We start from the raw sequence: 72,089 nt of genomic DNA on the forward strand, positions 1-72,089 counted from the left end.
GTCATGTGGTCAGAATTGTAACAAATTGGAAAACACAGTGTTAAAATTTACACAAAAAAAAACACGGTGTTAAAATCGAATTTATGTGTAAAAAGAGTGTTTTTTGTTCCATTTACCCCAATAATAATAATAATAACAATTAGTTTATTATTATTATTAAAATAGTCGTTAAGATGGGTAGGATCATTCAATTTCCTTTGTGTTGGGAAAAGTAATAAAGATGATTTGATGATGTGAAGTGTAAGAACGAATACAATCATAAAGATGAATTTGGTGAACAATATATTTTATTCATCTATGAAAAGGAAACTACACAAAAAAGAAATATTACAATTTACCTAATATAAGCTAAGAAATCACATCTCATTCAAGGACTACATTTTGTCACCCACTAAAATGAATAGAACATTACTATTTATAGGGAACAAACAATTCTAGGAAAATAACCCACATGTCATAAAAGGAGGCCCCTCTTCATCATACATGAAATACTTTGAACCTTACATTCTCCCCCTCAAAGTATGAAGTGGATGACAAGGCTTCAACTTCCAAAATAAGCCTCTTGCAAATAATAAATGATCTTGTGACGAGGAATATCAAAGTAATCCATGAATCTTTATTCTTCAATAGCCTTCAAACCAGGTTCTAGGATATAGAAATACGAAACCAAGCATCAAAGTAAAAATATCACCTTCAAGCTCCCAATGACTTAGAAGTAATATTTTTCAACTTAATCTTCTAATGTAATCCCAAAGATTGTCAAGAAAGCCAAACCTGCAATAAAAACCCATTTCGGAATTAAGAAACCAAATCACTTCTTATCTTGAAGAACTCCCCCTCCAAGTTATAATGATCTTCAAATATGCTAATGATATAAGTCACTAAAAAATATCATGTAACAAATCAAATTCAAGATTCATAACTTCACTTGATCGAGAAATCCCTAAAAGTTAGAGTCAATCAAAGCACCACAGTCATTGGTAGAGCCTTTTGGGACCCCTGTCCTAAAGTTCATCAATACCAAAAAATGATATACCCACTTTTATATCACTACCACAAGTGTGACAACCCGAAATTTCCATTCGGTCAAACCCTAAAAGTCAACCCCTTCGTATCATAAGTCAATGTCATTATTTCTTATTTTTAAGAAATATAAAATTCGATTGATTATTTTAATATTATTTTTAAGCGAACGGGTGAAAGAAAGTGTCGTCTCGGGTTTTGATTTTTGAAAACCGCAAACACTCCGCGTATTAGAAACACCCAACCAAACTTTTATGTTTTGGGTTTAGAAATCACCAAAACCGTAAACTCATGCCTATGAATGAGTTTACTCCCCAAAAAGTTAGTCATTTGTGTTTACTCCCCAAAAGTCAAAAGAGTAAACTCCAAAATATCCTCTCAAGTATCATCCAAGATTTAATTCCAAATCTTCAAAGTTGTAAGTATTCTAACCATTTCAAGTTAGGAAAACACTTAATCTAGTGTTTGTGCATCTATTCATCCATTCATTTATGTGTTTTGTTTAGATTTTTCCAAAACACCAATAACACCAAGAACACACACTAAGTGTTCTTGTCCTTTTAGCACAAACCAAGCCTTCCAATAGTAAGTGCTTCTATCCTTGAGTGATTTTAAGCTAGTACTACATTTAAACATCAAGAAAATATGTCAAGAACACAAGATTGGAAGTGTTCACGGTCCAAGAATGTTCTTGGGCCGTAAACACCATAAATGACACCAAAGTGTGTCTAAGCCTCAAATCTAAGCCCTAGTTGATGTTTAAACCTTCCTTGACATGTTTAAACCCTTCCTCATTGAGTTTAAACCTAGAAAAACCTCAAAGACCATCAAATATAGGGGTTTACATTTTGGGGATCTCCCAAAACCGTAAACACCCTAAAGTGAGTTTAAGTTGGTCATTTTCCTTCTTTAGGCTTAGAAACTAGCTCATACACTTACCTAATTGTGTTAGGGACTTGAAAACATGGCTTTACACTCCTCCATATGGGTTTATGGTTTATGAACCCAAGGGAAAACGCCATGAGGCCGTAAACTCCTCAAAAGAGGTGTTTTGATGCCCTAGTCCATTCCAAAGGCCAAACCACTTAGTAGAATTGCTCCAAGAGGCTTGTTAAACCACCAAACAAAACCTAGTCATTAGGACTAGAGTTTACGACCGTAAACTCTAGAGTTTACTGCCGTAAACTCTTGGTGTCATGACCATCAAAACCGTAAACTCCAAGGGAGTTTACCCTTGGACCCCAAACACACTAGCCTTTCCCTACATCACTTAGATGCAACCCTTGAGACTTATAACACTTGTATAAAGTGTTTAACATGTCCTAGGGTGTCTTAAATATGGTTATTAGTTGTTTAAAGACTAATTATGTATATACATATATTCTTATATGTTATTAGGATCTTTGTGTGTGTCTAAGTCTTCACTTGACACCAAGCACTTATCTGACACTTCCTTCCGATCCACTTACCACAGGTGAGTTCATACCCCTTAATCAATGTTTTAAACTGTTTTTAAATGTTTTATGGGGGGATACAATTAGAATTATGCTAATTATTATATCAATCACATGTGATTAATAAGCAACATTCAAATGATTGGCTACTCATTAGCCGTTTTACTAAACAGTTTCCTTCAAATGTCTTTCATAAACACTTTATGTGTTTAAAACTCCTTATTTCTCTGTACATTTTACTCTGTATATTACTTTTCAAACTTATTTACAAATGTGTTTCAAACAAATGTTTCTTTATACTAAACCGTTTTATCAAACCCATGCCTTCAAAACCGTTTTATAGATTGACATCAAGTCGATCTTTTCTTAGGATAATAATTATGTTCAAAGGTTTTACAAAACTTAATTATGATTTTATATTATAAATTGCATGCCTCTATATGTATAGTTATATAAGAAATGTTTAAAAGACTTAGGAAGGCTATCCACCCTATTTCCTTTTCGCGCTTGAGATGTGGTCTGGTGGGATATCGGGTACTCGTCCGAAGGTCGTTTAAGTATTAGTTATATATCATATGTACATATATAGTCATAAAGGCCCTTCTAGTTCATCGCATGCCCTTGGGTAGCAAGGGTATACATCCATGTCCATACGTACCAGTTAGATTACTAGTAAACTACCATACGGGTAGTTTAGGAACATACTAGAACAATACTAGAATGCGATACCATACAATGAGTCAGTTCATTCATGAGTCAATACTTGCTAGAACATTACAATACATTACTATACTTGCTAGATAGAGAGCACGTACACTACAGCTAGAACATTATAGTACATTACTATACTTGCTAGATAGAGAGCACGTACACTACAGCTAGAACATTACAGTACATTACTATACTTGCTAGATAGAGGGAGAACACACATTACAGCTAGCACACGTAGAACTTTTCCGTACATTACATATACATTACTACGTTGACATAATCGTGATCCACTGTATCGGAGCATGCCTTAAATGTCATGGCCCGAGTTGTAGCCAGAATTCTCTTGGAGGGAGAGCGTGAGTTTGCGTATAGATCTATATTGGATTGACTATCCTACACCTTGCTGCTAGCTACAGCCGGACCTGCAGGTCTGCGGGTGCCAAACATCATTCGTTTTTACGACCATATTTATGTCGTTATTACCAGTCAATAGCATGGTGCAATTAATCACATGATGCCTTAATATAAATCTGGTTTAAGGTAGTTAGTACAGCAGTAGTTCTTATAGCACTACACTACAATACTACATTAATTTTCCCTTTACATATATTTAGTGATCTTTTCACTAAAGCATTAAATGTAAAAACTATATTTTGTTAATGATAGTTACACTTGGAAAATTACACACTTTTACAAGAAACGTACATTCAGAGCAGTTAGGTCTTGGTAGAAGACTACATATAGATCAGTTAAGTCTTGATAGAAGACTCCCTGTTATAATAGTAGGAATCATAGGGATTCCTAGGGTTTTTCAAACGTTTACAATTGTTTTACATACATTTTCAATACTTACGATTTACATACATTTTCAATACTTATGATTTACATACATTGTCAATACTTACGATTTACATACATTTTCAATACTTACGATTTACATACATTTTCAATACTTACGATTTACATACATTTTCAATACTTACGACTTACATACATTTTCAATACATACAAATTCTTACATACAAATTAAGACACTAAAATACTTATGATCTCACCAGCTTCAAAGCTGATACTCGCTTTCAAAATTACTTGTATCCTCAGGTCATCTATAGACAGGTACCGATGCAAGGTTTAGAGAAGATGGAGCTAGTTCAAGACTCATCTTTCATTTTGATTTATGCTTTAGTGTCTATTATAATTTGACAGAACACACTTGTATAATAATTATATTATTAATGCAATGGATGATGTTGTTGCTTGTTTACTACTTTTCATTGTTGTGATACTGTACATGACGTCCTCCGCCCCAGAACGTTTCCGCCGTTCTTGGTTTTGGGGTGTGACAGATTGGTATCAGAGCATTTTTTATAGTGAATTAAGTATATCAACCCATAAAAGATATACTAATTATAAATACATAAGGGATTAAAAATACTCTGACCAAGAGTTTATACTTTAAATAATAAAATATTTAAGAAAGTATACGTGCCTGCATTCATAGTAAAATCAGTGTCACTAGGACAATACAAAAGAATTACAATTGTTGGGCAACACAAGTGGGCTTACAGACATATGGTCAAAACTGGGAAGATATAGCCTGATCACCTATATTATCCGAGGGTTGACTAGCATGTGCCTAAGTGTAGTTGTGTGGTTACAACAATGCTAAAATCTTACCAACCCTACCACAATGAGAACAGTAGAACATAACATTAAACTTAAAATGCTATAGGAGTATTTGGTGTTACTATAAGTACTTTATACTTGAGAACTAAAACGGGATCTTCATTACGAAGTTGATAGTTGCTAAGTGGATACGCTAAGTCTATATGTAATTAGGAACTTAGAATATGTGAAAATTTTACTTCACCCCTATTCTGTGTGAATATGGAGTTAAGATCACTTATTCGAAGGCCTATCCTGTTTTGATTACATATAACTGGTATGCACTTCACAAATAGCGATGTAACTAATGAAGATTTTCTAAATAATTATCTAGATAATTCGTCTAATAATTATTTTCTTACCCCAATTCTCGCATAGATAACATGGCTGGACTCCATCCCCACGGCAACTAGTATCTTCCGAACGAAGTCACTGCTGGTTGGTTTGGAGAAGAACCAGACAATGATCATCCTATCCCCGTGGATGATCACCATGATGAAAACCTTTCAGACGGGCTAACTCTGAACCAGAGGTTGAAAACCTACCCCAGGCGGCTCCCGTTCCAATTCCTAACCCTCGTCTGGCTTTTCATGGTCCGACGCCTCCATGGGTGGAATGTTTGGAAACATGGAGCCAAGGACAAGATCAGCCCATACCATATGATGGTGACCGAAGCTTTTATGACCTGAGCAATGGGGGCTCAGCAGACAGAGTCTTGCCAATCTTGGTCCGGAGACTGGCCCGAAATGAGATTCAAGGCAGGACAGCCCTACATCAGATCACTGAAGTTGTCGCCAATGCGAGAATGCATACCATCCGCACCATTCGTCCAGAAGATGCTCGCGAGAGATCTGAGAGAAATCATGAAACCCTGCTGCAAGCACTGGCTGAATCACGAGCCGAAGTCATAGAGCTCTGAGTACGCCAGAGGGTGTACGAAAGACACCTACTTGACGTGGAACGTCAATTGGCTGAACTAAGAGTTCACCAGAGGGATGACCGTCGCCAGTAGTAGACGCTTTACTTTATTTTCTTGATTAAAAGGAATCGTTTTTCCGTCTATACCCAAAGTGGCATTTTCTATGAAACTATCTTGTACTGTAAGTACTTTTGGTTAGATCTTTATGTTGTCAAGAACTATCTTCTCTGGATATGATGTAAGACCTTTACAAGGTTATTTTCCCGAATCTTTACGTCATGAATATCAAAGATATTGACAGTCGGCTAACTTCTGTGTCCTTCTTTATTCAAGTACTCTTATCATAATTTCATTGGAGTCTATCTGAAACATGCTTTAGTCAAATCATTGGACTATAGTAATTTAACTCTGGAGACATTTCCAAGTCTCTTTCAGTGGTTGGATCTTGTTATTCACCAACCCACGATACTTCGGCTTGAACGACAAACGTCTTGAGACCATTCTACAAACTCACTTCCATTCCGTACTAGGACTGCATCATAGGGATGTAGGTCAAACCTCCGTGAACATACTTCCAATCCGTGCTAGGACTGCATCATAGGGATGTAGGTCAAACTTTCGAGAGCATAGTCGTACTCTTTACATGAACAATCTAAGTACATCAAGGGTCAACCAGAATCGCTCACAAAAGCCTTATCTTTCGTGTTACAGAATCATGTCGTCATCCGGAAGCAATCAGTCGAACGGCGAGACCTCCGCCTTTCCTATGGACGCCGCTACCTTCCAAACAGCAGTTACAGCTGCCGTGGTAGCTGCCGTAACTGCTGTCCTTGCGCACTGTAGCGCTATCAGCACAATCAATGCTGATGATGGAATTGAAGTTCCCAATCGTGGTATCCATCCAGGAAGTCGTCAAACGGTAACAGTCATAGGCTCGCAAAGCCGAAAATCAGAGAACAAGAAACGAAAGCGTCAAGCCCAGAAAGAACGCAAGAAATCCCAAAGGCTGGCTATGCAACAACAGCAAGTGGAAACTCCTGCCATTCCCGTACCGAGCAGGCCATACGAGGGAAAACTCCCGAAGTGTGATAAGTGTAGTTTCCATCATCATGGGGCTTTCCATGAGATGCAATGTTGCAATTGCCTAAACATAGGGCACCATGCTCGTAACTGTGGAGCATCGGCACGACCCATCACTCAAGTCCCTTTCATCGGGACTAACCCTACACACGAGAGTAGTTATAACGCCGAACGATTTAGGAAGCAATTTTCAAAGTGGAGTAACGAGGAAGGCACTTGTGTCCACATAACACTGGCTAAACACCGCAATCCCGTCACCAAAGCTAGTACTAGCCAGTCATGCCACCAGTGCGGGGAGATAGGGCACGTCAAGAAGGATTGCCCTATAACAAAGAACTCTGTCGCAGATGGGAGGATTCTCAGGATCACAGCTATGGGAGAACCTACTCCGGAACCCTCGTTAATGTAATTTAGGCGTGTTGTTGTAACAAACTTATAAACTATCCAGAACTAGTGCAACTAGAGTCTTACCTTTTGCGAGATCCTGTCTGTATAGGGATGCTCGTGTTGCGTATACTTGTCTTTTGTAAGTATACCTTATCCGCAGCAATAGTCTTGTAGTAAATCTAAGGTACTGTAACTCTGTTCATGGTTGCACGGTTGTGTTTTGTCTGTACACGTCTTATATTTAATCTAATGTCTTTAAGTTTCTGTATGATTCCGACATTATCATACAACTAGATTCAATTTGATCGACACCATACCAGCTTCATACGTACATCTCTTTATCAGTAAATGTATTTTTAACGAAACCGTCATTTCAGAACACTGAAGTACCCATGACTAGAGTACCTCATAGTTCCTCTCCTTTCCGAAGAAATCCCCGAAGTACCACTCGTGCAGTACGTCAAGTTCAACCCAAAGATTCATATGGTTGGTCTATCGCTGAGGAATGTATACATAAGGGTAATATATAATCAAGGTTCTACAGGATTAGAATTGATGATTCCACTTTAACTTCTTTTTCCCCAATGGGATATGAGCTTAAAGAAGAATCAGTTGTTCGACTACCTTTTCAGTCTTAATTATACACGACTCGTATACACGAGATTGTGATTGTGAAAACATGTATGAATTCTAATATGAGCTTCAGGACGGAGAACTGCCTAAGTCTACGAGTAATTGCATCGTCATGTGAACAAACTTAGAACCTAGTACGACTCCTGTAAACCGATCGCCCTACAGTCTAAACACCTACAGAGATACAAGAGCAGCCCGGACAACTTAACAAAATACACAAAAATAGAATTAGAAGACTAGGCTTCTCACCCTGTAGAACTTCGGTCTTATTCTTCCAGAGATCGACAGATAGCATCGTATGTACCTCGGATATCGAGGACTCCGTCAAGATTTTTCATTAGAAATCGTTATCTCTACCTCGTATAGATGAAATGGTTGAGCAAACGCAAGGAAAGAATTACTTTCAGAAATGGATCCGAGATCTGAATATCACCAGTTCGAGTGTTAGGGAAGGATGTCCGAAAGACTATCTTCCGAACTCGATGCGGACACTTCGAGTCCGTAGTGATACCCTTCGGATAGGACCAATACACCCATAGTTTTCATGAGCTAAATGATTAGGGTACGTCTTTCTTACTTGGACCAGTTCGTCATTTATCCCTGTAATGACTTACTTATCTACCCTCGTAGTAAGAAGAAAGCTATGGAAACATTTCCTTCAGAGGAACTTTTCGCGAAGTTCTCTAGGCACGAGTTTTGAAATTTAAGAGTTAAATTTCTATGACACACTGTTAGTGATGTGGGAAATTTTGAGTACTCTTACAATTTGTCAAAACCGTTGAGAAATTGTCGAAACTAGAGACGCCGACAGACATTCGCCAAATTCTAGATCTAACAGAACTACTGTCATAGTTCATCCAGAACCCCTCACAAATCACAGGAAACTGTACGGCCTTGACCCGGCAAGGAATGACCCTTGACTGGGAAGTTAAACAAGAAAAGGAAACCTTGGAGATTCCAAGTGAGAGACCAAGTTCTTTAGGAAGTCTCACTCTGGGACCGGCTTAATACGCTTCGTAAAGCGTGGAAAGCTAAATCCAAGATAGATAGGACCTCCAAGATTCTTGCCAGAATCGGTCTTGTATCTCGCAGACAACATCTACTCCGCGAACTCAGCAACGTACATTCTACTCTTCGCGTTTCGATCGTGAAACCGTACCTTTCCGATAAGACTCTGGTAAGTCCACTCGTCGAGATCCTCGCCTTCGTATTAGAACCGTAGTGACCCTCGACCGAGAGGACAAGCGGACGAAGCAACACAGTCGCCCGTTAGTGAAGGTTCGTTGGGATACCAACCGAAGACCCAATTTCACTTAGGAGCGCTAGAACCAATCGATTACGAAGTTTCCTCCTCTCGACTCGATCATTTATACCTACTTCCTTATCTAAATTCTAATTTCGGGATGAAATTCCCTTTAACAGGGGGATGATGTGACAACCCGAAATTTCCATTCGGTCAAACCCTAAAAGTCAACCCCTTCGTATCATAAGTCAATGTCATTATTTCTTATTTTTAAGAAATGTAAAATTCGTTTGATTATTTTAATATTATTTTTAAGCGAACGGGTGAAAGAAAGTGTCGTCTCGGGTTTTGATTTTTGAAAACCGCAAACATTCCGCGTATTAGAAACACCCAACCAAACTTTTATGTTTTGGGTTTAGAAATCACCAAAACCGTAAACTCATGCCTATGAATGAGTTTACTTCCCAAAAAGTTAGTCATTTGTGTTTACTCCCCAAAAGTCAAAAGAGTAAACTCCAAAATATCCTCTCAAGTATCATCCAAGATTTAATTCCAAATCTTCAAAGTTGTAAGTATTCTAACCATTTCAAGTTAGGAAAACACTTAATCTAGTGTTTGTGCATCTATTCATCCATTCATTTATGTGTTTTGTTTAGATTTTTCCAAAACACCAAGAACACCAAGAACACACACTAAGTGTTCTTGGCCTTTTAGCACAAACCAAGCCTTCCAATAGTAAGTGCTTCTATCCTTGAGTGATTTTAAGCTAGTAATACATTTAAACATCAAGAAAATATGTCAAGAACACAAGATTGGAAGTGTTAACGGTCCAAGAATGTTCTTGGGCCGTAAACACCATAAATGACACCAAAGTGTGTCTAAGCCTCAAATCTAGCCCTAGTTGATGTTTAAACCTTCCTTGACATGTTTAAACCCTTCCTCATTGAGTTTAAACCTAGAAAAACCTCAAAGACCATCAAATATAGGGGTTTACGGTTTGGGGATCTCCCAAAACCGTAAACACCCTAAAGTGAGTTTAAGTTGGTCATTTTCCTTCTTTAGGCTTAGAAACTAGCTCATACACTTACCTAATTGTGTTAGGGACTTGAAAACATGGCTTTACACTCCTCCATATGGGTTTACGGTTTATGAACCCAAGGGAAAACGCCATGAGGCCGTAAACTCCTCAAAAGAGGTGTTTTGATGCCCTAGTCCATTCCAAAGGCCAAACCACTTAGTAGAATTTCTCCAAGAGGCTTGTTAAACCACCAAACAAAACCTAGTCATTAGGACTAGAGTTTACGACCGTAAACTCTAGAGTTTACTGCCGTAAACTCTTGGTGTCATGACCATCAAAACCGTAAACTCCAAGGGAGTTTACCCTTGGACCCCAAACACACTAGCCTTTCCCTACAACACTTAGATGCAACCCTTGAGACTTATAACACTTGTATAAAGTGTTTAACATGTCCTAGGGTGTCTTAAGTTTGGTTATTAGTTGTTTAAAGACTAATTGTGTATATACATATATTCTTATATGTTATTAGGATCTTTGTGCGTGTCTAAGTCTTCACTTGACACCAAGCACTTATCCGACACTTCCTTCCGATCCACTTACCACAGGTGAGTTCATACCCCTTAATCAATGTTTTAAACTGTTTTTAAATGTTTTGTGGGGGGATACAATTAGAATTATGCTAATTATTATATCAATCACATGTAATTAATAAGCAGAATTCAAATGATTGGCTACTCATTAGCCGTTTTACTAAACAGTTTCCTTCAAATGTCTTTCATAAACACTTTGTGTTTAAAACTCCTTATTTCTCTGTACATTTTACTCTATATATTACTTTTCAAACTTATTTACAAATGTGTTTCAAACAAATGTTTCTTTATACTAAACCGTTTTATCAAACCCATGCCTTCAAAACCGTTTTATAGATTGACATCAAGTCGATCTTTTCTTAAGATAATAATAATGTTCAAAGGTTTTACAAAAATTAATTATGCTTTTATATTATAAATTGCATGCCTCTATATGTATAGTTATATAAGAAATGTTTAAAAGACTTAGGAAGGCTATCCACCCTATTTCCTTTTGGCGCTTGAGATGTGGTCTGGTGGGATATCGGGTACTCGTCCGAAAGTCGTTTAAATATTAGTTATATATCATATGTACATATATAGTCATAAAGGCCCTTCTAGTTCATCGCATGCCCTTGGGTAGCAAGGGTATACATCCATGTCCATACGTACCAGTTAGATTACTAGTAAACTACCATACGGGTAGTTTAGGAACATACTAGAACAATACTAGAATGCGATACCATACAATGAGTCAGTTCATTCATGAGTCAATACTTGCTAGAACATTACAATACATTACTATACTTGCTAGATAGAGAGCACGTACACTACAGCTAGAACATTATAGTACATTACTATACTTGCTAGATAGAGAGCACGTACACTACAGCTAGAACATTACAGTACATTACTATACTTGCTAGATAGAGGGAGAACACACATTACAGCTAGCACACGTAGAACTTTTCCGTACATTACATATACATTACTACGTTGACATAATCATGATCCACTGTATCGGAGCATGCCTTAAATGTCATGGCCTGAGTTGTAGCCAGAATTCTCTTGGAGGGAGAGTGTGAGTTTGCGTATAGATCTATATTGGATTGACTATCCTACACCTTGCTGCTAGCTACAGCCGGACCTGCAGGTCTGCGGGTGCCAAACATCATTCCTTTTTACGACCATACTTATGTCGTTGTTACCAGTCAATAGCATGGTGCAATTAATCACACGATGCCTTAATATAAATCTGGTTTAAGGTAGTTAGTACAGCAGTAGTTCTTATAGCACTACACTACAATACTACATTAATTTTCCCTTTACATATATTTAGTGATCTTTTCACTAAAGCATTAAATGTAAAAACTATATTTTGTTAATGATAGTTACACTTGGAAAATTACACACTTTTACAAGAAACGTACATTCAGAGCAGTTAGGTCTTGGTAGAAGACTACATATAGATCAGTTAAGTCTTGATAGAAGACTCCCTGTTATAATAGTAGGAATCATAAGGATTCCTAGGGTTTTTCAAACGTTTACAGTTGTTTTACATACATTTTCAATACTTACGATTTACATACATTTTCAATACTTACGATTTGTATACATTGTCAATACTTACGATTTACATACATTTTCAATACTTACGATTTACATACATTTTCAATACTTACGATTTACATACATTTTCAATACTTACGACTTACATACATTTTCAATACATACAAATTCTTACATACAAATTAAGACACTAAAATACTTATGATCTCACCAGCTTCAAAGCTGATACTCGCTTTCAAAATTACTTGTATCCTCAGGTCATCTATAGACAGGTACCGATGCAAGGTTTAGAGAAGATGGAGCTAGTTCAAGACTCATCTTTCATTTTGATTTATGCTTTAGTGTCTATTATAATTTGACAGAACACACTTGTATAATAATTATATTATTAATGCAATGGATGATGTTGTTGCTTGTTTACTACTTTTCATTGTTGTGATACTGTACATGACGTCCTCCGCCCCAGAACGTTTCCGCCGTTCTTGGTTTTGGGGTGTGACAGATTGGTATCAGAGCATTTTTTATAGTGAATTAAGTATATCAACCCATAAAAGATATACTAATTATAAATACATAAGGGATTAAAAATACTCTGACCAAGAGTTTATACTTTAAATAATAAAATATTTAAGAAAGTATACGTGCCTGCATTCATAGTAAAATCAGTGTCACTAGGACAATACAAAAGAATTACAATTGTTGGGCAACACAAGTGGGCTTACAGACATATGGTCAAAACTGGGAAGATATAGCCTGATCACCTATATTATCCGAGGGTTGACTAGCATGTGCCTAAGTGTAGTTGTGTGGTTACAACAATGCTAAAATCTTACCAACCCTACCACAATGAGAACAGTAGAACATAACATTAAACTTAAAATGCTATAGGAGTATTTGGTGTTACTATAAGTACTTTATACTTGAGAACTAAAACGGGATCTTCATTACGAAGTTGATAGTTGCTAAGTGGATACGCTAAGTCTATATGTAATTAGGAACTTAGAATATGTGAAAATTTTACTTCACCCCTATTCTGTGTGAATATGGAGTTAAGATCACTTATTCGAAGGCCTATCCTGTTTTGATTACATATAACTGGTATGCACTTCACAAATAGCGATGTAACTAATGAAGATTTTCTAAATAATTATCTAGATAATTCGTCTAATAATTATTTTCTTACCCCAATTCTCGCATAGATAACATGGCTGGACTCCATCCCCACGGCAACTAGTATCTTCCGAACGAAGTCACTGCTGGTTGGTTTGGAGAAGAACCAGACAATGATCATCCTATCCCCGTGGATGATCACCATGATGAAAACCTTTCAGACGGGCTAACTCTGAACCAGAGGTTGAAAACCTACCCCAGGCGGCTCCCGTTCCAATTCCTAACCCTCGTCTGGCTTTTCATGGTCCGACGCCTCCATGGGTGGAATGTTTGGAAACATGGAGCCAAGGACAAGATCAGCCCATACCATATGATGGTGACCGAAGCTTTTATGACCTGAGCAATGGGGGCTCAGCAGACAGAGTCTTGCCAATCTTGGTCCGGAGACTGGCCCGAAATGAGATTCAAGGCAGGACAGCCCTACATCAGATCACTGAAGTTGTCGCCAATGCGAGAATGCATACCATCCGCACCATTCGTCCAGAAGATGCTCGCGAGAGATCTGAGAGAAATCATGAAACCCTGCTGCAAGCACTGGCTGAATCACGAGCCGAAGTCATAGAGCTCTGAGTACGCCAGAGGGTGTACGAAAGACACCTACTTGACGTGGAACGTCAATTGGCTGAACTAAGAGTTCACCAGAGGGATGACCGTCGCCAGTAGTAGACGCTTTACTTTATTTTCTTGATTAAAAGGAATCGTTTTTCCGTCTATACCCAAAGTGGCATTTTCTATGAAACTATCTTGTACTGTAAGTACTTTTGGTTAGATCTTTATGTTGTCAAGAACTATCTTCTCTGGATATGATGTAAGACCTTTACAAGGTTATTTTCCCGAATCTTTACGTCATGAATATCAAAGATATTGATCCAAATTTGATCCAAATTTGACTTTATCAGATTGACCCCAATAAACACCAAATTGATCTTCTCAAATCGATTTCTAGATCAAACAAGTCGATTCAACAATAATCATCACCATCTCCATTTGTTCTTCATCTAATTCTTGATTCCTAACTTATGATGTTACTCACAAAAACCATAAATCATCAAATCTCCATAATCATCTTCAACTTCTCAGAACGATTCAATCAACAAATAAAATCGATAAAAGAAAATGTGCAAATCGAAAATCAAATATCGATATTATGATGATAACCAAATTAGAGATCAGTGAAGCGTCGTTCAACAGATGAAGAGAATCGATCGATACACAGTAGATAATCGAGAAGAAAGAACAAAGTCAGAGAATCTGATCGATTAAAGAGAAACACAATCTTGATCGAGCAACAAAACCAGATACGAAATCTAACATGAACCAAGAACAACTTGCAATCAGAAGAAAATCAAATGAAAATTAGAATCGTAGACTAACAAAGAGATGGATATAATATTTAACAAAATTTGGAATCAAATTTGTAAAATGAACAGTATAATGAATCGAAAATATTGGGCTAAACAAATGAACAATAATGACTCGTGATTTTGGGCTAAAACATATGGATATATGGATAATAATTAAATCAAAAGACTTAGGGGGTGTGTGGGAAAACTTTTTAAGGCTAAAAGTCCTTTTTGAAAAATGACTTTTTGTTTAGTGACTTTTTCCTAAAGAAAATCTTTGAAAAGTGTTTGTATTTGCTTTTGGAATAAAAGTTAACTTTTCAGGTTAAAAGTCTCCAAAGTCACAAAAAGATAGGATTTGTGACTTTTGAAACACTCTATTTTCCTTCAATACAAAAAGTCATTTTTAAAAGATCTTTTTCAATAGTCAAACATCTTTGGATGTTTTTCAACTTTTTGGAAAAGTTAAAAGCCAAAAAATGTTTTAAAAGCAATGCCAAACACCCTCTTTGAGCTCAAAACAAATCAGATCCATAGAAAAATATGAATAAAATGAGAATTGGATCGAAATTATACCACGATGAACAATATCAAACACCATAAATCTCCAGGAACAGTAGCTTGTAGGGATGAGCAAAAGGACCGAACCGGCCGGAACCGGACCGGACCCGGGAACCGGTTTCGGCCAAAATCAAAAACCGAACCGGCCCGGCGGTTTTACCGGTTCCCGGTTCCTACCGGTTCTTGTCGTGTCTTCAAATGTTGGAACCGCTCCTTGAAAAATAGCATTATACGGTTCCGGTTTCTGTCGGTTCTACCGGTTTCGGTTATATCGGTTCCGGTTCCTACCGGTTCCCGGTTCCAAAAATCCACAAAAATAACGTCCATGTCCCGGCCCGACCGGTTCCGGTGTCGGTTCCGGTTCCGGTACCGGTTCCGGCCGGTTCCCCGGTTCATATGCTCATCCCTAGTAGTAGCTTGAACTTGAAGCTTGATTCCATAACACCAAAATACATCTATCTTCAATAACTTGTATAGAAATTCATCAAATCGAGAACCAATACTTCAAAAATCTCTTCGACCTTTAAAGACCCGCTCTGATACCACTTGTTAGGGAAATAATAAAGATGATTTAATGATGCGGAATGTAAGAACGAACACACTCATGAAGATGAATTTGGTGAACAATATATTTTATTCAACTATGAAAAGGAAACTACACAAAAAGGAAATATTGCAATTTACCTAATCTAAGATAAGAAATCATATCTCATTCAAGGATTACATTTTGCCACCCACTAAAAAGAATATAACATGACTATTTATAGGGAACAAATAAGTCTAGGAAAATAATCCACATGTCATAAAAGGAGGCCCCTTGTCATGTGACATCCCCATTTTTCACGGCCAGAAAAGACCGATTTGTTTATGCTTTACTTGAAAATCAGAGTCTACTTTTAAAGAAAAATATTGCAGAATTTGTTCCCAAAAACATGATAAAAAATTTATCAAGCATTTATGAAGAAATGTATTTTCATTACATTACAAAACTCGGGATGTCATTGTCAAAACAGATCAAAAGCATAAACAAAACATCATAGGCCACAAAACAACATAGGCCTCAAAAACATCTTTCTATTTATTTCTATTGACCTAAAATCCATAATCTCTCATCAGATCATTGCATCTAGGCTCTTGTGTTACTACCTATAATACAAAAACTGAGTGGGTCAAGCTTGGGAGTCTGGTGAGCACATAGGATTTTCAACCCACAATAAATAAGTTTATTAATTTCATCAAACCAAGCAAACCCGATTACTCGTTCCTGTTATCCTCACTTTATGTCCCTAAAGCATCTAATATAAGGGACCTAGCCTAAGGATTTTCATCGGGGCAACAACACTACTTAGGGGATACCTCAACAATTTATGTCAAATAAGGCAACCATCAGGGGGATGGAGTACTTCTAGCGAACACTGAGTTCAAATAAACACCTACAGGTTGCGAGCCTGCTAACGTTCCACTGGACTGTCTAAAAAAGTCCATGGTTGTCATCTATACTCCGTTAGATGACTGGATCATCTTTAATATCGAGGCCTCTCATTTTTTTATTTCATTACACGTTAACTATTTTATCTACCCATGTTCTACCAAACATATTTGTAGGTATAAAATATATATAGTCTAGATCAGAAAAATAAAGTTTAAATCTTTCATCCAGCATAGATCTCAAACTATAAAATACATATACAGTTTTGATCTGAAGAGAAGAGGTTTAGATCTGAAAAGAAGTTTAGATCTAAAAAGAAGAAGTTTAGATCTAAAAAGAAGAAAGTTTAGCTCTAAAAAGAAGAAGTTTGGATCTTTCATCCCGTGTAGATCTATAAAACACATATACAGTTCAAATCTATAAAAAAAAAGTTTAAATCTTTCATCTACCACAAATTTCAAGTAAACAGATAATATGCACGCATAGCACGTAATTTATATAAAATACTTCATATCTATGTGTAAGATGATAGAGACTATGCACTCACTTGATAAGGTGGTGATTCCAACTTGGAGAACGCTTCACTTTGACAAAACTGGGAGGTTTGCTTGAAAATCAGGCTCTACAGGGGCAGAGTTTTTGAACTGGAAAACTCTTTTTCTCGGAGCCGTATGGCGCACCGGGGCTTTCTTCTAGTTATAGGGAGGTTTCCTAGGATTTGGGGGTGTTTGGTAAGGTTTAGACAGTGAGTAGAGAGAAGAAGAATGGGTTTAAGGTGTGAAAAATGAAGGAACTCTCAGGTGGTATTTATAGGATGAAAAAGTGATGAACTCGTCGAGTTTCTGGCCCAACTCATCAAGTTTCTGGCCCCCAACTCGTCGAGTTGCTGGTCTAACTCGTCGAGTTGGTGCCACGTTTCATCATTTGGTGGGGAGAAAGCAATGACTCAGAGTGAGCCACGTCACCCACTTTGCTGCAACACCCTTCCGACTTCTAAACCCCGTAACTTTCTCATACGAGCTCCGTTTTTGACGTTATTTATATCCACGCGTAGGTATTGACAAGATCTACAGCTCTCCTTTTAACACCATCAGCTAATTCCCGGCTGATTTTAAATTTAATAGTATGAGAAGATTACACTGTTTACTGACCGTGTAAAATTCATAACTTCATCATACGGACCCCGTTCTCGGCTGTCTTTTTATCGTTGATATCCTATTAATGAGAACTTCAATTCTTATTTAGGTTCTATTGGCTAAAAATCGCTCGATCTAAAATTTGAACTCCGGGCTACACACTGTTATGCCAAATCTTAGAAAATTCATAACTTTCTCATACGAAGTCAGATTTGGACGTTATTTTTATGCACGCTCTCGGTTTAACATATACTAAGACTTTATTTCAGATCTCTATGGCTAAAAAACACTTTATCATAAACTCACTTTTTACGTTACACAGTGTCGTGCCGATTCTGTCGCGAAACTTCGACATGTCATAACTTCTTCGTTATAACTCGTATTTCGGCGTTCTTTATATCTCTGGAATCCTTGTCACGACCACTACAACTTTATTTATAGATATCGGGTTTATCTAAAATTTTATTTTTGACGCTTATTTTCATTCTTAATTTATTATATTATTATAAACAAGTATAAAACACATAAATTCATATAATTCACATAATACTCAAATAATTCCTTTATTACTTCAAAATATGTTACAATTTGTTGACTCTAACTGTTAGATCATCGCATCAATGCTTAGCCTCGAAACACGGGTGTTACATGTCATCTGTAACGCCCACATCTTCGGGCTAGTCAATTTAGAGATAATAAGCGTTAAAAATGACTTTTTATAGAAGATTATTTAGAATAAATAATCTTAACCATAGTATAGTATACATCACAAGGATTCCGTACAGATAAAGAAAGTTGAAATCCGACTTAAAACGAAAAAGTTATGACCCGTTGAAGTTTTTGCGACAAAATCAGCACAACTCTGCTTAATGGAAAAAGTGAATTTTTGATGAAATACTTTTTAGCCTTAGCGATCTAAACGAAATTCGTAGTATACATTAATCCGACAGCGTGCATATAAAGAACGTCCAAATTTGACTTCCTTTGAGGAAGTTATGATTTTTCTAAGATTTTGCATAGCAATATACAGCCCGGAAATCGAATTTTAGATCGATCGATTTTTATCTGACCCAACCTAATCGAGAATCGAAGATCTTGTTAATTGAGCTCAACGATATAAAGACAGTCGAAAACGGACGTCGGATGACAAAGTTATGAATTTTTAATGGACTTTAACTGTCTAAGTCTGTTAAAATATAACTTTAAAAATAAAGTCAAAATTTGCTGACGGATTCTAAACGAAAGTTGTAGATCCCATCGATACCTATGCGTGGATATAAATAACGTAAAAAAACGGAGTTTGTATGTGAAAGTTACGGATTTCAGAGGATAATTAGTTTTTGGAGTAACCAGCGAGTGACACGTGGCGCGATCTGAGCCACAACTTCTTCCCCACGCCTTGCCACCAGATGCAAATCACTTATTTTCTTCACACCTTTCCCACCCATTCTCTCCTAAACACCCCCAAACCCTCTAAGCATTTCCCTAGCACCTCATAAATGCTAGTAGTGAGTCCCGGAGCGCCAGAAGGCCCCGAGAAGAAGAGCTTTCAACTCAGAAGTTCTGCCCGCGCAGTGCCCAGTTTCTCGCTAAACCCCCACGTAAGTGAGTTATTCTTACCATACTTTAAGTATAACTTATATTTAAGTTCATTATCGTTATTATGAACCTATAAACAAGATTTATCAGTGATTACAAGTCCTTATACTGATTGATCTATTTACATGGATGATGTATAGGCTATGATTTAGTGAGGTGTTTAAAGTGAGACTTCCAAACAATATACTTCGTATACCAAATAGACCCTATCTCCGATATTATCCTACCTGTTTGTTCCTTACTTGATAGATCTTGAAGTAGACTTTGATTTAATGATTAATCTAGACTAATAACTACTCACAATAAATATTAGACTAAAACGTAGTGATAATAATACTAGGTTTGGTCAAAGGAAAAGACAGTTGCAAGAAGCGAAGCGCTGTCCAAGTTTCGAGTTGTCATTTTATCAAGTAAGTGCATAGTCCATCCGTGAACATGATTTTAATACAAGTATTAATTAAAGTATTAAATACATGTTTATGTGTGAAATATTTGATATTGCGTGAAATACGTGTTAAGAGCATATCTGATAATATATAATGATTTAGGATACAGAATAAACCTAAATTAATTAAGATGAATATCGGGTAGTATATTCTTATGAGTACGAGTAAGATATACACGGATGGTAGAACTTTAAAATTTTTCATTGATCCGAGAGCATGGATTAGACATAGTTATTCGTCCATAGTCTGAGAGTATGGAGTGGGCATAGTCATTTGTCTCAGAGAGCATTGATTAGACATACTTGATTCGGGAGTATGGATTAGGTAAAATTGTTAATTTTAGATCCGGGAGTATCGATCGTGTTATTGTGGGGATCGACGGGGTGGGTTAAAATTGCTTATATGAGGTGAAATTATAATTGTGAGTTCTTATATATATATATATATATATATATATATATATATATATATATATATATATATATATATATATATATATATATGATATAACATTGTGGGATTGAAATCCTTATGTACTCACTAGGTTTCCCAACCTGACCTACTCAGTTTATTGTATCACAGATGGCTATATGAAATATACATTTTGCTGAAAGATTCAAAGAGTATTAGGCCACTAGTTTAATTACTGTAAGACTTGTAATATTTCGTTATGTTTATGTTTCTTTATTGACGATGACATCCCAATGTTTTAACATAAATAAAATGTATTTATTCGGAAAATGCTTTGATAATATCATTATCATGTTTTCTGGGAACAAATTCCGCAATATTATCCTTCAAAAATGATACTTTGATTTTTAAATAAGCATAAACAAATCGGTCCTTTTTGGTTGTAAAATTGGGATGTCACATTATCATAAATGAAATACTTTTAACTTTACACATTGTTTTAAGTTGGATAAAAAATATATGATGTTGGGTATTACTTACAAGTTATGAATGATTCTTACTAGATGAATTATATGACTCGACATATTTTGGGCCAATCAAACCATATGAAATTATAGATATGTTAGGGTGAATATATATGGGTCATATCACTTTTTCCTATATGGTTTCTTATCACACTTAAGAAATGGTGCAACACATTTTTTTAATAATTTAATTAAATAAAATTTCATTTAAAAAAAACATAAAATTTCATTACTTGAAAATAAAAGAAAAAAAAAACATTACATTACACTGCATTATTTAAAATTAAAAATAATAAATAAAATAAAATAACATGACATTAAAAAAATATTAAAATTAAAAAAATAAAATTAAATAACTTAAACCTACAACCTTAGAAAAAGAAAAAAGCAAACATGAAATGATTAAAAACTTAAAAATTAAAATACTAAAAATTTTAAACCTACTTAACATGATAAAAGTTATGATTTTTTGTTTATAATATAAAACGACGATTGCAAACAATAATAACTAATTTTGTCATACTTTTAGAAGGTAATCACAAAAATATTTAAATTGTTAAATCGGCTATTTTTAAATGTACCTTAGAATTATTATGTGTTTTGTAAAATTCCTCTCTAACAAATTTTGCAAAACTGACATCAACATTTTTTGAGATTTCATATATAAGATACTAGGTGTGAGACTCATGTATTATATAGTTTATTTAAAAAAAAAATTAAATATGAAATTTTAAAAATTTAAAAAGTTTGAATTTATAAGAAAAATGAGAAAAAAATTTGAATTATTAAAATTAATGAAGTTTTAATGTATTAAATACATTACATACATAAACCCTTTCTAATAAATACCTTAAATATATATTACTTTACATATTAAATGTAAAATTTTAATTTAATAACATGAAAATACAATAAAATGACAAGTAGAAAATAGAAATTTTAAATATTCTATAAATTGTCATGTGTCCAAATAAATGAGAGAAAAACATATGACAAAAATTTTTTTATTTATTAGATAGGATTATATTTTTTTGCTGATGACAAACACAACATATATGAATATTTGAGTTCAAAAAAAAAGTTTGAATTAATTTGACCATTCAAACGGTCACAAATGAACAAGCCAGTCAAAAATCGCGACCAATATTAGAAAAGATATGGTGAAACTGTACGGCTGTACCCAATATTATATACAGGGCGATATTCCTCTGCCTAAGTTGCAAATGGTGCTGCCAAACCGCATCCACAGCCTTACTATATATAATTCAAGTCATTAAAATCATACATAAAATATATAAATAATATGTGAAAAGCTTTCTTTTATATCATTTGTTATGACATAAATTGTTGCGTATATTATATATTTATATTTGCTTAACTCGAAAAAATAATATAAAAATTTATATATAAATAGAAAAACGAATAAATTTAAAATGATAAATAAAAAATAATATGATAATATAAACTTTAATTGTATAAAGTTATATTTTAATTATACCGCATATAAACATATTAGTGTTTTGTTTAATATATATATGTTGAATGTATGTTAAATATTTAAAAAAATAATAATAATTATTATCATCTAAAAACTGTTAACCGCGAAATAAAACCATCTTTATCAGGACGATCGACCCAATGCATGAAAGATAACCTCATATTTGTAACGGAGGATTAGTCGGTGCACGAAAGCTAGCCCGAAACCCTCCTTTAGAAAGTTTCTTTTCCAAAAAGAAAAGAAATTCAACTTTGCCTTTACGAACCAATTATGAATCCCTTTTTTTAGAAATTATTTTTTCATTTTCCTTAGCATTACGACACTACCTAAATCAATAAGATAATAGGATAAATTATACTAATCGTCCCCCGTGGATATGTCAGAAAGCGTTTTAGTCCCTATTTTTAAAAATTAGCTCAGACCATCCATTATTTTGTTTTTTCTTGCTTGCATAGTTCCTCCGCACATAAAAATACTATTTTGTCCCCATTTATATATTTTTTGATTTATTTTCTGTTTACTTGTTATTTATTAATTATTTATTGATTTTTTATTATAAAAAATAAATATTGCATATAAAACAGAAATGGGCCAGTACATTTGATCACTCGTCTCGCCCTCCCCTTCTTTCTTCGGTACGTCTCATATCCACCGTCACCACTCACAGCGACCAACTTCAATGCTCCAACAGCTCCTTCGGAAACTCTTAGACATCTCTGGTTTCATACAGAGGTGGTCGACTCTAAGACACCGGTCAACTTCAATCTCTATTTTACTCTTGTCTTCTATTTCCCATATTTTGATCCCATACTTGCATCTCGCCGACTTCAGATTATAAAATGGAACCATTTGAGTTACAGGTTTCAAATTTGGAAACCGGAGATGAAAGGTGCAATTTGGGGTGGTCTGAAATGATGGTAGAAGTAGGATCAAATGAAGGAAGAGAAGAGCATATCGGGTGAAGTGAGGTAAGGGTGGAGGTAAGGGGTGGTGGGAGTGTAAAATATCAAGTGTTTTGCGACGACCACATGCCAACCTTAGTGATGTCGCACCAGAAATCACAACTCCATCGAAACCGCCTTCATCTCCTCCAGAAACCACCTTAATTTCTCTACAAATATGGCAATCTGGTCAACCGCTTACTCCGTGTCTCTCCTCTCTCAGGTCATCTAGATCACTATCGGACTACCTACTTTCACCCTTATATTCTTCTTTCAGAACACCTTTGACAACCAGCCACCATGATTTGTGAAAAAAAAAATCGAACAACACCGACCATGATTTCTACATATGGCAGAAGTTAGGTTTTCAAGATTTGCTAACAATTTTTTGACTGATAAGGGAGGAGTTTTAAGTTTCAAGATTTGCTAACAATTCTAGCTTCCAAAAAAATATGCTCAAAAAGTCTTTCATTTCTTCTTAACATATTTTTGATCCAGAAGACCTACAATTTCGCACTGACAAAATCAAATTAGTTTACAATTAAAATAAAATAGTTCACCTTTTGAAAAATCACATTTATAACAATGGTAATCGAAAACAGTGAAAATGAAAGTGAATTAAAGAATATGACAATAAAATATTTTAAAATAATACCGGAACCAAAGAAAAAAAACAACAACTACCCACCGTATATATTTGATATTTCATTTAAGCATTCTAGCAAACACTTGGTAGGCAAAAGATGCAAGGCTTTATTCGGACACTTCCACATCACTAAAGTCGCACAACAATTCATCAATGTTGCAGCTTTTGGTTTGGAATACATTCAAGTAAGCCTAATGGATCAAAAACATGTTACAGCAAAAAGAAGAAAAAAGAAATAGAAGAGGCAGCAGTCGAACTAAAATGTTCTACTTCTCGAATAGCTAGAAAAATAAAAAGTTTAGCTGGAAAAAATCAATAACAACATTATCAAGGGTTATTACCTGCATTTATCTATTGATGATGTTTTCGACTTCCAGTAATCAAATGACTTGCTATTCTCCTCAAACTGGATGCATATGTGCCGCCATTCTTCTCGAATTGAAAATCTAAATATGAAGCTAAAAATTGAAACGAATTTTGAAATCATTCAATTAGACATAAACATGTGCATAAATTGGGGGATATTCATGGAAACTGTAATCAGAAAAGGGGAGATATTCATGGGATAAAATGGAGTCTTTTAAAGGGCATAAATTTGAGTTTGATAGTTTCCGTTTTCAAAAAATTTCCAGAAATAATTCCTGAATATAAGGGATTGCACTATTATTATGGAATTCAAATTAAATACATAATTTTAGGAAGGGTTTAAATTTTGATTTTGATTTATGGAGGGGAAGTAACGTGGGTGGACATCATCGTCTGATTTTATGGCCTGATTTTTCAGATTTATAGGATATGATGGTCAAATACAACAATTAGCAATTGGGTGGGAAAACCAGTGAGTAAAATGCTAGAAGTTTGACACGTGGCAAGGTAGTAGTGTATAATCACAACACATGACAGTTTTTAGGAGTGTTTTATTAAGTATCGAGATTACCGTTTGAAATGTTATGTTGATAAACCTGGATTTATCCAATTGGATAAAATGGTAGTTGTGCACTTCTAAGTTCTAACATGGTTTTATATGACCCATTCCATATGTTTCTTATTTTATCTCATATTTTTATGATCCAAAGATTTGAATAGATAGCTCTCGTTTACTTAATAAATTTAAGACCCACAAAGTTTATAGGAAAGATTTATTGGGTGTCGCTTTCAGTCCTCTATTTAATTTTGCATAATATATGCGATCGAACATTTTTTATAAATGCCACGAAAGATTTTATTTGCTCATCTCTAGGACGTTACTTTTGCAAGTTTCCTTACAATGAATCCGTTCATTGCCTACATGGACTCTCAATACAGCCCAATCAAAGGCCCAATATATTGATGTATGTTTAATGGTCATAAACTGATCCTAGAAAAATATCAATTGATGATCAATCTTGTCGTAAACAACTACAATATGATGATAAAAAGTATAACTGATGATGAAAAATTATAGATTTGGGATAAAGTAGAAGTGAATTATTGTTAAAAAATGAATCCTATGAAACTATGAAAAGATAAAAATAAAACTAATACTGTAGAGTATTTCTATTCAATGCTTGTATTTAATTTTTTCTAATAATATGTCCATAAATTCTTATTTTCTTAAGTAAAAGCTCGTGATAAACTACAGAATGCACTTAAAGTGATTTTATATGTGCAATGATTAATGATAAATGCTTAAGTATACAGAGTAATGGTATATTATACTAAAAGTTCTTTTAGTTCACATTTAGAATTGTATAATGATGTGTTTATTTGTAAATGAAGGTCATGTGTTGACTATGTTATGTCGAATATCAGTTAAAATAATTATCAGGGAGATATAACATTATTTATATATGAATTCTCAATAAAATTTGTTTTAGTAATATGTTAAAATTTCGCCATGCATAAATTTTAAACTTAGAACAATTTATATTGAACTTTAATGTTTGGATATTTGATTTTGTGTATTCGTTAGAATGAATTATTATTTTGGATTTCATATTAGTTTTGGTTAGTGAAATTAGAAGTGAAACAACTCCATCAATAAAACATATGGTAAACGAATACAATCTCCTAAAAACTAGCTCTCAAACCAATCTATATTTTTTTTTATCAAAAGCAAAATATACTTAATAGTCAATCTCAACTAATTCTATACACATTTTCAACACTCTCTCTTTGTCCTCTATGCAAACAAATCGAGAAAAAAAATACCACATAGATCTTTGACAACAACATATCTATCGAAACCCATACCATAAACTTTAGAGAAATGACTTTTAAAAGTCATATCTCCAAGTCAAACACATTCCCAAAAATTCATGGGGTCACCACTCACCATTACCAACTTTTTTCATATATAAAATTTACAAATCATAACCATTGGACCGAAGTTGATGAGAAGATCTACCAGTATTGGTCCAAGGCCTTTTAGCGAAACCTCAATGAAGGTGAAAACCATGATGAAATATACGTAATAATACAAACTTAACATTCTTATTTGTGCATGGTTTATAAGGTAATTTTTCTTGGATTATATTTGTATATTATGTTGTTGTTTGGGTGTATTGTGTTATTTTCATATAGAAGTGGGTTGCGGCTCGCTTTTGTGCATATTTATCTAGGTTTACACGTGCATCTTATTGATCCATTGACCCAAATACTTAATGGATTGAGGTGCTTCATTTTGTTCATTAGGGATTACATTGTAGAAAATTAGGACTTCACGTTCATGTTTCTTTGTTCATATTTTGAGTGAAAGAGTGATTGTAGTGATATTTTATTATGTATTTGTTGATGTATAATCAAGATTGTAGAACTCGCTATTTAGTATCTGTTCTGTCGACTGCCGAGTAACGAGTACTCGGGAACTTGGATTTAATAATTCATGTAGAAATTTTTTTAGGAAAAAATTATATATGTCAAAATCATAAGTTGATTGAAATATATAACAAAATTAGATATATGTGAACACACAAAAACTAAAAAAACACACAATGGGTTCACTGAAAATTTAAGATATATATCCTCCCTAATAAATAAAGAACTTTTGCCACATGTCACACTCTCATTGATTTGGCCACATGTCATTTTGTGGTTATTTTCAATTAATTTTTTCCACATGGCATTTTGTGGTTTTTTTTTTCATTTTATTAGTTTCTACATTAATATTTAAATGTAATTATTAAAATAAATATAATAATAAATGCATATCAATTTTATTAATTGACTTCCTTTTAATTTTAAATTTTCTAAATTAAAGTTTCATTAGTTTCCTTTATTTATTTATCTAAATTGTTTGTTTAATTAAAAAAAACAAACAATTTAATTTTAATAGTTCAATATATTTTTTTCTTATAAATTCAAATATCTCAAATGGTTCAAATTTTATATTTTTTTCTTTAAAATGAACTCATGTAATACATGGGTCTTACACCTAGTGTAGTAATAATCACATGCGTGTATGTTAAATCATAAATCATTAAGTATATTATACATATTAATCATCGAGTTGACTGACTTTTACAACACTGCTCGCTTCAGTAAAAAGCCGATTAGGAAGTACTCGGATTCTGTAACTCGCATCGGTAAGGGGCCGAGTAATCGGCAAACTCGGCGAGTTTTACTACACTATGTATAATGTTTCGGTTCATAAAAAATATTGACTGATTTATAACATCCATTCAGAGAGCATTAGGCTTTATCAAGAATCTACATCTGCATTTGTAAAGCGGATCTCGAATAAAAAATTAAATAATTAAAAAAAGAACTCTTAGATTGTGAATATGCTTTGATCTTTGCTTACTAAAATCTTCTTCCAATTAATCCACACAATATTAGTTCATTATAACCTTCTTCCCCCAAAAGATATACTTCTTAAAGACCATGCACAATTAGTAATCGCATATGGTGTTGTAAAAAGTGACCTAATCTTTTATACATTGAAATACTATGGTTTATAAAACATTTGATGTCAATGGGTTCAATTTATAAAATTTGGTCCCAAAATTTTCTCATTTCATTTACAAATACATTTGTAAAAATAATCTTTTATGTATTACAACTGATATAAATAAACCATAATAAAGCAACAAAGTTACTTACGACATGGTAGCCATGACTAGGTTCTATCCACTGGCTCTCTGCTATCTGTCTTAACAAAACTCTCCAGGATGTATCTCAAAACCTAAAATACATGGAATTTCAAACAAAATATATAAGACAAAAATTATCGTGTGAGCTACATGGGTTTAAACACAAAATCATGATCAAAATCTTTTGATAAAACTATAATTTGACATGTATTTATAAATAGAATGCAAACATGTTATGCATGTACTCACTCAATGCAATTTTTCTCGGGCCTACTCGAGCCTCAGGTATCTGTCAAGTCTATGTCTATAAGGACCACCCCGAATTGGTCTAGTCATATAAGTGACAACATTGGTCACATAAGGTGACAACACTGGTCTCATAAAGTGACAATAATATACGCCCCTAATTAGGTTAGTCACCACAGTGACAAAATTGTCCCCATATGGACCCCTGGGTCTAGTCGGTACTATCTCAAGCCTATGCAATTCGCTCATATGATGCATGATCATAACTGTTCTTTTACTGACTCAATCACACACAAATGATTAATGTTATGGTCATGCACTTTTAATAATAACATTCTTGTTAGGGCTAGAATCTTGGAACTACTTTGAGATCCTCAAGTCAAAGGATCCTCAAAGGCTCAAAATCCTCGAACCTTAGGATCCAGAATATACCCCAGGATCATGACTAATATTTTTACTTATTTATTTATAACGGTTATATATTCTTTTGTCTTTCTCACATGTGCAGAAATAACCAGTCAAAGTCACCCTCTCAACATATAGTCGTCACGACCATGCAAAAAACTTGGGGGACCAAGTCAAGCAGCTACTATATGTTGATCTCGAAGGATCCTAGAATTTTCAGAGTTTTAGTTATTAGGCTTTGACTATATAAATCACTTGTATTCATCACACTACACAATTTTTGGCATAATACTAGTACTTGTACTTGTACTCATTACATTTTTCTCTGTAATCATTCATTTCAATCAATAAAATCATCAAGGAACGTGATTATTATCACCTCCCAAGGTTTTATGCCGAAGATCCTAACAAGGATCAAGGGCTTTCCTTGTAAACCACTTGTGGAATCTTGTTCTAATTTCATTAATCACTTCACTAACAACACCACAACATCTCATACACTTTGGTTGATATCCACTAAATAGATTTTTGACCAAAACAATCTGGCACCCACCGTGGGGTCGTGGTGTTCAAAATCCCTTAAAAATCATGTCTACTCAATCGAATCTTTCCTCCTCCTCGGTTCATCCAATTTCCTGTAAAAACCTTCCACCACCTCCGGCTGGAGCTCCCAAGAAAGTCTTTGAAACTCCAAAGAAGAACACCTCTCCGGTCACTACGGGACTCCAGGATCCTCCTATGCTAATTTTCAACAGCGAGATCTTTGCTATGATGAAGAGGCTGGAGCGACAAGTCGCCCAACAGTAGGAGGACAACAAGACAATTCTCAAGGACGTGGAGAGAATGAGGACGGAAATCTACAAGCCTCACGAGGCAGTGCCCTCGGTCTTGCAACCCAAGATCCTAAACTTTGACAATCTAGGATCCTCATCGATTCGTCATAAGATTCAGGATCCTAACGAAACCTTTGTTACTCCCAAAAATAGGGATACTGGTAACTTGTCACAATTAGGAAATTCTATATCCCTGTAACTATAACAATGATAGCCATTGTAACCAAAATTTTGAAAACATGCTTGATGTTTATTCAATGACAACATAGCTCCATCAAAAACTCTATACAAACACTTCAATTGGTCAACGGAAGATTGGAAACACTAAGAATCCCAGCATAAGTCCGTTTTGGACTAGGATTTCCTTATTGGGCCTAATGGACCAATAAGTTTCCAATTTGACTATTTTGGGCTTAGAACCCTAAAATGGGCCCTAATTGGACCCACTTTCATGAAACCTAACATTTTGAGCCATAATGGATCTAAAATGAATTGAATTATCCTTAATGGGCCTTGTTGGGCCATAACAAAACAAATTAACCCTAATGGACCATAAAACCCATTCTTTTATGCTAATTGGGCTGTGAACTATCCAAAGGATCCCAATGGGCAGAAAACCGTCTCTATGAACCTCATCGTTTCGAACCAAGGCCAGAAGTGGGCTAAATTAATCCATATCTTCTTTCATTAGGCCCATTTCATCCCAAGATAAAAAAAAAGAACTGAGATTAATGGGAGATTAAGGGGGGGTGACACCTCAAAATTTTATGTAGGATAAAAATGCACCATTCTCACATCCCCATGCATCTATCACCTCACTCTCTCTCTCTCCCTTATCCCCTCTTCTTTTTTACCCTCGGCCAAACACACACACCCTCACCACCTTCAACTTTCATTTTAAACTCTCTCAAACCTTTCAAGAACATCTTCTTACCTCCCTCAAAATCTAGAAAATTAGTGTGGCTTCAAGAAGATCTTTCACTTATATCACCATCATTGGTAAGTTATTGTTATACATAAGTCTCGGTTTCCATTCTTAAGCTAAGAACAACTCCTTATATGACTTCATTTGGTGATCATACTTCCTAGAAAACCTCAAAGTTCGAAAGTTCTTTTCAAGGAAGTGTCTAAAGCCGAAAACCACACCATCTTCTTCCATTCTTCTTCAAAACCGAAACCACACACCCAAGGTGAGTTAATACCCCCTTGTTTTCGGTTTTTACTTGTTTGGGGGGGGGGGGGGAGAATACAAGTGTTATGTGTTGATCTATGTGTGCTTGCATGTTATATGCGATTTCTTTGATTTATGTTGTGAAAAATAGTGTTAATACATGTTATATCACGAGATCTATAGCCAAAGTGTGAAAGATTCATAAACAAAAACATAATAAGACAACATACTTCAAAGATCTAAGAGTCTTTAGGATTAAGAAGTGAAAACAAAGCCAAAAATCTTTATAAGTGTCATTTTTGCAAAAATAACAAAGATTTGGATAAAATATGATATTTTCAGTTTTATAAGGATAAAATAGTATTATTTACATAAAAATATGACTTTTATGAAAATAACACTTCTCAACGGGCCAAAAACATAAATTATAGCTTATTGGGCTTACATTTGGGCCTCGCGAGTTTTTGGGCCCAAAATTGTAAAAATGAAAAGTTTTGGGGTTGAAATTGTAAATTCACTTAAAGTATGAGTCTAAAACACAAAAAAACTATTTCAGGGGCTAAAAATGATCTTTATTGCAAGAGTTGGACTAAAATGCAAAGTTTTTGGAATTTGGATCAAAAATGTAAAACTTACGAAATTTGGGCCAAAAGTGTAAAATTTTTACAAATAAGGACTGGAAATATCAAATAATATATTTTTGGGCTGAACTTGTAATATAAATTATGTTTGGGCTGAAAATGCCAAGAATAGTGATTTAAGGACCAAAAAATGTTATTTTTCATCAAAAGGGACTAAAAATGTCATTTTTATTAAGAAATGGCTAAAAATGTAATTTTATATGAAAATGGGCTGCAATTGTCAAATAAATATTTTGGGGTCAAATATGTTAATATTAAAACAATTGGGCCAAAGATATTAAGTTTATAACATATATATATATATATATATATATATATATATATATATATATATATATATATATATATATATATAGGGCTAGGTTATTTTGTTTTTTACATTTATTGTGTGTTAGAATGCACCAATAGAAATTTAGTAAATTAAATAATTATTTAATTAAATAATTATAGATATTAAATGATTTCCATGATTATATGTATATTAAATGATATCCATAATTATAATTCTATTTTTATGGAAACTAATTAAATCCGTCGTTAATTCCAGCAATAACATTTTTTCAGAATGAATTTGCATCTAGGTTTTTATATATGAGTTCGTACTTTGTTTCAATACTCAATCACTTAAAATACAATCATTCTGCTGCAATACACTCTGATTCTTCTAGATATGAATTTATTCTGAAAGAATATTATTGTTGACATTAATAACGAATTTAATTAGTTTCCATAAAAATGAGTTATAAGTATGGATAGCATTTAATATATACATATAATGAATACAAAATTCCTATTGGTGCATTTTAGCACACAATAGATGTGAAAAACATTTGAACCTACCTATATATATATATGTTTATAACCAAAGTGTCGTTACAATCCAACGTCAAGTGTTTTACTATTGAAAATTAATACTAAGCGTAAAACGAATTCTATATTACAAACATATTGAAGAACGGAGAAATGAAACAATGATTGGGCCTAATGTACTCATTGTGTCCATTGGGCCTTCATGGTCCAATTTCACGATTATTAGGCCCAGTATAATCAAAACATTTTATTGGGCTTCCGGTAACCCAATTACATGCCTACGGGACCCTCTATGGCTTCTACATGCTATTGGGCCTTAGCGACCCATTTGCATTGCTAGTATGGTCCAAATTAATCAAATACTTGATGGGCTAACGTGTCCATAAGCATACTCGACAACCTATAAATGACACACATGATTAGTGGGCCACAGTGTCCTTTTTTGTGTTTGTTAGGCTTTACTCTATACTATGTGAACATCAAACGTGTTGTAATCAATTTCATTCAAATCCATGGGGTAATATTTGGGGACTTAGTGAGAAAATATCGGTCGGCACCAATAAGTGTCGGCCGTAGTCTATAAGTTGTAACTAGCTTCTCCTGAAGGGAGAGCAAGAGTTTGTGTATAGATTTATACGGGAGTAACCCCCCCCCCCCCACGCCTGAGTTATTCGCTACAGTTAGACTTGGCCAGTCTAGGGTGACAAAATCTTAATCAAAACCGACATTTGTAAAAATGCCAAGACAGGTGAAATAGTCATTATCATGCATGGTTATAACATCTCACAAAGAGATCCATTACCATTTTATCATTCATGGGAAATCAACTTCATACATAGTTGCTATTTAATGTGGTTATGCAATAATACAAAATCATACTACTGTTTTGAATAGGAAAATATCGGATTTTCTGGTAAATTTATATCATTTATTTTAACTCATCAAATACAATAAAATGAGCACTTTTGAGAAAGTCATACAATCAGACATGTTTTGAAACCACGTATACATTTACATATATTGGATCATCACATCACGTCGTGAACATATTAAATTTCAGAAAATATCGGATTTTCTAAGTTATACAACGATACAAATCATTTTTATATCAAACATGCCTATGAATTCACCAACATTATATATGTTGACCCGTTTTTCAAATAACTTGTATTCTCAGGTAACAGATAAGCAGAAGATAATTGTCAAGTGTATTAGGATTTCATGTTTTGTGACTTTCAAACGATATACGTTTTAATTATGTAATATTTGTTCAATGTACTTGATATGAGCTATGTAAGTTGTACTATGTAATGTTGGTGATGTATGTGTTTGTTTCATGTATATTCATTGTAATGGTATTCAATTGTTAGTCACGCAAGCCCTCGGACGTTTTCGTTGTTCGGTTCTAGGGTGTGACATAACTGTATCAATAATAATAATTTTACAACTAACTCAATGGATCTTGACACAGGTTTAAGCCTGCTCATGGCTAAGGGGATACAATAACTAAGACGGATGATCTCAAGTGTAACCGGAGTATTTCAACCGGTACTGGAAGTATCCCTCACAAGTCACAGGATCTCCAGATTCATCCCAGCGATAGCTGATACCGAAGTTCCAAAACGCTTCCAGACCCCCAACATGAAGCCCTACGACGGAACTACGGATCATGAGGTACATGTGGTATGGTATAGGGAGAGGATGTAGATTATTCCCATCCCCGCTCACTTGAAACAAGCTTGCCTGTGCAAGGGCTTTGGTTCCACCCTCATAGGATCCACTCTAAAATGGCTCCTTAACATTCCTCCTTATTTGATCATATAATTTTCTCATTCGATTAATTTATTTAATAATCAATTTTCTTGTAGCAGAACATTCGAAAAGATCACCAATGATCTCTATCAAGTAGTTCAGGATCCTAAGGAATCACTTAGGACTTTTGTGAATAGGTTTGGCAGGGAAGCTTTGAGCATCCCCAACATCGACATGAAAACTACAGTCGGAGCCTTTAAAATGGGATTAAAGAAGGATTCTCCTTTCTACGAAGATCTCATAATGACCCCATATAGGAGAATGCATGAAGTTAGGAGCAGGGTGTTAAGATTCATCAGGCTTGAAGAAGAGAATGATATCTAAAAAAGGAGCAACCCACAAATCTCTTATGATCACCCCAAAAGGAAGGCCGACTCATCGGCCCAATTATCCTATAATTCAAAGACTTACTCCAAGCTCGACCATCACAGGGTTAATTCCCTTGAAGATGGTGAGGGGGGAGAAGATTTCCCTAAATTACTCACTATTGTTTTTCTGTGGAAATTTCAGGTGTAATCTTTGTCGTGCATGATCTTGGAGACAAAGTCAGGTGGCAAAGGAAAAGAGAAAAATCCACTGCTTAGAAGGACAAGTCCAAATGGTGTGCATAGCATGAGGACTTTGGTCATGTCACAGAGCTTTGCATAGCAACAACTTCTATATGTTTGTGAATTTTGACTCGATGATTGAACCAAAGAATGTTGATGACACCCTAAAAGAAGCTGACCGGATCAAGGCTATGTACGATGAGCTGAATGAATTTGAACGTCATTGTGTATGGACTCTTGTCCCCAAGCCTCAAGGAAAAACTATCATTGGAACTCGTTGGGTTTTCGGGAACAATATGGATGAGGATGGGATCGTCAAAAGAAAGAAAGCTAGACTTTTGGCTCAGAGTTTCTGTCAGCTGGAAGGGTTAGACTATGATAAAAATTTGCTCCTGTTGCTAGACTTGAAGCAATTTGCCTGTCTCTTGCTTTTGCTTCATTCAAGAAATTCAAATTCCATCAAATGGACGTTAAGACTACCTTCATATAGGGAGATCTTCAAAAAGAAGTGTTTCTAAAGCAACCTTAAGGGTTTGAAAGTGAAGAGTTTCCAAGTCATGTATATCTTCTTGATAAGGATGTCTATGGCTTAAATCAGGCACCTAGAGCATGGTATAACACATTGGCGAGTTATCTTCTTGCAAGGGGATACAAAAGAGGAAATACTGACAACACACTGTTCATTAAGCATTCATGATCTCACATCATTTTTGCTCAGGTGTATGTTGATATCATCTTCGGATCCACTGATGAGAAACTAAGTTTAGAATTCGTTGAGATCCTGACCAAGAAGTTTGAGATGAGCATGATGGATGAACTAACTTTCATTTTAGGTTTGCAGGTTAAACAACTAACTAATGGAATTTTTGTTTTTCAAGCTAAATATATTGCAGACATGTTGAAGAAGTATGGTTTCTCTGATTGCAAGCCGGCAAACACTCTGATGTCCTTATCAGCTTCTATTGGTGTTGATTTGAATGTAACTTTGTCTCGAGGAATGATAGGCTCAATGCTCTATCTTACTGCCAGTTGTCCTGACATTATGTTTTCTACCATATTATGTGCTCATTATCAAGCCAATCCTAAGGAATCTCTTATCCACATTGTAAAAAGATTTTTTCGTTATTTAAAGCATACACGTAATCTTGGGTTATGGTATCCTTGAGATTTTGAGTTCAAGCTGGTCGGATACACTGATTCCGATCATGGTGGATGTGGCATTGATCATAACAGTACCTCATGAGAGGTTCAAATGCTGGGAGATAGATTGGTAAGTTGGTCTAGCTAGAAGCAGACAACAATGGCTTGTTCTACCGCTAAAGCTAAATATGGAGCTGCTGGAAGGTGTTGTGCTCAGATTCTTTGGATTCAAAATCAGTTCTTGGATTATGGTCTAAACTTCTCAAAGACTCCCATTTGTTGTGACAACACCAGTGCCATTCAGATGATGCAAAATCCGTTACATCATTCCAAAACTATGCATATCAATATCCATTATCACTTCTTCAAAGACATCGTTCAAAAGGGAAAAATGGAGTTGTACTACATACCATCCACTGATCAGCTAGCTGACATTTTCACCAAGGCATTGGATGAGAATACTCTAAACAAGTTGATTGCAAATCTTGGCATGCTTTCAATGACTTAATTGCTTTCTAATTCGTTTGCATTAACATTGTTGTTGTTTGCTTTCTAAAACCACAAAAACAAAGTGTTGTTTTTATTTTGTTTAAAGATCTTTACATAGTTTGCTTAATCTTTGCTTTTAATATTTACAAGTATTCTCTTTTCTTTCTTTTATCTATCTTTCAGGTCTATCTAAACTTTGTATACATCTCCTTCCTCCAGAGTTTGCAAGAGTTGGAGTCATCCATAATGTTCTGAATGCTCTTAGTGTTGAGAAAAAGAGTTGCATAATGTCCTCTCATTCTTGATAATGCCCCCTTTCTCCTCCGCTCATTGTTATGGATGCAAGGAGCAACCATCAATGCAGTGAGTCTTGTTTCACTACTAGAAAAAGGCCTTTTACGACGCTCATTGCGCGTCGTAAAACGCTCAGACGACACGCAAATGCGCGTCAAGAAAGACCATGTCATAACGAGAGACGACGCGCATTTATGACACGCAATGCGTATCATTAAAGCCGTTGTCAAGAAAGGCCATGTCATAAATGAAGATGACACACATTTATGCGTATCGTAATTTTTATTTTTATTTTTTTAAAATTATTTATAGATTTACTAATTTTCATAATAGAAAATAAAATAACATATACAAAAAATACAATCATATACAAATAATAAGAAAACAATTCATTTCATACGATAAATGTATTAACATTTAAACTAACATTCAATAATCTCATTATACAAAAAATAGTGTATACAAATAATTTCTCTAACTAATGGAACATGTAAAGGGATTAAGATAAATGAATCAACTTTCAGCAAATCAGGAACCACCATCACATCATCATCAAACATGATCTGTGTGAAAACATAACCATAATTGTCAACCATCATATAAACAACACAAATTATGAGAAACAATGACAAAAAAAAACTTGTACTTACCAAGTGTTGTCTTGTGTATTGATGTTAAACTACTTGATCATACCAAGTGATATAAAAAAACACAAAAATCTTTAAAAAAACACATTTTCCATACAATGAGGGTATACGCATATTGATGCCATTATCAAAGAGTAACATACCATTTCATTTTGAAGATTCCCAGAGATCCCATCTCTCTAATATTGATGCCATCTCTCTAGCACCTTAGTCAAGGGGCATGTTGACTCTCCCCTGAAAATTAAAAAAAAAAAATCAAAATTTTTAATACTCTTCACTCTAAATAATGTTAAATTGTTACCTTGTTTGATCTTTTGGATCGATTGCTTTCATGGGTGTGTCCAACAACATCTGATATAACCTCTTCAGTGTATGAGAAGGTGAAGAAGTTTCCATGTCATCTGACATACCAGATGAAGCTCTTGATAAGTAAACTTTACCGCTCATATCCAAAAAACTTCTCAGGTCCATAAATATTACCTGATATGAATTGACTGCTACTTTGAGGCTGGAAGGTTTAAATCTTATGGTGCAAGTAGCTTAAACAATGCCAAAGCTTCCTCAAATTTTCCGGATGCTGTCAATTGTACAATCTGCATTTTGATACAAGATTTAGGCACTGATAAAATTACATAAATGGCCATTGCTCTTGTAAAATAACTGTAGCATAAGGCTTCTGAATAAGAAGAGGCTCATTACTAATGTGCTCAATAAGGCGAGGCTCTAAATTCCTTAACTTCTCTGGAAGTTCACCATCAGGACCACATAGTGCATCCATGTTGTAATCATAGTTAAAAAAAAAGTTAATATGAACAAAAGTTACAGAACCATGTTTGATTTTGCTTTATTATGTTAACATTTAACAACCAAGTATTGAAATTACTTACCATCTTTTTGTTGAATCATCTAATGCATCCCCTTGCTTGTGAAAAGCTACCCCCGGATCTCTACCAGCTTGCTCAAACGCTTGACTCTAGTGACATGTTGCAGAAACAATGGATAAACATGAATAACCCAAAAAACCCTTAATAAACCATAAAAGTATTTTACTTCGATTATCATAACTATAACTAAAATTCTCTTGTTCTTGCATAAGTTCATTAGGTTGTTGTTTATCTCCTGTTCATAAAAAGGGTTTGTTCAGAAATGTCATGTCTACTTGTTAAAAGAGTGCATAAGAATTTGAAGTAGAAAAATGTTATTTACCATATGTTTCATCTAGGCTGAGTTCATCAGTATCCACAGGTGAATCATCTAAAAGAAATCGACTCACAAGTGCCTGAAAACAGCAAGGAGAACAAGGAATAAAACTACAAGTTACACTAAATTTAGAGATTGAAATTTCTGTAAGCTTTAGATCCTTATGAAGATACTAAGTAATGTTTTAAAACAGTCCTTGGATTTTTTGTACCCAAGGAATCCCTTATGAATTTACTTAGTGCAATGAAACAACGATTTTTACAAGCATAAATCTTTAATAACATAGTTAGAAAGTTTACACATCAAGTTATCCCCTCTTCATCTTCCGATTCAATTGAGGGCACTGGTTCTACAACAGGTGGAATACAATCCACTTTGTAGCGAAGAGCCTGTTTTTACACATCCAACAAAATTAACTACATTATAGTTGATAACAATGATAAGGGTATTCATGTCTTTTGAGCATTCAAGAGAAAAAAAATGTTCCATGAAGTCATTTTCAGAAGAATCAAACAACCAACCTTCTTGAAAAAGGTTGAATACGAATTGTCCCATACAAGTGTGTAGTTGCCAGCCATGACTGTGCAGAAATTACCCTGCAAAAAGACATTTTTACCCTCTGAATTAACTTTTGGTTTAAATGGAAATTATAAAATTTGTAGGAAGATGTTACTTACTTGGTTAGACTCGTATCACCTGTAGGGCAAGATAAGCTATATGAAAACAAACACAGAAAGTATGACTTAATCTAGTAAGTTATATATTATATATAAAGTGTTTCTTTTCTCCCAAAAGTTTTAAACATTATTTATTTAAACCTTACATAATGAGAAAAATAAAAAATTATAAGACATGAACTTACTGTTTTCTGTCCAGTAGAACTTGTGTGCTCCACACAAAACCCAATGTCCTGTAACAAGATAGATATACTTTCTACATTGTCATATCATATCCATAGAAATAGACATTTTTTCCCAATATTTGACCTTTTTCCTTGTGTTTCTTAAAGATTTCTTAGTTTTAAAGAATTTGAGCTATTTGAGAATTTACACAAAAGGTCAATAATCATCTGCTAATCTTAAGAGAAATTGACACTTTTATGCAAAATCCATAGGTCATTCCACAACTTCCAAAAAAGTTTGGGCCTGTTGTGAAAAAAGTGAAAGTACATGGACTGCTGCTTAATTTACAAAAAATCCAAGGACTGTTTTGAAACATCCAAATAAATTCATGATTATCGTGCTTATTTTCCCTTGCAGTATGGAGAAATCCCAAGCAATGTACGAATTTACTTAGTATCTTCATAAGGATCTAAAGCTTTATTCCTTTAAAACAATACTTATGAATTTACTTAGTATGGAGAACAAGGAATACCTAAAATCCTTTGCAGTGAACTCGACCATAGGGCTGATTGTACCCGAGAGATGGTGTGGAACTCCTACATAGACAGAGAATCACAGATGATTAGTGATGATACATTGAGGAAGAAAGAACGAAGACATTGACTTGTGAAATGATATGGATGCATAATCAATTTGTTTTCTTGCGAGAAATCAATCGAACCTTTCTGATCGTTAAGTGGAACTTTATTAGTGAGAACATCCAATCCTTCGTACACCTAATAAAAAAGTTCACGAGACAAGAACAAATTAGGTAATACCAATACATATATGTTCGTACTTGTGTGATTGTGTTCAAACCTGCATGGAATCGGCGTTAATGATTTCGATAGGGAATTGTGAAGTTAGGTCAATGGCGAGACGATATTTTCCAGAACCTGTTGCTCCCATTATCACTACTACTTTTGGCTTGACATTCGAATTTTTTGGGTTTTCTTCTTCTTTCAGGTTCGGAATGCCATTAGGGTCTCTGCAACTGTCACTCTCCATCTCGCGCTTGCCCTCTCCTCCGATGCGGCAGCAGAGTGGTAGGAATTTCAAAGAGGAGATGATCAAAAGAAAAGAAGGAAGACCGAGACAACAGAAAATCAAAATAATTCAAAAGAAAAAGAAAAGAAAGACCAAATGAAATCAAAATCAAAATACAAGAGCACTTGGAGGAGATATCAATGGAGATCGATGTATACTTGGATCAAATGGAGGTAGAACACACATTAGTATGTGGATCGGTTATCACATAAACAACCTTAAAGTTGACCTCAATGCATTTCTCTTTAAAAGAATTTAGACAAAATCGGAATGCGCGTGGGTCGGCGACGGTGGCGGAGAGGAGAGATGAGTGATATTGTAATCCCCAAAAATCGGACCCAAAAATCTCTATATCGGGTTTACAGATATGAAATATCGACATGTGAGTAATGGAGTAGTAGTAGTGGGCATCATCTCCATTGTCGATCGCAGACATTAAGGGAGGGGGATAACGAACCAGAAGGGTGAAGTGGTGCATCGGTGGCTATTGTTTTAGCAATCCGGTGGGGGACTATGGTGGTCCGATAAGAGCGAAGGCAAGAGCGGATGAAACTAGATCAGAAAACCAAAAGGGTGATTAGGGTTTTCTAGAGAGAGAGTGAGAATGCAGAGATAGAGGAGGAGGGTTGCTTCAAAAGGATTATTAGGGTTTTTTGTTTGAGGATTTTAGAAGGAGAAGAAGGAGACGAATCAAGCGAACAAGGATTATTAGGGTTTTTTGTTAGAGGACTTTAGAAGGAGAATAAGGAGATGAAGGAGATGAATCAGGCGGCTGTTTAATTTTTTGGAATTTCATTTCCCACCATAGATTATTAAAACAACGCAGAACGCGCCTTTCTAAAAAATATAAAACGACATATTTACACGACACGCCTTTTATGATAGGTGCCCTCCGTTTTTTTTTGTTGGACACTAATTTTAGGGCGCGCCCAAAATGCATGTCTTTTATCCTTCAAATTTTGGAAAACTGACATTAATTTTTAGGGCACGCACAAATGCGCGTCCTCTATCAGTGTGTATCATTAATTGCGCGTCGTAAAAGGCTATTTTTCTTGTAGTGTTTTCATCTACTGACTCATAATCTGATAAAATCTCGAATGCCCTCGTGTTGATCTTGTCAACACAATGATTTCGTAGATTTGAGTCAGTTAACTCGTTTACAAAGAATATTTTATGCTCCTCTTTTGATCGTGATCAACATGAAGTATGGAATCCACCAACAACGTCTCGATGGTAAATGGCTTCATCATTCTTGGTTTGTAGTGAGCTGTATTGTATATGTGTTTATTCTTAATTGTGTTTTCTTTTGTATCCAGATTTGAAGATCAGATATATCGAAGAAAGGAAATTACTCAATGAGTATTTATTTCAAAAGTTTCTTCTTCTGAAATTTTACTCAAAATATTTTATGCTTTTTTTTCTTCTGAAAAAGGCAAGGTTCTAAATAACATAATGCGTGACTTGGCGGCAATGTCAAGCCTCAAGTTTTACCGAGCCTTGGCGAGTCATGACGTTTGTAAGGCGTGACTTAAGGCGGCGATTTTTTATATAATTAATATTTTTATATGTATTTTCAACTATTATTCATTTGTATACACATATATGAGTTAAGGCGGCGTTTTGGCAAAGCTTGGCGGCAGATGCAAGCCTTGGAGTCATGGTGCGCCATGGCGAGCTTTTTAGAACCTTGGAAAAAGGCTACTCAATTCTTCTAAAAAAGCTGCAAAAATATTGCTTTTAGAATATTTCCTTGTTTGACTAACTTTTTTTTTCTGTATATTATTATTTTGTACCATTTAAAATAAGTGTTTGACGGTGGCAATTCATGAACCAAGTATGTATCTATTGACAAATTATTGTCCTTAGAAGCATGCTATTGTATGTGTCCCCTCATGCTAATTTTCTAGCATCGTCTAAACTTTCTAAGTGAGATTGCCTGGTCCAAATAAAAATGATAGAAAGGCTTGGGTGTTTATTCTTAGTTTTCTATCTTACCTGACTCTATCTCTAGAAGCATGCTGGCCGTATGCATCAAGTCTCATGTTTTGCTGAAACATTGAGCATAACGCAATGGCTTACTATGATTGCATAGTCATCATCATAAGAGTTACCTGTTTGGTTCTTAAATGACAAAGGGTTATTCATGTCCCTGACCTCTTAGTCTGAGGTATGACATGGTACCATAATGAATTGACGGTGAATCTATGATTCTAGACTATAACTAACTCTATGATGCAAGGATTAAACCATTTCTTGTTGATGGGTTATCACTATTCATGATTCACATTGATTCCACCTCAAGATGACTGAAACAATTCATTCTCTCCTTATTTTCTTCTTTAAAACCTTATTATTCAGCGCAATGTACCATACGGTGATGAGAGCTTGAAAAATCTATGTCGGTGGTTAAGCTAAAACACCATAATTTATCATATGCATCATACCACTCTTACCCTTTTTCTTTTAGTAATAGTGATTAATGAGTCAACGTATGAAACCACATGCTGATGAGATCTCGCAATACTATATCAGTGAATGGTAGCTTAAGCCCACACTATCAAGAGATATCACAAACTTACTGGATTACAAACTGCAATACTGATACATTGATTGCTTCCGCTGATGTTCATTGCCGTTGATGCCATGTGTCGCTGATGTAACTTCCTTATCTCAATAGTAACTTTCTAGATGACGATTAAACGTTCTATCAATATCTTAGGATACAAGATTTTTACAGCGCATATCTCTTCAATCATGATTACGTAAAAGGGAAGAAACTTTTTGGTATAAATTGGGAATTCTCCGTCCTAGGTCACTTTTACAAGCTATTCAAGCAATTGGCTTTCTCTCTCGAAAAAGGCTCTCTCAACCTTCATCTTCCTCAAAGCTCTCGCCATGTCAAAGCCTCTTTATGAGTTTGCCCCTAAATATGATGTTGTCAAAGGTCCTTATGCCCCTGATACTTCCATTATCATTCAAGCAAACAATGTGGCATTCTCTGATGACATCCCAAAGCAGTTCATGAACTCAGGAATTGAAGACTTCGTCGACTATGTTAAAAGTTTCCCTCTTCGATATTCCTTCTACGACTTCCCAAATCTATTCTACCCTAAACAAGTATATGAGTTCTACTATTCATGCTCTGTTGATTATGATTCTTAAACCATTACTGGAATCAATGAAGATGGTCAATATAGGGTTATTATTGATGTAAAATCTTTTCGAACTACTCTTTATCTTCCTCGACCAGAAAATTATTCTGAAACTCCTTAAGAAGAAAAGTGCAAGTCCGTTCTTGAAAGATTATGGTATAATTTTAATCTTCAGGGCACTTCTTGTGATCCACAAAAATACACTCTTCGTCAGTGTTTTGGTGTTGGATGGAAGTATTTAACAGGGGTTATTGGCAAATGCCTTGGGCACAAGATTGGGATTTTGGATCAACTGAATCTCTTTGATCAAAGGATTTTGTTTTCTATTTTGTACAACAAAAGACTGGACTTTGCTCAACTCTTTCTTGATCAGGTGATTGATTGTATCACTGGGAACAAGAAGCCAGTGTATGTTCCTTATCTCCGTTCGCTTGGACTAATCTCGGCCCATGAGGAAGGTTGTTCTGAAAATCATGGGATCACCATTCCAATTCCCACCTCTCCTCAAAGATCATTAATGTTGCTTCTTATGAAAATGATTTGCATGTTACTATAAGGATGCAAAAATGAATTTCAAATCCCTGCGTTGTTGAATCCTCTAACTCTGAAGAAGAGGATGGTGAGGATGATAGTGAAGAAGGCGATGATGAAGAGAATGATAAGGATGATAGTGAAGAAGACATCGATAATGATGAAGATGAACTAGTCATTGATAAGGGAGAAAACTTTATTTAAGGAATGAAGTCTCCTCCAAGGATGAATAAGCACATTCGATTCTCATCCCCTTTTTCATCCACCCCATCTGCAGATGAAGTTGTACGTTGTAGATCAACCCCACCTTTTTGTGGAAAATGCTGAGCCGCTGATTCAAGATTTAATCTTTCCAAGAACAGTGTCTCATCCTCCTTAAGCTGAGAATGTTATTGGCTGCAAGCGGAACGTAGGCGATTTAGGTAGAAAGAAAGTAATTTTGAACTAAATAAGGCTCCGATGATATCCATGGACCACCCATATTCCAACACATATTCATATTGCTACTGTTTATCAATGGGAATCAAGCTCCAATTTTGAAATAACTGTACTCTCTCAACTTTCTCTATTGGTAAAAATTACTCAATAACAGGGAGAAAGATTGTCTAAATTTGAATAAGATGTGGATGATATGAAATGATTTATGGCGTTGGGTGGTGATGATATTGATGATATGGTTATTGGAGATACTCCTCCAAATTCTCTAGGTAATAATCCTCCTCCACCTCCATATCCATCATCAAATCCACCTATACCTCCTCGACCATTTCATTCCCCTCCTTGCACTCCTCTTGGTTCTCCTCCCTAGTCTGATGCTTCCAAAAATGGGGAGAATAATCATGAGAGTCTTGATCAACAAATGCAAATGGATCAACAAATTCAAATGGTGGTGATTGCATCAACTCCATCTCAAACTGAGATGTCTAAAGCTAGAAGGATTGAAGCTGAATTTCGAAAGGAAATTGTTGTTGATGACATCCTAGACACTGATGCAACAATTGATGATCAGCCTATTCCAAACACTGGTGATTAATTAGAGATTGATAACTATGAAGGGTTTCTTGATCTAGGATTCATGACACAAACTGTTGTTTTTGTTGTTCCTCTGAATGTTGTTTACCCTGAATCATATTTTGAGGGGGAGATTCCTCAGGGAACTAGTAGTGACATTGAGTCTGATAATGATCATCTCAACCCTCAAAATAGGAAGGGTTCCTTCTCAAAGGGAGCTCATGATGTTGAAGCTGAAAGTTCTTCCGTTGTTGGTGATCCTTCAGCACCTCCTCCTTCCAAGAAAAGCAAACTCATTTTTTATATGAATGTTCTAGGTGGAGTATGGGGTATAATTGTTGATGAAGTGAGACAAATCATGATAGAGATTAATGTTGCTATTCAAGAAAGAAAAGAAGCCAGCAAAATGAGAACATTTTTCTACCAAACTTACTCAAGCTCTTGCTTCTGCTAATGAAAGTGCTGATGTTCAAAGCACTAACAATCAAGTCAAGAAAATTCAAATCTTCAATAATAGTGTGGAGAAACAACACATGGTTTCAGAGCTAAACGATAGGATTAACAGAAAGAAGTTTGGAGATGTTTTGAATCGCAGAACAAAGCCTGCTCCTATTATCAAGGTAAGATGCACCAAACCAAGGAACGAGTCACTGAAGCTTCACTTGGTCAGGAAGAATACTGAATAAGAATACAATGAGGTTGTATTTGTTCATGAGCTAGTAAAATTTAGCTATAGTGAGTGGATGCAAATTCAAGAAATTATTAAACAACACAAGGGTATTATTTATGCTCAAGAAGAGAAGTTGGCAATTCAACAACTACTCAACAAAGTCAAGAAGTCGAATCTTGTGTCATCACCTGGTCCCTCTAGACCATATACCTCATAAAGAACAAGCACCCAAGACAGTCCAAGAATACTAAGTTTCTTCTTCCTTATGGAACTCGTTACATCAACAACAAACTACCAACGGGTGTTGAACCGGTTTAGTACATGTTCAATCGAGAACCAGAACATGGCATTTTCTATCTTGACAGTCAAAATCACATGTGCTTTCAACGCACTGATGATCTTCCTGCTGTTCCCACTGAGCACTTATTTCATCTTCGTGTGGAAGGACTCAATCATTTTGACTGGAAAGAGGATACCATGTGCTGATCTCTTTGGAGCTAAGTAAAAGATTGGAAGAACTTAAAATTGATGAATTAAGATGGGTTAATCCTGAGATCTTGAAAGAAGTTGACAAGCTCTACAATGGTGCTGATGACTCCGATGAAGAATATTAGTTTTGACATCATTAGATAAGGGAGATTGTAAGGTCACACCTTATGATCTGATGAGTCAAACACTCTATATGCTAACTGCGAGCGATAGTGTCAAGATCAACATCAACACCAACGTCTCATGTCTATCAGTGTTAGTGTGTAGTAATATTATCTTGTGTAACCTTTGTATATTAGGTAATTGTTAACGTTACCGTATGCGGCGACGTTAAACTTGACGAAAAGAACTGACATGACGTTATCAAGTCAGGGCCTTGGCCGGTACCCGGTCTTGGCCCAAGTAGGCCAGTGCTGAGCTGGTAGCCCGCTTCCCCTCACGAGGAAAGAATATTCCTCATGATCTTCTCATTTTCTCATGACCAATCAGGTCATGACAAGGAGCATGATGACGTCCATAACTGATGTCACCTGGCGGTTAGTTATCGTGGGCATACTTCTCCCAATAAGAGTGTGCCACGTCTCACTCCCACATGGGAAAGTTACTTCATTCTATTAGTAACAAGTATAAAAGGATCTCTTCCTACCCAAGGAAGGGATCCATCTTCTTCCACGTACAATTTACCCTAAATTCTCTCTAAGAAAGGACTAACTTGATCGTCAGAGCGACGTCCCAAGAGAATCCTCGGTCGTCCTTTAACGATTCTTCTGTGTTGTGTTCTCAGGTAAATCTCCAAGACAAACCCGTCTACAAGCAATAGTAATGATACAGATAAGAATAGAATAGATATCAGAATCGATATCTTTGTTATGAAGATCGGTTCTTAGTATAAAATTAGACACAATCCCTTCAATTAATGGATATACTTGTATAGATTAGTATATATTCAACATTAGGGTGATACCCTAATGTAATGGTCTAGTGACCGTCTTTGTGACAACCCCGTTTTCTTGGTGAAACAACCCCTTTCTTGGTGAAAGACAATTTGGAGAATATCCTGTGTTCTTTACTTTCTGTTCTTTATTTGCTTACTTAATTTGCTTTTGTTCTTTATACTTGAAGTGTATCTAATCGATACAAACATTCACCTAAAATGTCTAATAATTGACTAACTTATGTCCACCAAGTCTATCAACTATCACCTAAACTTATGTCATCATACTAAAATATGTCATCATCTCAATAATACATAACATAGTAATATTACAATATATCTAATCTACAATTGTGTAGCAACACACATTAACAACAACAAATGTCAGAGTATAGTTACTCACCTAGCTAGTTAGTAATGTTAACTCTTGCTTCGGTTTCTAGCTTCCATTGCCTCTCAACTTGTCACTTACCAACACAATTTCAACAAATACAAGTTCCTTAGAACATGTTACAACCCACTTCGAGCTAGACTCTATGACCAGTTATCACCATACTAATTAAACATCATACTACAAGTGCTAAATAATTTAATCTTATAAGTTATTAGCTAATCTCATATTTCTAAGAATTTCACTAATTAGTGTTTATAACCCATATCAACCAGTCTTTGTACTTCACCTGCTAGGTTTGCAACAACGTTCTTAATAGCATCATATTATGACTTCTAACAACTAACGCAGGTTCCAATATCCCTTCATAATTAAGCTACAAAACACAATAACACAATAACAAGAGAAAAGAATACATCAGCTCGATTGACAATTCGTAACCTCACGTTCTAGCACCGACTCTCTGATCATAATCCTTAGAAATGGCAATCTACTTTATAACTTGTCATATTCTCCTTCTACTTCACAACTAAACACCCATACACATTCTAAACACCCGAGTTAACTTCTTTTTTTCTTTAGAAATGGGTCAAACGGTTATTTTACACTGATCAAACACACTACATGGATCGAGTTACAAAAACGTCGGACCGGTCCTGGTCAGACATTATTCATATAGCCCTTTAGACTATATTCTACTACATATAAAACAACCACATGACATTATGTTAGTTATAAGCTAATGTCACTAATATTGTATGTTGAATGTAACATTCTTCAAAAACCCAAAACACTAAATTTGCAAAATTCAAAAGGATGTGACTAACTATTTTCCAACACCTAAACTTTAGTTAAAATATAATGTAGTTAATACAATAATTTCATAAAATCAATTGATTTTGCAGAATTTATTTTGTGAAATTCGTAGTTACTAGTTGATGTGAAAAAGAAGTCAATTTCGTATGACAATTTGTATCTTTCTGTTTTAGTGATGTAATCAACTATATATATATATATATATATATATATATATATATATATATATATATATATATATATATATATATATATATATATAGGTTCAGGTTCATTTGAGACCATTTTAATTTTGTGAGACCGTGAGACCAAATCTAAAAATAATTTTAAAATGCAAAATAAATGGAAAAATCCAAAATTTTTTTTTTTAAATATTATTTTCGGAACTTGAATTAACTAAAAAAAAATAAAAAAAAATTCCGTTTTTTTTTTTTTTTTTTTTTTTTTTTTTTTTAAATACGTGAAATATTCTAAATAGAATATTACACTGACATATTCTAAAAAATAATTTTAAAATGCAAAATAAATGGAAAAATCTAAAAATTCTTTTTTTAAATATTATTTTCGGAACTTGAATTAACTAAAAAAAATAAAAAAAAGAAAATTCTATTTTTTTTGAAAAATACGTGAAATATTCTAAATAGAATATTACACTATACATATTCTAAAAATAATTTTAAAATGCAAAATAAATGGAAAAATCAAATTTTTTTTTAAATATTATTTTTGGAACTTGAATTAACTAAAAAAAATAAAAAAAAATATAAAAAAAAAAATAAAAAAATGCGTCTCACGGTCTCACAAAATTAGGCTGTCTCACCTGAACATAACCCTATATATATATATATATATATATATATATATATATATATAATCAAGAAAGACAAAAAAAATAATACTGTAATAAAAAATAAGGTACACGTTTTATCTTGGCTTTACGCGCTGTCTGATTTCAAATAAATTCCTTGAAGCATGTCCTACGCCACCGGCAACCGTTCGCTATTGTGCGCACTATGCACCACTCACGCTACCTTTTTTTATGTTTTTAACCCTCGACAACAGTCAACAACACTACAAAATTACTTTCCGTTTCACCTCAAAAATAACCACACAAAATGGAGCTTTCGAGAGTTTCTTTCTTCTTCCTCCTCCTCCTCCCCGCCGCCGTACACTCCATCGGCGTCAACTACGGCACCCTCGGCGACAACCTGCCATCACACTCTCAAGTCGCTCAGTTCCTGAAATCCAAAACAGTCATCGACCGCATCAAAATCTTCGACGTCAATCCCGACATCATCAAAGCCTTTGCCAACACCGGCATCCTCGTCACCGTCACCGTCCCCAACGGCGACATCCCGTCACTCACCAACGCCCGTAACGCCCTCCGGTGGGTTAATGCCAACATCAAGCCGTTTCACCCAGCTACCAAGTTCCATTACATCTGTGTCGGCACCGAGGTGCTCCACTGGGGGCCTCAGAACCTCGTCGATAACCTCGTGCCGGCGATGAGGGTGCTTCACGCAGCGCTGGTGAAAGCTGGGATTACCGATGTTAAGATTTCAAGCCCACATTCGCTCGGAATCCTTCAGGAATCTACTCCGCCGAGTAACGCGTCGTTTAGACCCGGATGGGATGTGGGTAATCTCGCCCCGATGCTCCAGTTCTTGAGAAAAACCAAATCGGGCTTCATGGTTAACCCGTATACGTATTTCGGGTACTCTCCGGCGAATGCTAACTTCTGTCTCTTCAAACCCAACGCCGGCATGTTCGATAGAGTCACCGGAAAAAGGTACCCTTGTTGTTCCCATGTCACAGCTATTAGTTAAAGATTTGTAGGGATTTTGAACTTTTTTAGTTAATGGATTTATGGATTTGTGTTCTTGTTTAATGAAATTCAAGGTATACCAATCAGCTTGATCAACTGCTGGACGCGGTTTACATTTCGATGAAGAAGCTGGGTTACCCAGATGTGGAAATCATTGTGGCGGAGACAGGGTGGCCATCGGGGGGAGACCCACAAAACAAACACGCGAATCCTGTCAATGCGGCGGCGTATAACGGTGGTTTGTTGAAGAGAGATGCTTCCGGCGTTGGAACGCCATTGATGCCGGGAAGAAAGTTTGAGACCTACATATTTTCGTTGTTCAATGAAGATCTGAAAGGCCCATCATTGGATGAGAAAAATTTCGGCCTTTTTCGACCGGATTTCACTCAAGTTTACAACATCGGGATCTTGCGCGGATCACAGGTAATTGATTACTTTCCCAAATTGAAGTCCAAAATTTCGTCTGATTTGATTGCACATGTCGATGTTTCATTGGAGTTGGATAGTAACGTGACACATAGATACCTGATCCACAAGAAAACTGATAACGACGTCGTATTACCGGATTTAGACAAATCTTGACGTCTATTTAAACTTCTAAATAGTCAAAAATGGAACAATGTTAGTAATTAGGGTATTAACCCATTCTATTATTGATTTATGTGAATTTTGAATTAATGAAAGCATAGTTTAATAAATGTATTTGAATTAAAGAAGCTAGAGATACAAAACCAATAGTAATTATGAAAACAAATTTTTTATTATATTATTTAAACCAAAACGTCTGTTGCTTATTTTTTAAGTAAGAAAAAACAATAACACTTTTTTAAAAATTAAAAGAAGAATTGGCAATTAAGATAAATTAAATAACATTTATATATAGTAATAGAGTCGTTGATAGTCATGTGAGGTTGTCATGTGGACCATGAACTATGCAACAAAAAGTATTTTTATAACCAACTTTATAAACTTTTTATAATATTTGTAAATCCATAACAAACACAATTCTAAGAACATATGCATATACCTTGTACCTTATGCAGAAATACTTGTACTTATCCTTAAATTTTTGCTCATGATATTTTTGATGTGGACTACAGCAACAGCCGACCGGTCCATCACCAAAACCATCATTGCCGGCGGCACCAACACGAGGCAAAAAGTGGTGTGTCCCTAAACCAGATGCCACCGATGCGGCACTCCAATCAAACATTGATTATGTTTGCAGCAAAGGTCCTTATTGCAAACCTATTCAGACCGGTGGGGCTTGTTTTGAGCCGAATAATGTGCGGGCCCATGCCGCGTTTATCATGAACGCTTTTTATCAGAAAAATGGCAGAAATGACTTTAATTGTGATTTTGCTCATACTGGAGTTGTCACGTTCAATGATCCAAGTAAGTTAAAAGTTTACTTCTGTTGATTTATTCAATGAACTTAATAAGGAAGTGACTTAAGATGATAAGCCATAAACACATTTGAGTGTTTGTGTGTGAATTGTGATTAACTTGATTTTGATTTAATTTGTTAGGTAAAGGCTCGTGTAAGTATATGTCTTAAGCAAGAGGGAGATGCGACTCGAAATCAAGGGAGAAGGGGTTAAAGAAGGTCATGTAAGTTATGTTGGTTGAGGTTGTGATTGATTATTCTTTTGTTATAGCATTTTATCTATTTAACATATGATGATGGTGTGGCATGTAGTGATATTATTACTCGAATATTTAATTATGTTATGTTATCATATTACCTTTTGACTTTTACATTCTTATTATCCTTTCTTGTTTTTTAGTTTATTATAAAAAGAAAACAAAGGATGCCAAACCAACGGAGAGCGTGAGAGGGGAGGGGAGGGGAGGGGTGGGTTGATTATTGGTCAAATGACATAAAAATAGGAATACAACTAAGAAAAAAACACCACATCACCATCTTACAAACATGATGTAAAAATCATTAATTTGAAAATAGAATTTAAAAGTACGATGGTTTTATTGTGAAAAAATAGGGAGTTATTTATTAATATGGTGGTATTTTCGGGTCTAATCAATTTAATTATATATCATGTGAGTCTTTTTATCATAAGATAATCATTTATTTTGCAAAAGAAAGTCCTTTTGAGAGATTTTTTTGCTCACATGAAAAGTTTCTTTATTAAAACAATCTCACGTTTTATCACGAATTTTGGTATATATTTAGACTATGTTTCATATTGTACAAATAGTTTAGTTTACTTTTTGAGAGGTAATTTATAAGCTAGTTTCATAATAACATTTCAATCTTCTAAATATACCAATTATTGCTTTGATATATTAGAACATTTTCTAGGTTTTTTTTGTTCGTATGTGATATATATATATATATATATATATATATATATATATATATATATATATATATATATATATATATATATATATATATATATTAAATCTAAGAGAAGGATGTATAATTTCAAATTATTTGACATTTATATCTTTATTTTTTTATTGTGGGATCCACTACAAAACAAACACTATAATATCCTTCATTTAACTCTATTAACCATAACATTAGAGATTAGAGATATGTATTCATTTTAAGCATTCTTGTTAGTTAGGTAGTTGTGATGGAGTATATCTGTATTTGATACATCTTATGTAATTGTATAAATACCTTCATTAATGGAAGCATACATGTGATGGAGTATATATGTATTTGATACATCTTATGTAATTGTATAAATACCCTCATTAATGGAAGCATACATATTCAGGGAAATGATTTCTCATATCGTATCAATCATGGAAAATTAACCCTAGCCGACCCCCCCCCCCCCCCCTTTCTCATTATTTCTCATTTTCTTACTTATGTTTGTTCTGTGACTTCTTCTTATCTTCCTCTTGCTACCATTCTTCATCTTCTCGCCATCAAATTAACCTCCTCAAATTTCTTCCCTGGAAGAATCAAATATGTTCTCTTTTATCTTACCAAAACCTCTTGGGACACATTGATGGATCTATCCTCTCGCCACATTCAATCTCTGAAGCTGAAAGCAAATCAGTACCCCATCCAGCCTATCAGGCTTGGTTTGATGCTAATCAAAGGGCCCTCCTTATCTTCCAATCATCATTTTTGGAAGAAGCTATGGCCGGAATTCTCGTTCTTACTATTGCTCACACCATTTAGAGGGCATTAGAAAGTGCTTGCAGCCATGATTCCAAAGAACGCCTCCAAACCCTTTGTGATTCACTCTGCCGATTACAAAAAGGATATTGTTCTGTCATAGAATTTGGCCGAAATTCAGGGCCATCTGTGATCAATTATCTGTTATTATTCATTCGGTTAATGAATCTGATAAGGCATATTGGTTTTTATGTGGTCTTGGATAGGCTTATGAATCCTTCTCCACTGCTCATCTTGTTGTCACTTCTTATCCACTATTCCACCACATACTCTCTCCGACACAGAGTCATGAACTTTTTCTCAGTTCCGTTCACACACTTTTCACTACCGCGGCTGCATTCACAACATAGTCTCAACATGCCTCCAATCAATCCTCAACTCGCAGAGGCTCTTCAAGTCGTGGTAATTTCTTCGGTGGTAGAGGACGTTCCAGACGATATCCTCATTGTCAAGTATGTAGGAAAAATAGGCACTATGCTTCATCATGTTCAAATCTATCCGCTTATAAACAAAGATCCACCATTGATGCAAATCTAGCTCATGCCTTTCACACTCAATGAAACACCATCTAATCCAATCCAGATTTGTATGTTGGCTCAGGTGCATCAAATTGCATCAAATCACATAATTAATTCCTTGTCACGCTATGATTCAGCTTCCTCTTACTCCGGGAAAGATCAAGTAGCTTTCGAGAATTGTAATCTTTTAAATATATCTCATATTGGTCACTCTCTTATATCCAAAAATCTTACTTTATTGGATGTTCTGGTGGTACCTCATCTCACAAATAGTTTACTCTCTATTAGTAAGCTAACTCATGATTCACCAGTTGATGTTCTTTTGTATGCTAATTTTTTTGCCATTTAAAATCGCATCACAAAGGAAATAATCGTAAAGGGCATGTGTGAAGAAGGTCTTTATGTTCTTGATCAAGGAAATAAGGTGTTTTTAGCTGATTTAAAGAATAAAAGGACTGATGCTTCCTTTGAAATTTGGCATGGTAGATTAGCTCATGTAGTGTTTGACATTGTTTCTTTATTGCAAAAATTGGGTTGTTTATCTCTTACTTCGGTTTTACCTAAGACCGATATTTGTTCTTCTTGTCAATTGTCAAAAAGCAAGCGCTTACCATTTCAAGACAGCTTAAAATGCTCCTCACACATACTTGACTTAATTCATTGCGACCTATGGGGATCAACACCAATACCATCACATGATGGTTTTTCACACTATGTCATCTTTGTGGATGACCATTGTCGATTCACGTGGTTTTATCTAAAAAGCGCAAATCTAATTTTGTATCAACCCCTATGAATATTTTTAACTTTTGTTCAAACTTGGTTTTCTTGCAAGGTTAAAACATTTCAGAGTGATGGTGGCACCGAGTCTCTAATCAACGGGTTAACCAAACCTTTCTCGCAAATGGTACCCATCATCGCATATTGTGCCCTTATATTCCTTGAAAAAATGGTTGGGTTGAACGTAAGCACTGTCACATCACGAAATTGGGACTTACAATGTTATTTAATGCTCACACTCCTACATCTTACTGGATTGATGCCTTTACCTTTTCTATCTAAACTATCAATCACTTGCCATCAAAACTTCTTGAAGATAAAAGTCCTTTTGAAGTGCTTTTTGCTACAATACCCAATTATGACATATTTCAAGTGTTTGGATGTCGTATGTTTCCTTATTTAATGGATTACTCGACACATAAACTTGCACTTTGTAGAACTCCTTGCATATTTCTTGACTAAAGCACAAGTTACAAAGGATATCATTGTTTGCATCCAACTACAAACCACATTTATATCACACGTCATGCTCAATTTGATGAACATAATTTTCCATTCTCTGGAAACTCGCCATCATCTGATCTCTCTACGCTTATCTATACATCGTTTGATGAGTGTTTGTGTAACGTCCGGTTCCTAGTATGTATTTTAAATAAGATTTATTCATTTTTGTTCAGGAACTCAACGAGTTGGAGGCCCCAAACTCATCGAGTGGGAATGGATTTTGGACGCGAAACTTAAAGTCTACTCGACGAGTTAAGGGACTTAACTTGACGAGTAGGGCTGCCAGAATGAAATCCTAATTTTTAGGGTTTAACACCCTATTTAAACACCTTAACCTCCAAAGGCTGGCCTCATTTGCAGCCTCCATCATCCCAAACACTAGCCAAGAAACCCTAATCCACTTTTGGAGAGTTTTGAGCCATTTTATGCATTCCTTGTGATTTTGAAACTTGTGAAGGAAGGAGAAGCTTGGGGATTCAAGAGGAAGCTAGTAGATCCAGAGTTTGAGCTGCATTTATGACTTATTTGAGGTATAAAGTTGATACCTTGTCTTTCTATTACTTAGATCTTCATTTAGGGTAGTATGTTGTCACTGTTGGGCCATATTGAAGTCATTTTCAGGATTTGAGTATATCATGAACTTGTGACTTCAAATCTAGGCACTCATGAGCCTAAAGTTGCCAGCTTTATCAAGCCTTGGCCCTTCCCTATAACCTAGATCTCTTATATAGCTTAGTTTTGGTGTTTCTAGCTTCATCACACCATGCATGGACATAAAGTTAGCTACTTTACGTGGTAACTTAGTCCTAGGGGACTAGATCTATGGTTTAGAAGCATTGAACTCGACTAGAAACGACTGGATGAGTGTAGACCAAGGTAACTCGACAAGTTGTTCATGCAACTCGGCGAGTTGGATCGTGATCCCCAACCTTTTCTGATTCCTGAGCAAACTCATTGTGTAACACCCATAAAAATCATGTCAATTTAAAACTTTTTAAATCATTCAATAACCAATAATTATTACAAATTTGTTTTCAAAATGGTTTCACGTCAGAGTATCCCAGAATCAAATCATAAAAATATAAGGAGGTGCACGATCATGCCTTCGCCTTCCTGTGATCATCAGAAGTACTTGAAACATAATCAACAACTGTAAGCCCGAAGCTTAGTGAGGTTCCCCAAAATACTAACGCCACACTATCATAATCATATCATAGCAAATAAACAACATGCATAATGAGCCATCAGCTTGACTGGACCGCCTCGCAGGGCCAACAGTCTATCTGGGCCGCTCTCCGAGCCATCGGCACGTCTGGACCGCCTCTCAGGGCCTTCAGTCTATCCGGACCGCTCGACGAGCCTTCAGCCTGACTAGTACGCCCTAACCGGGTCTGCAATCTATCTGGTCCGCCCTGGGTATGTTGGCGCAAGCACAAAGCATGACCGCCTCAACCCAACCCCCAATCAAACAATCATGTGCACATAAATATCATACACTAGCTAGTATGTACAGATAGTCATACAAATCTAATAGATCACTAACATAGCATCATCCTATATACCAGGATACCGACCTAACCGGTCACTAACATAGCATCATCCTATATATCAGGATACCGACCTAACAGGTCACTAAGCATATCATCATGCAATAACCAGGATAACAATCCAACAGAAGGGCCAACATTGGTGCCTTCGACCTTGTTAGTATAGTGAGGACAACTCACCTCACAAGTAGCTCGGGATGATAATGTCAAACTTCCCAAATACAACTCCAAACTCAAACACCTACATCCACCAATGATCCACTTCCATAAATTTTCCAAATTACTAAAATACCCCCAGAAGTCAAACTGGTCAACCCTTGGCTAAAGTCAAAGTAAACGGTCAAGGTCAACCGTCCATGTTGACCCAACTCGTCAACTATAGCTCACCGACTCGTCAGTTCCTTCAGAACTCATGAAATCGTGAAAACCTTATTCAACTCGCCGAGTTTACAGACAACTCGTCGAGTCCATGCAGTGTCCAGCATGTCGGTAAAACTATAACTAACTCGTCGAGTTACCTCGTCGAGTTACCTCGGTGATGTTTTATGATATAGGATAACTCAGTGATGTTTTTAATAATCTGTTTTATGAATTATTAAATTAAAAATGAAATTTTTGGTCTTGGATTTTGGGATGTTACAATTTGGGATCAAACACATCCCCAACTACTCCAACACCCACCATATAGGTTTCGAATCCACTCCATCATCATCCCTCTATGACATGTGCCAAACTACTACTCCAATAACTACAACGCAGGCTTCGCCTCCACCATTATCCACCATACAAGATTTTCCTCCACTATCAGCCCAATGTGACACTCCTATCACAGTTGATGTTCCCATCGACTCACCGGTCACACCGTATGCATCTCCTTGGGTGGAATCCTCCACTTCCACTCATCCAGTGATCACACAATCATAAGATGGAACTTTTATACCCAAACATCAAGCTTACTTGGCCTCTCTTGGTACTACAAAATTATTTCATGTCCTTTTACCTCTACGGTTCCTACAGGGTTTAAATTCGCTACAAAACATCCACATTGGTTAATGGAAATGGAGGATGAAATACCAACATTAATGGCCAATAAGACATGGGATTTAGTGCATCATCCCACAAATTTGAATATAATTGGATCCAAATGGATATTTCATACGAAGATTCATTCCAATGGCTCAATTGAATGGTATAAAGCATGGTTAGTAGTCGAAGGTTTCACTCAGGTCCCTGGACTTAACTACTCTCATACTTTCATCCCCGTTATTAAAGAATCAACCATTTGTATTGTATTTATCTGTTGTTGTCAAGCAAATATGGTTGTTGCATCAACTAGATGTCAAAAATGTCTTCCTTAACGACAAGCTTATTCATACGATCTTCATGAAGCAACCATCGAGGTTCATTGACGAGTAATTTCCATTGCTTGTTTTCCGATTAAAGACAGCCCTTTATGATCTAAAACAATCACCTCATGTAAGGTTTCAATGTTTAAGCACCTTTCTCCTTACTCTCGGTTTCATTTATAGTCGTGCTAATACATACTCTTTGTCTTCAAAACAAAGATCTACTATGCTTTATCTTTCGTTTATGTTGATGATCTTATACTCACCAGTAATGATTCCAATCTTATCATCACCTTTATTATTCGCTTAAACAAAACATTTTCCACCAAAGATCTTGTAAAGTTAACTTTATTTCTTGGACTTAAAGTGACATATACTGATAATTGCCTCTTCCCCACTCAAGCAAAGTATGCTCATGACATTCTAACTCATGTCTGCCTACTGGAATCCAAACCAACTGCCATTCCATTAGTCACAACTGATCAACTATGCACATTTGGTGTCAAATTTTTGGATCACACTTTGTGCTAATCATTGGTCGATGCTCTTCAGTATCTGATTATCACACGACTAGGCATCTCATATGCTATGAATCAAGTAAGTCAGCTCCTACAAGCACCAATAACTGATCATTTGTAGGTCGTCAAATGCATACTATGCTATGTTAAAGGAATAATCTCCTATTGGTTGCATTTCCATCGACCTCGTTCATCATTAGTTCTTGGTTACTCTAATGCTGACTGGACCCGTGTATTGAGACATGTCGCTGCTTTTATGTTTATTTTTATGTTTCTTGGTGACAACCTATTTCCTTGGAGTGATAATAAGCAACCCATAGTTTCCTACTCATGATGTGAGTTAGAATATAGAGCATTGAAAAACATTGATTCAGAGATCATATAGGTTACTCATATATTACGCAGACTTCATACTTTGCATCCTACTATTCCCACTCTCTTGTGTGATAATAAGAGTGCATTGTTTCTTAGTTAAAACTCCATTTCTCACAAAATCCCAAAGCACATTGACATTGACCTCTTTTTGTAGCTAGCCGATATCTTTACAAAAAAGTCTTTATGTACCTCTTTTTGAGTATTTTCACACCAAGCTAAGAGTTGTTCCACCATCGCTCAACTTGACAAGGTTATTAGTCGATAACATTAGAGATATGTATTCGTTTTAAACTTTCTTGTTGGTTAGCAAGCTTTCATGTATATATGTATATGATACATCCCATGAAATTGTGAAAATACTCTCATTAACGGAAGCATACGTATTAAGGGAAAATACTATTAGAGATAGTGTTCATTAACTCTTTGTAATATCTCTAAATAATAACAAGGTCCTTTTGGATTGGCCTCATGACACAATCATCAATAAGGAAATAGAGAAAAATAAGTTGTTAATTTTATTATGAATTAATAAATTGATTAGAAATTATTTTGTCAATTAATTACATAGTTTTAATTAATTAAAAATGGTTGAATATTAATTCATTCCTAGATATTATTTGGAATATTCTAGAACCTTCTTGGAAGATAGGTAGGGATTAAATCTAGGATATCTATCTTAGGATAAGGATTATCCTTAAGAAACTGATCAGCTTAAGGATTCTAGTTATTGCTTATAAATAGGGGCATATGGATTATACCCTAGATGATCTTTTCCCTCAAAATTTCATTCCACCCTTTCACTATTCTCTACATATGTAGAAATTTATGTCCCCTCTCCTGGGATATAAAAGTTTTGATTTATCCCTCAATAGGGTTTCCTTGTTTTTCTTCTTCGAGTCTTGAGTCTGACTACAGTAAAAAGATTCTACTTTGGGTCCTTCATACATTACAAGAGTTCTTATTCACAAGGTCTCAAGAAAAGAACCAAGAGGTTAGTATTCTTATTTTTGTATTTTTAAAGTTCGTTGCTGTAACTAGTAAAACCTGGTCTTAGGGTGCATGTACACTTACGATAAATCTATGAATGTTTCTGTGTCGCCCGGTTTTCAGGTAAAATTCTTAAAATATAAAGTGTTTGTTTAGTTTTCAAATTGGTCTATTACACTGGTCATAATCAAGGTACGTTAGGTGTAGCTTGCCGAGTCATGGATGCAAGGTTGTCCCCTTAGTACACTGAGCGTACCTATGGTACGTTGGGCGTACGCGAGAGAGGGGCAAATCCTAAAGTTTGGGGTTTAAACCCTATTTAAGCACCTTATTCCCCAAGGTTTCTCTCATTACCAGCCTTCATTGTCCCCAAAACATTATCATGAAACCCTAATCCCTTTTTAGAGAAACTTGATACTTGTGTGTGTTTTAATGTGTGTTTTATTGCATCTTGAAGAAGAATAGCTCTGTGGAGGAGGATTAGTTTTCTTGGAGCTTAAAGATCCAGAACTCTCTTCACCTTTGCAAGCTTCTAGAGGTATAAAGCTTCAAATTTTATGACTCCTTAGCTTAGATCTAGATTTGAGATTATGTTTAGTATGTCTTGGTCCCTTGGTTTGGTTATTGTGAGTAGAAGTTACTCCAGAACTTGTATTGGTCATTTCTTGGTATTTATGGAGTTGTAGTGTCACAACTAGGAATTCTAATGTTTTGTAAACATTAACAAGGATAACATTTGTAACTAAACCTTGAAAGCATGTATGATGCTTATTCAATGACAACAAAATTTCATCAAACACTCTATACAAACACTCAAATAGTCAACAAAATATTGGAAACCCTAGAAATCCCAGTTTAAGTCCAATATGGACTAGGATTTCCTTATTGGGCCTAATGGACCAATAAGCTTCCAATTTGACTATTTTGGGCTTAGAACTCTTAAATGGGCTGTCATTGGACCCACTCTCATGAGACTTAACCTTTTGGGCCTTATAAGTCTAAAATGGACTAGTTTACCTTTAATGGGCCTTGTTGGGCCATGACAAATCCAACTGGCCTTAATGGACTCAAATCCATTCTTTTATGCAAGATTTGGGCCGTGAACTACTTTAAAGGCCCAATGGGCCAAAAACCATCAAATTGGGCCTCATATTATGGGACTCAAGCACAAAAGGCCCAAGCCATTCTCTTCTTTTTCTCTCTCTCGGCCCAAGTAGAAAAAAAAGGAATTAGGAGAATTAAGGAGAGTTAGCCACCTGCTTATTACATGGTGGATTTCCATGCAAGACTTACACTTTCCCATGCACCTATCCTTTCACTCCTTCTCTCTTTTTCTTCTTATTACTCACGGCCGAAGATCACAACACACACACACACACATTTCCAAATCTTCTCCAAACTACCTTCAAGATTATCCTCCACCTCCCATCAAGATATCTCGAAATCTTCTAGAGTTTCTAAGGATCTTCATCAAGCTTTCTTCAAACTTTGGTAAGTTGGTATCAAACACAAACATCTACTTCCATCTAAATACTAAAAAACCCTTCTTACATAGCTTTGTTTTATGATATAATCTCCTAGAACTCCTCTAAGTTCGAAATCCACTCAAGACGCTTGCTAGAACCAAAAACAACATCATCTTCTTTCATTCTTCTTCAAAACTGTGAGCAACAAAGCAAGGTGAGTTCAAAACCCTTTTTTTTCGGTTTTTACATCTTTTTGGTGGGAGAATACAAGTATTATGTGATGATCTATGTGTCTTTGCATGCTATATGTGAATTCTTTAGTTTTTGGTTGTGATAATATGAAATATTTGTTATATTTCGAGATCTACAACAAAAGGGTGAAAGAATCATAAACAAAAACATACTAAACTACATACATCATAGATCTAAGGGTCCTTAAGCTTAAAAAGTGAGAAACAAAACCTAAGAACCTTACAAGTGTCATTTTTGCAACGATAACAAAGATTGGGTGTAAATTGTAAATTTTCAGTTTTATGAGGGTTATAAGTTGTTGATTAGTATAAAAGCTTATTTTTATGAAAACCATACTTTTCAAATGGTCAAAAACATAAAATTTGGCATATTGGGCTTTAAATTGGGCCTCACGAGTTTTTGGGCCCAAGGTTGCGAAAAAAGGAAATCTTGAGGGGCTGAAATGGAAAACTTAACAAAATATGAGTCTAAAACTTAAATAAACTTTTTCAGGGGTTGAAAATGAATTTATTACTAAATTGGACTAAAAATGCAAAGTTTTTTATTTTAGGGTCAAAATTGTAAAAATTATGGAAATTGGGCCAAAAATGTAACTCTTTGCAAATAAAGGATGGAAATGACAAATGCAATAGTTTTGGACTGAAATTACTATTCAAATAAAGTTTGGGGGAAAATGTCAAAAAAAATGGTTTAAGGACCAAAAATGTTAATTTTCATAAAAAGGGACTAAAACTATCATTTTTATAGAAAAAGTTGCCACAATGGTTAATCTAAATGTTTTTTGGGACCAAATAAACGATTATAACTTTTGGGGTTAAAAATATCAAGTTTATAATGCATGGATTTAAAATATAGACAAAACTTCAAAAATGGTCCCTGTGGTTTTCGAAAATATCAAGTTTAGTCCTTAAGTTCAAAAAACCTCACAGATGGTCCCTGTGGTTTCAAAACTTTTAACAAATGGTCATTTTCGCTAACGCCGTTAGCTTTTGGCTGTTAAGTGAAGGGCATTTCTGTCTTTTCACTGCCATACGGACCATTTATGAAGTTTTGTCTTATTTAAAAAAAAAAAATAATTATTTAATATTAACTCTCTCTCTCTCCCACACCAATAAGAGCGAACTGGTCCCAAATACTTTTCTTGCTATGTCTATTCTATGGTGAAGAAATCGATCCCACCACCATCATCAAACCCACAACCCAACCGATTACTCAAACAAAAATCTCCATCTTTCAACAGTGTATATACCATCGGAAGCACATTAGGAGAAGGACAACTTGGTACAACCCATCTTTGCATAGAGAAATCCACAGGTTTATATTGATTCTCATTTTTCCTTTTCTAAAATCTCTAGTATGAATTGTGTTTTCAGATCGAATCATGAATTATTTAATTGATTTGGAGTAAAGGAAACTTAATTTAGGGATTTCAAATTTTCAGTTCATCTATTTGTTTTGTTGATTTTTGCTAAGGTTCAGTGGTAGGTGGTGTCGCTGGTGTGAAGTGTAGAAGAGGAAAGGTAGAACGATGGTGCAAGAAGGGTGAAGGCAGATCCATGGCTAAAGGAGATAAAGGGGCTATGAGAAACAGAGGAGTGCGCCTACCCGAATTTGATATGTGTTTAATTTCTTTAATGCTTCCACCAGTTGTAGTGTGAAATCGGTGCCAATGGATCAAGTAAACTTGCCCAATTATTGCTCCGTGTGACACTCTCTCCTCTTGGAATCCAGTTTATTTCAAGGAGAATACTCCATCCCGTTCTTCGATAACAACCTTTGGAGCCGGTTCACCTAAATCGGAGCTTCACCAGATGTGATTGTTATCCCGCCTAAGGAATCGACACTTGGAATCTTCTTCAGGATATGTAGGGCATTGACACTTCGATTCTTTTTCACGCTCTTTGATTGAACCTATTTTGTTACTTTTAGGCTTAATATCTCATGCTTAAAAAAAACTATAATTTGATCTCTATGGTAACTGTAATATGATTTTGGTGATTGTAATATGGTTAGAAAGCATGTATTAAACCATGATCAATCGTTCTTCCTTAGTTTAAAGAACAATTTGTTGGGGGTTTGACTTTTGTTGTGAGAGAGAGAGAGAGAGTTAATATTAAATAATAATAATAATTATTATTATTTTAAAAAAGAAAAAACTTCATAAATGGTCCCTATGGTAGTGAAAAGACAGAAATGCCCTTCACTTAACGGCCAAAAGCTAACGGCGTTAGCGAAAAGGACCATTTGTTAAAAGTTTTGAAACCACAGGGACCATCTATGAGGTTTTTTGAACTTAGGGACTAAACTTGATATTTTCGAAAACCACGGGGACCATTTTTGAAGTTTTGTCTAATATATATATATATATATATATATATATATATAACTAGTCATTATTATGCATGGTTATAACGACTCACATAGAGATCCAATACCATCTAAGTAATCATGAGAAAGCATATCCGTTCGCCGTGATGATACAATAATACCAAAACTATCATACTATTCATATCGGAAAACATCGGGTTTTCCGGGGGATCGACATTACTCACTCCTACTCTCAACAACTATGATACAATTATCAATTTCGAATAACAATCACTTCTACTTGTTTTGAAATCACATACACATGCACTTATGGAATCATCACATTTTTTTTGCAAACAGTTTTCGTACAGAAAATATCGGATTTTCTAGGTTTTACAAACGATACAAACAAATTTTATATCAAACATGCTCATGAACTCACCAACATTATATATGTTGACGTTTTCAAAATAACTTGTATTCTCAGGTAATGGATAAGCTGAAGAACAATACCAAGTGTGTTAGGATGTTATGTTTTGAAATTCTCAAACAATTTATGTTATGGATGTGAAATGTTTAAACAATGTACTTGATGTGAACAATGACAGTTGTGTTATGTAATGTTGGTGATGTATGTGTTGTTCATGTATATTCAATGTGATGATATTTCAATTTAAGTCACGTGAGCCCTCAGACATTTCCGCTGTCTGGTTTAGTGGTGTGACATGTAGAATCATAAAATTGGAAACTTGATGGGTTAAGCTCAACCATGCATGAGTTAATGGTCTTCATATGAAGTTAGTGATGGGTTTTGTTCAAACAATCCTATGTGTGCATGCAACCCTAGAATTGGATCTATGTTTTCACTATTAGACACACAACATTATGAACACATAATAAAACCCTAGTATGGCTTACTATTTTTCGAAATTCACCAAGAAGGTTAGATTACGTACCTCTTGTTGTTATATTGCAATGACAACTTAAATATTCAAACCCTAAGTCTTGAAAGCAGGTACCACAAGTCTAGTGCCTCTAATGGCTCACAAACACCACAAGCAATTGGAAAAGATATAGAGAGAGAAGAGGAAGGTAGAAATCGGCCCTATGATCTCTTAGAATCAAGTCCATGAATTCATGTGGCCTAGGGGTCTTTATATAGGGTTGATATTAGGGTTTCAGTCCTTATCCTTATCTAGTTGCTTTCCCACCAAGTAACAATAAGATAAGCCTTGAAAGCCCTTATCTTTGGACGATTTCAAGGATCCATATCCTCTTGATTTCGTCCAACCTATATCTAGGATAATCCTTACCCTACTTTGTAACTATCACATAATTACAATTCAACCCCTCTAGTTTAATTAATTACATTTGATCACAAAATTAATTCTTAATTAATTATTGACCAATATTAATTAAACAAATATGATTTCTCCTTTAATATATTATTCTTATAACATATTAATAAATCATAATAACCTCTTTCTCTATTATTTCTCCAGTCAAGTTGCTTCGGTGAAGGCAACCCAAAAGGACCATGCACAATCGGGTCAACTACTTGACAAATATGGTTACGGGCTTAGACACTAATCCAACAGTCTCCCACTTGGATAATTCTAGTAACTATAATAGTAAGTACAACCCGATTAGCAATCGTAGCTCTCAAAGACGTTGTCGAACTCTGATCTTATCAGTAACCTGTCCTTTAGATAAGGGATCATATATTCCTCCATTCTAGATATCGTATAGACGTGAGACATGGATTGAAATCATTCTCTCAATCTATGTGTTGTTTCCCGATTTCCGATTTACGACGACTGACTAATTGAACAAATCAAATTAGCCCTAGCCCGGCCGAGCATTTACGTTTGTCATCACTAAATCATTGAGGGGCCCACAGATATCACTTTTATCCCACTTTGAGTAAAAGGAACGGATAAACTTCGACTCAATGTTTGCTTGCACTCACTCACCAAATCACACACAACAATATGTTTTATAACACCAAGTTACTGGTGTGTTTACATATTATCAATGTGTAACCGATTCGCAAGACACAACTCACACATCTCGGTTTCAAGAATACAATATATTATCGTCTCACCAATCGCTCGTGATAAAATCCATGAAGCGATCCAAGTGAGCGTGGGTTTAATCAAATGCTCAAAATCATATTCATAAGCACTCATGAATGTTGCAGCAAACCTTTGCTATGTCTAATATACTTTAGACAATCTACAAACCAATTAATGATAGTCTTCATTCACACCTACTTCCAACGTGTGACCAACTGCTGACCGTTTGAATAATTCGATTATTCTTAATAAACTTAATTATTCTGGAAGTCAAAACATGCAAAAAGAAACACAATGATAATACTTAATCTTATATGACCCCAAACTTGTGAGTATAAATAAAAAACTTTTATTTAATCACCATATTGATTACTCATAATCCATTGTTTAACGTTTCAGATAATCAACTTTATAACTCGAATCATAACCACAATTGTCCCATGCTCCAAGCATGCACACTTTGGTTTCCTATGGTCCATACTTTGTGAAATAGATCAATTGAAACTTTTCAAATCCCAATCCTTATAATTAGTGTAAGAATACCAAATTCTTGCCACCTTTTAGAATATGTCAAATTCTAATATTTTATGCAATGATCCTCTTTTGAAGTCACGGCACAAAAATCACAAAGACTCGGCCAACGAAATCACAAGGTACTCTATCAAAAATTGTTACAGAACAATTCTATAGATGTGATGTCTCTCACTCAAAGTACATTCCTTTGAACATCCTTTTGCATAAAATTTTCTAATCTAGACATAAATTCTTAATTTCCAACTCCCAATTATGGAAACATTTCCATATTTACCATATGACAACTCATTCTTAATAGAATCTTATCTATTAATAATAATGTCGATATGGTCCATTCAATACCATACTTCCAACTACTCACAAGCGACCAATCCTCAACGAACTTTGGATCGTCCTTTGATAGTTGTTTAATTATCTTAGTCAAAAACGATTCTTGTCCTTTTTCCCTCTTAATGCGCTAGACATTTGAAAAAATTTTAGAATGGTCAAATATTATAGCACTTGCAATCGATCCTTTACCCGAAGCGTATGGGACACGATGCATAATGTCTTACATAAAGATACGATGCTCTATCAATCTTTTGCCATAATATTTTATGTTTCACGTTCTTACAATTCGAACTATGAAGAGGGATACCATAATCATAATCGAAATTTAAGAACACACTATGCATCCTTTGACTAAATTTATTAACATTCCACAATCTAAGCCTTTAGATTTGAAATGAAGCATAATATTCTCTCCCTTAATTATAGAAAAACAACTCTTCAACTCTTACAACTTTGCAAAGTATAACTCTTGTTTTCTATAATTAATATTGCTAACTTGCAATACTTACCATAATAATCATGCTCCCACTTACATGATGATTATTTCTTTACCAGCATAACACTTATGCTCCCACTAGCTTTGGCATGTATTCAGAAATCAGCTGAACTTCTAGAAAACAATTTCTTAAGTTCATATTTCTAATACTAGATGCTTTGATAAGACTTTATCTAAGCTTCTCAACCTCATACACTTTTCCTTGGACAACTCATATGTATATGTCTAAACGATTGTAGGACTCATATCAACAAGTCTAAAATGTTCAGACCCATTTGCCATTTCCCACAATTCAAATATGAAGAGGTATGCCGTAATCATAGTTGAATTTGAGAAACCCAAATTACATAATGCTATCTTCAAAATCTCTCTTAGTGAAAGCGTTTCCTCACAATCATTCTCATGAATGAAAGAAACCTTATGACACTTAGATCTTGTGGTGTATACGTTCCCATCCATGTGAATTCGTCATAACCATAATCACAAGATAATGACAGTGACAAATCCAAACTCTAATGGATAGAACTTGTTCTTCTTAATTTCTTGCCATCAAGGGTCCCACCATTACTTCCAAGTTATTGAGCAGCCTACCCCTTCATTTCAATGTACTTTCCATTGAACAAGGTGTCTTGCCCCTATACAATCCATTGAGAACTCGTAGAACTCACATATATAGAAAACTCAATTGGAATGGCACAGAAAACAAAATAGTGTCAACACGATGGGTTGTAAACTTCAAGTCGTGTGCTAGTGATGATTGATAAGGTTTATTCTTGATTTGTTCTTGAAACCTTTCAATACCATTAAGACTCCCACTGACTCCTTGACATATAAGGTTCTCTTGTCAAGAAACATTTCTTGACAAACAAATATTCAAGAGTTAGTATAATTTTATCAATACAAAACATTTCACATGATTGATCCTAGTTGGTCTTTGTCTTATCCAAGATATCACAACTTACCAATTTCAAATGTGCAAGAATAAGAAAACTTTTTCCCAAATCCCACATTTGATGAATGTTATAAACCTTCTTAAGACTTATCACTTAATTCACAATCTTGGAGTATAACTCTAAGACTTGTCATTGGAACGAAGTATGATTGACTTCTTGATTTAACCATTTCCACAACTATCGATTCCTCTTCTTAGACATACAAATTGTACTAAGATTTACTTAGAGGATCAATTGAGATATGGTTCTTAATCATTAAGACCCATCATAAAACATAATAAAAGTTACTCTCCCTTCTTCTTAGAACAAAGAATCTTTTATCTTTTTGCCTACTTGATTATTCTTATTCATTCTGCTATTGATTGAAACTCTTTTAATCAACTCAGAATTATACTTAATCTTATAAGTACAACCATATTCACTAAACTTTAGTAAATCATGATGAATATCTTTGTTACTCTTGTGGTAGACTTGATCAACGTACGACCTAGTGTATTCAATCTCTTAAATTGACACTTTGTCAAAGTCTAGTCTAAATTTCCCAAATGTGAGTTTTTTATTCATCATACAATACTTGTTGCATGATTCCAAGTTCCTTTCCACTTGAAATTTGGGCAATAAGAAACTCTCCCTATTTGGAAAATTCTCGACACTTCCACAAATAACCTAATTAAGAATCAAATCCATTTTGCTAATAGTAGAAGTACACAAACATCAATTTTTTTTTCATATATGCCATTGTAAGGATAAACAAATAAGATAAAACCAAAATTTATTTTATTCATAAAAGCAACGGAAAGCATGTCCTTACAATGCAAAATTCAACTGAAAAACTATGTAATCAAATACTCCTAACAATTCTATATAACTTCCTAAGCTCAAAATATGATCTTCGAATCCATGCGATCGTAATCCATTTCTTTGTGATCAGACTCATCTTGCTCTTCCATCAAACTTCCTCTCTTTTTTCTAATTCTGCAAAATATGCAAATGTAATCTTATCACATTACGTATAAAGAATAGGAATTTAAATGGAGTTAGATAGTGGATTTTATATCTAAAGTAGAGCCATACTTCTTGACTCTCCCATCTCTTAGACTCTTCACGTCCTTTGGGCAGCTTCGTATCCATTTCCCCTTCTTTTGGCAGCAGAAACATGTGGCTTCTCCTAGAATGTCCACGGAAGCATGGTTGGTTGATTTACTAGACAAATATGCTCCATTACTTCGCCAAATCATTTCCGATTCAACAACAATAAGCATGTAAGTTAAGTCAATGAGGGCCGCGTCAATGTCCATCATATAATACTCTCTTATGAACTTATCATATGATTCAGGGAGTGACTGAAGAACCCAGTCCACAGCCACCTTATTGGGGAAATACGCACCCAACATAATCAACCTATCGATGTGTGATTTCATCCCTAGGGTGTGAGCACACACGAGTTTACCATCTTCATGTTTCATTGCCAATAGGGTCTTGGTGATCTTGAACCTTTCAAATCTTCGATCTTGTGGTTCGGGGAGAACAACGGGAGGAGGAGGAGGGAGTGAGATCAAGCTAGTCCACATCGATCCTTCACTTTGGAACAAGCTATTACTTTCAATAGGAACACCTTTTCCTTGGGATCCGGGAAGACCACGGTTAGAGTTAGACATCTACAAAGCGGGAGAAATTTCAAGTTAGTTGATTAAATCCTTAATGAAACACCCAAATGAGACATTAAGGCTAGGATCCAACAACATTATTTACACATTAGAAGAGGGATGCCGTAATCCAACATGCAAATAATTTGGAGGCAAGTGAATGACGATTCACTAATTCTTCACCATGAAAAACATAAAGGCTTAAGTTTTAAATGTATTAAGAATTCCTAGATTTCCTTTGAGATTCATTGAACTTTTCAATGGCATGTTTAAATCTCGACATGCCCCTCTTGTTTGTGACTGGGATGTCGAGGATCACAAAGTCGGTGTGAATAACCATGCAAATCTACATGGTGCCCTCATTGTTACAGTCACCTATTCGATGTGTCGGTAAACCACACACGCTCCATCGAACTATAACAAACATTGAGTCACCCTTTGCCACCTTTGCTTAGAAACTATTAGTGTGCCGGTTAACCACACACGCTCCACTAACTTCTTAGTAAGGGTACAAAGTGTAATTTCATGGGATTGCATCAATTTTACTTTTGCCTAAAGTAACTAGGATTGGGAATTTGTAAAAGTGTTTAGTTACTTACATAGATTCATTATACTTATTAATGAAGAGAGGATTGCCTTATCATACCCGTTCGGCTAACGACCCTCCACCAATCAAGGAAGCGGTGGGTAAGAATGGATACCCATTAAACGACCATTTTTTAGGCCATAACCTTATACCCCCCTTTTAGATCGGCTTCGTGAATGAGGCCTACTAACGGTAAGACTAGCATTTTAGTTATACATATATAATATTAACCTTTTAATGTTATACATAGTATAAGGGTGTATTTTACACTTTTTAAAATACTAGGTGGTTTGAATTACACTTTTAATTAACCAATATTATTAAGGATTTATTAACTCTCCTTTAATTATACACTTAATTAATTTAATAAAACCATAAGGGTTTAATTTGAATTTTTCAAAATTAGGGTTTTAGAATTTAGACTTTCAAAATTAAACTTTTAATCAAACAATTTAAATTCCAAAACTTGAGGGCAAGTATTTGAAACTTTTCAAAACAATTAGGTTTTAAACTCACTTTAAAATTTTCGAAATTTAAGACTATTTAAATTAAAATTTTAAATATTAAAACTCTTGATTTAATAATTATCTTGAATTAAACTATTAATTTAAATTATTAAATCACAAGGGATTATCTAAATTATAAGGATAATTACCATTTAAACATTTAACTTATCCTAATCCCTTAAACTTCTACATAGATTTCGAAAATAAGGATAGGATAATGCAAAATCTTTAATTACCATATATAACAATTAAAGGATAATTACAAGATATTGGATAATACAAATCCCTAAAATTTACGATCTTATCGTGGGGAGGAGGCCAATTTCGAAAATCAAGGGGTTATGAAAAACCCTAGTTTTCGAAATCTAAAGGCTTAAAGAAAGGATTTGAAAATCTTTTTCAAACTTTTGCAAATTAGGGTTTGGAAACCCTAATCTCGAAAATCCTAGCCTCCTAGGGTTTATTGGCTATAAACCCTAATATGTCAAGTTCATATAATTGTATAATACTAATTGAAAACAAGTTAACCAAAGGCTCTGATACCACTGATGGGTTTTACACAAACAATCATATGTGTGCATGCAACCTTAGAATTGGATCTATGTTTTCACTATTAGATACACAACATTATTAACACATAATAAAACCCTAGTATGGCTTACTATTTTTTGAAATTCACCAAGAAGGTTAGATTACGTACCTCTTGCTGTTATATTGCAATAACAACTTAAATCTTCAAACCCTAAGTCTTGAAAGCCCTTATCTTTGGACGATTTCAAGGATCCATATCCTCTTGATTTCGTCCAACCCATATCTAGGATAATCCTTACCCTACTTTGTAACTATCACATAATTACAATTCAGCCCCTCTAGTTTAATTAATTACATTTGATCACAAAATTAATTCTTAATTAATTATTGACCAATATTAATTAAACAAATATGATTTCTCCTTTAATATATTATTCTTATAACATATTAATAAATCATAATAACCTCTTTCTCTATAATTTTTCCAGTCAAGTTGCTTTGGTGAAGGCAACCCAAAAGGACCATGCACAATCGGGTCAAGTACTTGACAAATATGGTTACGGGCTTAGACATTAATCCAAGAGTTAGAGTGTTAGAAATGCAAGTTAGGTCTCCTTGATCCATGCAAAGGCATCAAGTTGATGACT

The 72,089-nt window shown here is 35.1% G+C and overlaps 2 protein-coding genes across 2 annotated transcripts; one reads left to right on the top strand and one right to left on the bottom strand.

Annotated features, from left to right (window-relative positions):
• Positions 1 to 36,885: 36,885 nt before the first annotated feature.
• On the bottom strand, positions 36,886 to 41,222 carry LOC145068698 (tRNA dimethylallyltransferase 2-like). The gene is made up of 12 exons (XM_079015699.1): positions 39,982 to 41,222; positions 39,845 to 39,899; positions 39,656 to 39,719; positions 39,144 to 39,191; positions 38,959 to 38,994; positions 38,803 to 38,877; positions 38,581 to 38,670; positions 38,288 to 38,360; positions 37,969 to 38,054; positions 37,562 to 37,674; positions 37,383 to 37,482; positions 36,886 to 37,315 (listed from the first exon to the last, which is right to left on the bottom strand). Exons 1-7 carry the CDS (start codon positions 40,168 to 40,170, stop codon positions 38,631 to 38,633), a joined length of 507 nt encoding a protein of 168 aa, XP_078871825.1. The 5' UTR covers positions 40,171 to 41,222; the 3' UTR covers positions 36,886 to 37,315; positions 37,383 to 37,482; positions 37,562 to 37,674; positions 37,969 to 38,054; positions 38,288 to 38,360; positions 38,581 to 38,630.
• Positions 41,223 to 49,196: 7,974 nt separating this feature from the next.
• Positions 49,197 to 51,786, top strand: LOC145066121 (glucan endo-1,3-beta-glucosidase-like). The gene is made up of 4 exons (XM_079013304.1): positions 49,197 to 49,992; positions 50,103 to 50,451; positions 51,129 to 51,423; positions 51,558 to 51,786. Exons 1-4 carry the CDS (start codon positions 49,319 to 49,321, stop codon positions 51,584 to 51,586), a joined length of 1,347 nt encoding a protein of 448 aa, XP_078869430.1. The 5' UTR covers positions 49,197 to 49,318; the 3' UTR covers positions 51,587 to 51,786.
• The last annotated feature ends 20,303 nt before the right edge of the window (positions 51,787 to 72,089 follow it).

Source organism: Lactuca serriola, chromosome 8, assembly GCF_051521515.1.
Source record: "Lactuca serriola cultivar US96UC23 chromosome 8, Lser_US96UC23_V15, whole genome shotgun sequence".
Taxonomy (NCBI): Eukaryota; Viridiplantae; Streptophyta; class Magnoliopsida; order Asterales; family Asteraceae; genus Lactuca; species Lactuca serriola.

Bases quoted from the DNA above. Each gene is read 5' to 3' on its own strand.
- LOC145068698 (XM_079015699.1), bottom strand. From the start codon at position 40,170: ATGGAGAGTGACAGTTGCAGAGACCCTAATGGCATTCCGAACCTGAAA. The intron at 39,900-39,981 runs GTTTGAACACAA...CTTTTTTATTAG, and splicing joins TTAACGCCGATTCCATGCAG to GTGTACGAAGGATTGGATGT. The intron at 38,671-38,802 runs GTTGGTTGTTTG...GTGTAAAAACAG, and splicing joins ATTCAACCTTTTTCAAGAAG to GCTCTTCGCTACAAAGTGGA.
- LOC145066121 (XM_079013304.1), top strand. From the start codon at position 49,319: ATGGAGCTTTCGAGAGTTTCTTTCTTCTTCCTCCTCCTCCTCCCCGCC. The intron at 50,452-51,128 runs GTAATTGATTAC...TGTGGACTACAG, and splicing joins GGATCTTGCGCGGATCACAG to CAACAGCCGACCGGTCCATC. The intron at 51,424-51,557 runs GTAAGTTAAAAG...TTAATTTGTTAG, and splicing joins TGTCACGTTCAATGATCCAA to GTAAAGGCTCGTGTAAGTAT.